The sequence below is a fragment of the Triturus cristatus genome, chromosome 12 (genome assembly GCF_964204655.1).
Source record: "Triturus cristatus chromosome 12, aTriCri1.1, whole genome shotgun sequence".
Taxonomy (NCBI): domain Eukaryota; kingdom Metazoa; phylum Chordata; class Amphibia; order Caudata; family Salamandridae; genus Triturus; species Triturus cristatus.
This window is the reverse complement of record NC_140595.1, coordinates 361,496,977-361,569,065: the sequence shown is the minus strand read 5'-3', so window position 1 is coordinate 361,569,065 and position 72,089 is coordinate 361,496,977.

The following is a 72,089-nucleotide window of genomic DNA, read 5'->3' as shown; positions in this document are numbered from 1 at the left end:
AGTGTCGTTGGTGCCATTCACTGCACACATGTTTGCCTGGTTCCACCACAGGCACATGAGCACATCTACAGGAACAGGAAGCATTTCCATTCCATCAATGTGCAAGTGGTATGCCAGGCGGATATGATATTCTCACATGTCTGTGCCAAATTTCCAGGATCAGCCCATGACTCCTACATCCTGTGTAACAGCATCGTACCACAGCTGATGGCCAATCTGCATCCAGAGCGTCAGCCGCGGTCGGTAGTAGGAGTAGCTGCAGGGCGGTGACGTGGGGAGGAGCAGGGTGGGGGGGTAGTAAACTATGGAATACGGAGGTTTACAGGTAAGTTAACAGATAAATTAATAAAACGAATTTCGTTGCATGCACTCCATTGCATTTGGGGAGGCAGTGCACGCAACGAAATTTGTTTTATTAATTTATATGTAAACTTACATGTAAACCTCTGTAATCCATAGTTTACTACCCCCCACCCTGCCCCTCCCCACGTCACCGCCTTGCAGCTACTCCTATATTCGACCGTGGCTGGCGTGCGTGGATTGTGGGTGAGTACGCAGAGTCAAGTAGTGTGCTGTATGTGTGACATGCTGTTCTCAGCTACTGTTCAGATTACAATATTGGTCTGTGTATCTCACACCTAGGTGACTCTGCATATCCCAACCGGCCTTGGTTGCTGAGCTCACTGAGGAATTTCAGGACCTCGGGGATGTCCGCTACAATGATGCAGATGGGAGAACACGTTGTGTGGTGGAGCATACCCTTGCTCTACTTAAGTCATTATTTCGCTGCCTGGACAAGACCGAAGGTGCACTGATGTACTCTCCCCAAAAGGTGTGTAAGGTCGTAGTTGCATGCTGCATGCTCCACAACCTGGCCTTGTGCAAGGAGATCCCCCTGCTCTTGGACGGTGATGAGCAGCCAAGGCCCCCGCCTGCAAACCCACACAAGTCCAGTGATGAGGATAGTGGAGAGGAGGAAGGTGTCGACCTGCGTCAACAGCTCATCAACCGCTACTTCCCTTGAAGGTGGGTGGAAATGTACAACCATGCCATTGTCTGCAGATTATGTTGTTGCTGAAAAGGCCTAGGTGAGCTTTGTGACTGCTGCCTGTTGTTGGCTCCGTGCTGGCTGCTAATGTTTCTGGGACAGGATAGTCATGCACAGCTACAGGGTGTCTATGTTGGTACTGTTGCTCATTGTAATGTGTGCAGAATTGAGTACCTTGATGACAAGTGTTGTGTAATGGGTGTGATGCCATCACCTGACAAGTGAATAGTGTTCTCTTGTGTTTCCCTAGGTCCCTTCAGCCTCTCAATGCCTCAGCACAATCAGTGTTCCAGGTACATTGTAAACAGAGTCAACATTGTGCATCCTGTGATAAACATGGAGCTGACACAAACACAGAAGTGTGTAAAGAGTGTTTATTTACAATGGGTAAATATGACAGGGAGGTGAATATTTACAAAAAGGTGGGAATTGAATCAATGAGTTGTCAGTTATGGAAGATGAGACAATCGAGTAGTCACCATATTGATGTGGTGACCCAGTCCAACAGTTGCATTCCATCAACTTGGTAGTGTGGGTAAGGACAGTCAACAAAGTCAATGGCAAGGTGAAGAGGGGTGACATCATGGCTGGCTCCTTGACTGGCGTTTGGCTGGTGCTTTGCCACGGGATCTTCCCTGGGATTTCTTTGGACGGCCCCTTGAACGTTTGGCAGGGGGGGCCTCTGCTGCGAGCTCAGTGGGGTCTGAGGACTCCCCCTCTCTGTGGCCGCAGGGGAGCTTGGGGAACTGTCATCCTGCGGGCCACTGGAGGGAGTTGGAGCTGTTGTTTGGACCGCAGGCCTGTCTCTTAGAACCGCCACGCTGGCCCAAGAGGTCCACAATTTGGCCCATGTGTTTATGGACCTCAGTAGCAGGAGGAGCTCATGGGACTCTGCAAGAGCCTGGCCCATGTGTCCCTGGGTTCATTCATAGGCCCCGAGGACTCTGGCGATGTTGGCCAGGGCTTCGGTCCCAGTGTCTGGTTGGGTTTGATTCCCAGTTGCCCTCCCACCTGCCCTGCTGTCCCAGACCTGTGACATGACTACTCTACGTACCCGTGTACTCTCCCTGCCCTCCTCGGATAGTGGGGTGGGGTGGTCATCCTCTGTGGCAGGGAGAGTGTTGCAGGCAGCACTGGTGGTGGTGGTGGAGGCCGCACAGGTAGTTTCAGCAGGGGTCAGCGAAGTTGTTGTTTCTGATGTGGTGGCGGGGGACAGTGGGGTCCTGGGACCTGTTGCGCCCAGGCATGCCTGATGGGCTGGCTTCTGGCTCTGCATCCTTGAAATCCAGGGAGTCAGCATCAGAGATTCCATGTTCAGGGAGTGGAGACTGGCTCTGCAGGTTGGTGTGATCATCTTCTCCTGTCAGTTCTTGGTCACCTGTGGAACGGAGGAGAAATGGTCATTGAAGTGCACCCCTCAAGCTTGGTGTTAGATGTATCTTATTTACAGGTTATACACCACACAGTTTACTAGTTATCACATGGTATGTCTGCACAGTACGGTGCATCATGACATGATGTGGAAGTACAGACATTGCTTGTCCGTGGTGTGACATGTCAATAGATACCATGCGCCACGTGCAGATTTTGTGATTACAAGGACATGTTGTCATCTAACGATTAGCGGCACAACGACTTTATGTGAAGCTTCTTTGTTGATTTCTCTGCATGGCAGATGTTACATCTGAGCATGAACTAGCCATTGTTATCTCATGCATACCTTTGTCATGTCATGTTATTTGCTTTATTTGTACTACAGACCATGCTTGCTTTGTTTTCATATGGTCCTTGAAGCTCTGCCCCCATGGCACTTACATATAGCATTCCGTGTTGTGCATGATTGTGCACTGAATTTCTTCAACATGTGATTTGGTGAGTCACACTTTGGTTTCTATGACAGTTGCATATGCTTAGCTGTCTGCACACTGTCAGTGGCAATTGGATCTGTGACAATTTTGGTGGGATGTGAGGGCTGGTGTTGTCATATGGCTCCATGCTTTTTGAGAGGAATGGCGGGGTGCATCCATTGTCTACTTACCTGTTCTGTTGGCACATTTGGGGGGAATGTCTGACACATCTTTCTGGGTGTATGGTAGGTTTGCTCCATTCTGCTCAGCTGTGGGACAAGGGGGCCTGGTGGGCATTGTAGTGCTGAACTCCAACACACACACACCCCTCCCTGAGAAGATGGCTACCTACCTGTTAGTTTGATGAGTGAGATCCAATGTCTGGAACATGGTTGTGGGTGTGTGGAGTACTCCATCTTGCTCAGCTGTGGCACAAGGGGGCCTGGTGGGAGTTGTAGTGCTGGCTTCCCACCCACCCCCCTTCCTGTGAAGATACCTACCTATCTGTTAGTTCGATGAGGGTAATGTTATGGCTGCCACATGGTTCTGGGTGCGGTGGGGTGGGTGCTCCACCTTGCTGAACTGTGGGACAAGGGGGCCTGTTAGGAGTTGTAGTGCTGGCCTCCCATCCACAGACACCCTCCCTGTTAACATGGCTACCTACCTGTGAGTTTGGTTGGTGAGGTACAATGGCTGCCACATGCTTCTGGCTGGGGGAGTGTTCCATCTTGCTCAGGGATGGGACAAGGGGGCCTGTTGGGAGTTAAGTGTTGGCCTCCTACCCACACACACCCCTCCCTGTTAAGACAGCTACCTACCTGTAAGTTTGATGACTGAGATTCAATGGCTGCCACATGGTTGTGGGTGTGTGGAGTGCTCCATCTTGCTCAGCTTTGGGACAAGGGGGCCTGGTGGAAGTTGTAGTGCTGGTCTCCCACCCACAAATACTCCTCCCGGTGAAAATGGCTTCCTACCTGTGAAGTTGAGCAGATGGAGGGAATAGGTTACACATGGCTCTTAAGAGGGGGAGTGTTCAATCCTGCTCAGGGGTGGGATAAGAGAGCATAAGATGGCTATCTACCTGTTAGGTGAAGGTTTTCAATGCAATGGCTGCCACATGGTTCTGGGTGGGGTAGTGCTCCATCCTGCTCAGGTGTGGGACAAGGGGGCCTGGGGGGGAGTAGTGGTGCTGTCCTCCAAGCAAAATTCACCCCTCCCTATGAAAATGGCTACCTACCTGTTAGTTTGGTGAGGGTAATGTAATGGCAGCCACATGCTTCTGTGTGGGGTGGGCTGGGTGCTTCACCTTGCTGAGCTGTGGGACAAGGGGGCCTGTTGGGAGTTGTGGTTCTGGCCTCCTACCCACAGACATCCCTCCCTGTTAAGATGGCTACCTACCTGTTAGTTTGATGAGGGTAATGCAACAGTGGCCACATGCTTCCGTGTGGGGTGGGTCGGGTGGGTGCTCCTCCAGGCTGAACTGTGGGACAAGGCGACCTGTTGGGAGTTGTGGTTCTAGCTTCCCACCTACAAATACCCCACCTTGGTAAGATGGCTGGCTCACTGTGGATCAGAGAAAAGGAATGGTTACAAATGGTTCTTGGGTGGGGGGAGTGTTCCATCCTTCTGAGCTGTGGGACAGGGGGCCTGGTGGAAGTTGTAGTTCTGTGTGACTGTACACATGCAACCCAGGGAATGTTGCTAGCTAACTTTGGGGTGAATGAGAGGGAGTGAATGTTGGATCTGTGAGACGTGTTGGGGAGTGTGTGATGCACATGAGTGCATTTGGGCCTAAGGTGTGTAGCTTTGTAGTTGTGCAAGACAGTACATAGCAGTGTGCTGGTAGACATTTGTTTGTACTTACCAGCCTCCACTCCTCCGCCTATTCCTGTGAGACTCTCTGGATGCAGTATGGCAAGCACCTTCTCCTCCCATGCAGTGAATGTTCTTGGTGGAATTGGAGGGCCACCACCAGTAATCTGAGCCAGCAGACGGTTCTTGTAGTTCTTTGCTTTCACCTGCTTCTTCAGGTCATGCCACCGCTTCATGATTTCCTTTTTGGTGCACAGGGTGGTCCCTACTGCATTGAGCTTGTTGACTATCCTTCCCCACATTTGTGCTCTGGTGGCAAATGGTGTCTGTTGGACAAGGTTACCAAACAATTGTGGTTCTACTCTGATTATCTCATCTGCCATGACTGACAACTCATTGTCAGTGAATTTGGGCATTTTGTTTTGTTACCATGGTGTGTGATGTGTAAATGGTTTGAGGTGCAATTGTAAGGGTGGTGGGGGTGGTGTAGGTGGTGTGTGTGTGTGTGCTGTAGGGTTTAGGTCCTTCAGGGTTGGAGTAGTGCAAAGGATTCTGGTCAGGGAAGGGGCAGGTTTTATACTCACCTATGTGGGTGTATCAAAATGGTGTATTCCTGTCAGGTGTATTTTGTGGGTTGTCCTGGGATTTGTATTTTGTAAGTTGCCATGGGGGTGTGTCCTTGGGTTGTGTTAGGTGTTTTTGGGGGGCTGAGCTAGTTTGATGTGTGCACTTGGTGGCCTTGTTGTGTGTTTTTTTTGTTGACCACCATAATAGTTCTAGTGCGACCACGGCGGTGGGTATGCAACAGCCCTTCCACCTGCTCTCCCATTCATCACTGTTAGCGATTGCAGCAGTTGGAAACAGCGGATCGTTCAGCTGTCACCACAACGGTATCCAAATTGTGCGTGTGGTCACTCCACTCGCCTTGCGGTGGGTTTTGGTTTTTCCGCCCGAATCTGACCGCCGCGGATGGATTTTCACCTGCTCCGCCCGCTACTTGCGGTCGTTTGTGGCACACTCCCGCCGTGGTCGGATTTTTCTGGTGGTTGATCCTAATCTGACCGCCAGATTTGCTGCGGTACCTGCGGACGGTTCATTTGTGCTACCATTGCGGTCGGGATGGTTTTCCGACCGCCATCCAAATAGACCCCTAAGTGGGGAGCGGCCAGGTAGCCCCTACAACTGAAGATTGATACCATCCTGGCTTGAAAGTCCCGCAAGACCCAGACAGAGGTGAGAGCCTTTTTAGGTCTTATTTGGTATTACAGGAGGTTTGTCAAGGGACTCATCTGACTTCCCGGAAGCAGCCCAGGAAAGTGAACTGGGTATTTAGACAAAATATTGAATTGGAAATGTTGACCTACACAAATATCGAGTTGTAAATATTATGACACAGAAATATTGACAGCAAGAATATCGTGGTCAAGAATATCGACTTTCAGGTAGGAAATATTGTTTTTAAAAATACAGAATTGATTAATATCGTTTGCAAAAATATAGTTGTTTAAAATATCGATTTTTTATTAGTGTTATGTATTTTAGCATATATTTAAATGTATGTGATGTATTTTTTTGTATAAGTATTGTTTATGTTTTTACATATGTGTTACAATTTTAGTAGTTACCAATTTTATTTTAATTCAATTTTGCGTTTTTTAGTTCGAAAAAGGGTTGTGGATTTACAGGGGAATAGGGTGGGAAGTAATGTATTTATAATAAATTAATGATATTTTTTATTTATTAATATTTATTTAATTTAGATTTTATAGTGTTAATTGTGTTTTTATTTTTGGGATAAATTTGATGTAAATTTTAATTGTGGGTTGTGGGGTTTATAGGGGTATAAGGTGGGAAGTAATTAAGTTTTAATTAATTATTAATAGGTTGTTAATTAATATTAATTAATTAATTTGTAATTTAATATATGGTAATTGTTTAATTTGTTTTAGGTGCTGGTTGTGTGGTTTATAGGGGTAAAGGGTGGGAAGTATTTTTGTTAATGAATTAATAATTAGTTGTTAATTAATTGAAAATTAAATATTGCAGTTGTGTAATTAATTTTAGGTGCAGGTTGTGGGGTTTATAGGGGTAAAAGGTGGGAAATAATGTATATATAATTGATTAATAATTAGTTGATAATTAATATTAATTAATTAACTGATAATTCATTAAAGTAATTGTTTATTTTTTTGGTGTGTGGGTTTTGGTTTTATAGGTGTAAAGGGTGGGAAGTAATTTCATTTTACTTAATTTATAATTAGTTGTTCAATACTACTAGTTTTTTAATTGAAAAGACATTTGAACTGTTTTATAAATTCTTTCACACTTTAATTTTAGTTGTGGGTTGTGTGGATTATAGGGGTTAAGTGCGGAAGTGCATACATTTTATGTGTTTTAATTTGTTTCTTTAATGAATAATATTTCTTTAATTGATAAATAATTATGTTAATTATGGAAGTACATTTTTTCATTTAGATGTGGGTTGTGCATTGTTTGATGTTTTAGTGTAGGAAGTAAATTAACTAAATGTATGTAATAATGAATGTTTTTGTTTATAAATAAGTTTTAACTAAAAAAATGTCTTTGTTTGAAAAGATGTTTTTTATTTGATTTAATATACTCTTTGTAGATATTTCTGATATGTATTTAACATTATAGTATGTGTTTTTTAAAAATATTTAATATAGTTGTATTTTAATGTTTAACATATTTCTATTTTTTTAATTTATTTTGTTTTTTAAATACTTTTTTGCTGTTGATATTTTGTTTGTTTTTCATTTTAAACTGACTGGAGCGGGAAAAGTAAATTTTACCCCTCCGCAATCCAACACTTTCCCTACAGTTGCAATAAATGGAGTGGGAATAGTAAATTTTAACCCTCTGCTATCCAATACTTTCCCTACAGTTGCACTCACTGGAGTGGGCACTGGAGTGGGAATAATAATTTTTACCCCTCTGCTAACCAACACTTTCCCTACTGTTGAACTCACTGGAGTGGTAATAGTAAATGTTACCGCTTCACTATCCAACACTTTCCCTACTGTTGCACTCACTGGAGTGGGAATAGTAATTTTTACCCATCCGCTGTCCAACACTTTCCCTACTGTTGCACTGACTGGAGTGGGAATTGTAAATTGTATTACTCCGCTATCCAACACTTTCCCTACTGTTGCACTGACTGGAGTGGGAATAGTACATTTTATCACTCCGCTATCCAACACATTCCCTACTGTTGCACTGACTGGAGTTGGAATAGTAATTTTTACCCCTCTGCTATCCAACACTTTACCTACTGTTGCACTTACTGGAGTGAGGAATTTAGGTTGAAACATTTCTAAAATGTTTTAATTTATGATAGAATGATCTTTTAATAGATTTTATGTTATTGGTATATGTATATATATTTTCATTTGTTACATTTTTATATAATTGTAAATTATAAAATAAATTAAAATTAATAATGTATTAATTGTTTTAAATTAAATATATATCGCAGAAAAAACCATAGGTTTCAGGGGTGTTATAGTTAGCTGGACATTTCACTCGTACAAAACCATAGAAATTCCTCCGTTATAGTTACTTCTGCTAACTATAACTCGCGCACCCTCAACGCACTGCTGATGATGTCACATATTACATCATTCATGACATGGTCAGTGTCATCACTGATCACATCACTGATGACATCTCAAATGTCATCACTGATGACATCACTGATGACATCATCCAGTGAATGTGGTTTAGTTTGAAATTTAAATATGTATTATATATATACCAATCTGTATTGAAAATTGAGTGGATATATAACTGTCTGGATGGAGGATTTAGTAGCTGACTGTCTGTTTAAGTGAGTAATTAAAAGTGTCTCACTTAATACATGGATTAGTAACTAAACTATGTGAATGTGTGCATCACAGTCTCTGTTGTTGTATAACATGCTGCATCAGTTGGCCACTAACTACATGAGTGTGTGTATTAGTTATTGATTAGTTAGGTCAGTATTAGTATGGGACACTGAGTTTGTGTGTGGTTGGATGGGGTGTGTGTAACTCTATGCATAGATGTGTAAATGGTTGATTGACTAGGTGTATAGGTTTAAGAGTGCATGTGGAAACAGTTGTTTGGGTGACTGAGTGTATTTATTTGTGTGTTGGTGAGCAAATCTATGTTTTAGTTGAACATCTTCAACAAAGTAAAAAAAAAAGGCATTGTATGTGAGAGTTGGCGTATATAAATAAGTATATATAAGAGTCAGTGATTGTGAGAGTAACTATATGAATGAGTGTATAATTGTAATAGTGATTTTTTAACATATTAACTCTGAGTTACTATGTGTTTGAATAAATGAGGTGTTGTGTGTATAATTGTGTAAATGAGTAAATGTAAGCGTGATTAATTTTTTTCATGCGTGAGTAGGATGACTGCATAACCGACTCAGATGACTGCTGATGTGTCAATGTCTATATATGTGTATAAGTGCATTTGATAGTGTTCTATTAATTAGTGACTAAATGTATAAGTGATTCTGTTGTTGAATGGGTAGTTGTGTGTGTAGACTTAGGAATCAGTGAGTGGGTATGTAGTAACTGGTATTGGTGTGTCAATGGTTTCAAATATGGTACTCTGTATTTTACAGTGAGTGATGAAAGGTTATACTAGTGTATGATGAGGTGTATCAGATTGTCACATGGATGATGTCATCAGTGATGTCATCAGTGATGTCATTTGAGATGTCATCGGTGATGTCTTCAGTGATGTCACTGACCATGTCATGAATGATGTAATATGTGACATCATCAGCAGTGCGAGCGCGCAAGTTATAGTTAGCAGACCTAACTACAATGGAGGAATTTCTATGGTTTTGTACGAGTGAAATGTCCAGCTAACTATAACACCCCTGAAACCTATCTTTTTTCTGTGAATTTCTAAGATTTTTTAAATGCTAATTTCTAACTATAACGTCTCTGAAACCTGTGGTTTTTTCAGTGAATTTCAAAGCTTTTTTAAATGCTAATTTCTAACTGTAACGTCTCTGAAACCTATGTTTTTTTCAGTGAATTTCAAAGGTTTTTTAAATGCTAATTTTTAAGTGTAATAGTAGTTATACCTATTTTTTGTACTGATTTTCTACAGTTTTTTAACTGTGTATTTATAAATATTTTATTCATTAAATAACATTACATATTTTTCTGAAAATTGCAAAAAAAATATGAAAAAATAAAAAAACTGAAATGTTGTTTTTTTTGTGTTATGTTTTTATTTAAATATATTTATATTAATTTCTTTTTTCATTTTTTTTCTAAATTTTTCTCGGAGTCGCGCACGCAAAGAGTACACATCACGGTGGGTGAGCGGATTCTAGCTGCCAATTTAGAAACGTCATGAAGGATCCGCAAACAGGGTGCGACGGCTGCGTGTTTTTCAGTTACATCATATACATTTAATATTACATGATGCCACACTCTGGACCTCATATTTGCCAATTTTCCACTTATCACTGTCCTCCCGCCCCTCCCTCTAACTTGGACTGATCATTACCTCATTCCATTCTCTCTCACCCTAGGACGAAAATCTGCCCCTTTGGCCCCTAGGAAGGAGCTGGGAAGAAAATGGCACAAGGTTACATGCGCCACCTTGGACCCGATATTCCATTTTCAGTCGGAGTATCTCTCCCCAGACATTGATGAAAATGTCTCTAGGTTGAATGCTAACCTCGTTGTAGCGATTGAGTCTATCGCCCCCCAGAAAATCATCACCTCCTCTAGGTCGCGACCCGCGGCTCCCTGGTTTTCCACCTCCCTCCGGGAGGAGAAAAGCAGATGCAAGGCTCTCGAACGCAAGTGGAGATTAAACTACGACCCCGAAGCCAAACTTCAATATAGAACGGCCCTAAAAAATTTCCTTAAACAAAAAAAAAGCGCGATGAAAGACTACTTTGCCTCTCAAATTAATAAAGCTAAAAATTCATCTAAAACGCTCTTTAGCATTGTTAAAGATTTTATTAACCCTCCGGCCAGGGCCCCCCAGAATACAGCGAGCCAGGCTCTTTGTGAGGGACTCTCAGACTACTTTCTCGAAAAGATCAATAAACTCTGTGTCTCCTTCCCCACAGGGCCTGTCACCTTGCCTTCCCCCACCTGTCCCCCAGAGTCACCGTCCTTTCTCTCATTTAACAAACTCAACCAGGACGAGGCTATCAGACTACTTATTCACTGCAAATCCGGTGCCCCCTCTGATCCTGTCCCCGCAAAAATCATGGGAGAACTGGCGCCTTCACTCGCCTGCCCCTTCCTCTCCATCTGGAATGCCTCCCTTCACCATGGCTTCTTCCCCACCACCTGGAAGGAGGCCTTGGTGATCCCTATTTTAAAGAAAACAGACGCAGATCCCACTGTTTTTGCTAATTATCGTCCCATTTCCCTTCTTCCCAAACCCGCCAAAGTTCTGGAAAAAGCCGTGCAGTTACAACTCACGGAATACCTAGAAAACCACTCTCTGCTGCATGGATCACAATCCGGATTCAGAGCCGGATTCAGCACTGAGACGGCCCTGCTGGAAGTATCCGAAACAATTCGAGAATGCGTGGACAGGGGCGAGGAGGCCATGCTGGTTCTCCTCGACCTGTCCGCAGCATTTGATACGGTCTCTCACCCCATCCTCCTTGACCGACTTAAGCAGATAGGCATTGGTGGCACTGCCTTCAGTCGGATTGAGTCCTTCCTCTCATCCAGAAGTCAAAGGGTACTGCTGCGCCCCTTCAAGTCTGAGAAAAAGCCTCTGTCATGTGGGGTGCCGCAAGGCTCCGCCCTCAGCCCCCTGTTCTTCAACGTCTATCTTGCCCCCTTGGCCGACGTTGTGGAGTCCTACGGAGTCAGGGTGGTCTCTTACGCTGACGACACACAGTTGGTGTTCTCCTTCAGGGACCACTCGGACTCCGCCTTCGTCAATTTTCGCCAATGCCTTAACAACATCTGTGTCTGGATGACCGCGAACCACCTCAGATTGAATGCAGATAAAATGGAGGTTCTGTTTTTTAATCAGAAAACCTCCATCCCCTCCTCTTGGTGGTGGCCCACGGCGCTCGATCCCGCCCCGTCCCCCGTTCACTCAGCTCGGAATCTAGGTTTCCAATTTGACGACTCCCTGTCATGCAAAACCCAGGTTAATAAAGTCACCTCCGCCTGCTTTATGAAACTGCGCATGATAAAAAAAATCCTTCCCTATCTCCCCCTGGATTCCCGCCGTACAGTCACCCAAGCCCTCATCACGTCCCACTTGGACTATGCCAATAGCCTCTATGCTGGTGCCCCCCAGTACCTGATAGGCCGGCTGCAGATTGTCCAGAATGCTGCAGCCAGACTGATCGGTAATATCCCGTACCGTCAATCTGTTTCTGCTTATCGGAAGGAACTCCACTGGCTTCCAGTGGCTAGCCGCATTCAGTTCAAGGTCCTCACCCTCACCTATCGAGCCGTCAACGACTATGGACCTACTTATCTGAAAAAACGGGTCTCGATTTCCCGCTCCACCAGATCCCTGAGATCTAACGACCTCCGCCTCCTGATCTCGCCCCGTTTTAGATTATCTAGAACTGGTGGCAGAGGGTTCAGTGTCATTGCTGCCAAATTGTGGAACTCCCTTCCAATTGAGCTGAGATTCTGCCCCTCTGAATCCATCTTCCGAGCCAAACTTAAAACCTGGCTCTTTTCCGGACTTTAGTCTCTCCACTGCTCCCCCTGTTTCACTCTCCCTTTCCCTTGGTAACTCTGGATTCTAGCGCCGGGACACCCCTTCGGGGGTAGCTGCGCGCTCTACAAACCACATAAAATAAAAAATAAAAATAAAATGATTGGTATGCGACTAGTCCGTGACTCCTGCTCCCGTGCATTCGCGACACATGTGCATGACGGTACGCGACGCTTACGCGGTGGTGGGTCCCACATGACATTTGTTCATAACTTTTCCCACTGTAACTATTGAAGGTCCCCTCCCATTTTATTCTTTCTTGTTGGAGCATCTTTAAAGAGACATGTCTTTTCCTACAAGAACCCTTTTTGCCTGTTTTTTGGTGTTTTTCAAAAAATATCAAACAAAATGGCATCTGGACAGCAGCAGCAGCAGGAGGAAGTATCTTCTGAAGAAGAATTCTTGCAGGAGGCACCACGTCCACAGAGGCCAGAGTCTGTTGTGTGGAAATTCTTCACTTTTCCACCTGGAGAGAAGAAAGTAAATGCGAGAAAGGTGAAGTGCAAAATTTGTGACCGAGTCCTGTCAAGAGGCAGTGAAAAAAAATACTCTTGTGGCACTGCTTCTATGTACAAGCATCTCCCGACCACACATCCTCTCAATCTTGCTCGGGAGGAAATGAGGCGAGCTGCTTTGAACCCCTCACCTGCTGTGGCAAGTACATCTGGAGCGTCCTCAGGAACACCTGCAATGGACATTAGGCCAGAATTCGCCTTTCTCGAGCAACACTGCGTGAAGTGTAAGAAACGTATATGCTTCGGTGAGCAGTCGGTGGATGCAGTTTGTGCTGCGCAATGCAACCATCATTGTTAATTTTTTAGTTTTTTTGTTTTTGAAATGATAAGTAATTCCAAATGTTTCCTGTTTTATTCGTTCTTTTTTTTGTTCAGTTTTTGAAAAAAACAAAAATACAAAATTGGTCAAAAAGATAAAAAAATACAAAAGAAAAAAAGAAGAAAAAAAGTTCTTATCAGAACTACCTTATCTGGTTAAAGAAAGAACTATAATTGCAAGGCAATGTGTGAAAGTTTGGTTGAATATATGTATACAGCATATTTGGCTGAAAGAATGCATTAGTAGTGTATGGTGAATTTATAGGTGAAGAATTATGAGGAAGTACTGCAGCGTGACACTACAAGCTCTTTAGCTGCACTGCACTGTGGCACTTCCGAAGCACAGGGATGTGACATATGTACGTTAATATGTTGCAACTCTGTGCTTCCCTCTGCACTGTTGCACAAACTGCAGCCATGCGGTGACACAGGCACCCTTGCACCATGGTGCAAGGATGTCTGTGTCGTGTGGAGATTGTTTTTGTGCAGGAAGGGACACTTACCTGCACAAATACAATCAGTAAAGGCATTTTCCTCTTTCAATGTATGCTGTGGAATGCAACATGCATTGAAAGAGGAAAAAAGGAGGAGAAATGAAAATAATTCTCCTCGTTGCGCCTTGCTACACCAACTCTAGGATGGTGCAGCATTCACACACATCTCCAGATTTACGATTTCCCATAAATCTGGAGATGTGTCTTGTTCTATGGGTGTTGCGTGGGAACACCCACAGCAACACCTATGGGACGCCCCTTCAAAGCAAAGTTCTGTGTAAGAAGGGGTTGTATTTACAAGGAGAGGAACAACCACACAATCACTTGCTTTTAAATCTGCCCCATAAGTGCTTAGGTATTGGCAGACTGATACAATAAGAACGTAGTGCTGGATGGGTGATTGAAGAATTACATGAGACTGGCAGGAGGTATCCTACGCTGCATGGGTACTACTTCAGTATTTAATGGAGTGGACCAATAGTATGTATCTGCTTAGAGATTTGAAGGGATAATGCACAGAATATTTTATGTGTACTTGTGTTGGTGCCTAGGTCATTTTATAAGAATAACACTAGTAACTGGAATGATGACAGTGCTGCAAACAGAGTGAACACTTAATTTATAAGTGCTTAAGTATTGGTGGAGTGATAGGATAAGTAGATAGTGGTAGATAAGTGATTAAAGAGGTGCATGGGACAGACTGGATGATTCCTACACTGCATGAGTACTAACTGGGTATTTAGAAGAGTGTATCAATAGTATGTAGCCAGTTAGAGGTCTGCTTGGATAGTGCACAAAATATTATAGATGTACTTGTGTTAGTATCTAGGCCATTCCATAAGTTCATGACTAGTAACGAGAATAATTACAGTATTACAAACAGAGTGTATAGTGAATTTATAAGTGCTTAGGTATTGGTGGAGTAATAGGATAAGTAGATAGTGCTGGATTGGTGATTGGATAAATGCATGGGACAGACAGGAGGATTCCTACTCTGCATAGATACTAACTGGTTATTTAGAAGAGCGTGTCAATAGTATGTAGCTGGTTAGAGGTATGCATGCATAGTGAACAAAATATTGTACCTGCACTTGTGTTTATGGCTAGGCCATTCCTTAAGTATATGACTAATAACTGGGGTAATTTCAGTGCTGCAAAGAGAGTGCATGCACAATTGTTTAGTGCTTAGGTATTGGCAGAGTGATAGGATACATAGATAGTGCTGGATGGTTGCATGGAGTAGTGCATGGGACAGACAGAAGGATTCCTAGACTGCATAGGTACTAACTGAGTATTTAAAAGACTGTATCAAAGCTATGTAGCTGATTAGAGGTCTGCATACATAGTGCACAGAATATTGTAGCTGTACTAGTATTGGTGTGTCTATGGTTTCGAGAATGGTAGTCTGTATTTTAGGGTGTGAGGAGGTGCCTCAGATGATCACGTAGATGATGTAAACAGTGATGTCATTTGAGATGTCATCAGTGAAGTCACTAACCATGTCATGAGTGACGTAATATGTGACGTCATCAGCAGTGCATTAATTTAATCCAAAAAGCTGGCAGCCATATTGACCTGGTCACGATGTGAAAATTCAGGAATTGATACAATAAAGAAAAGAAAACAAGTGTTAATATGCACACAATGTCATTTCAGCATATCTTGCCCCATGACCGCCATACCTGTATGTTCGTCAACGTAACTTATTCATAATAAACATACTTAGAATTGCAAACATCAACATAAACTATGGACTACACATTACTTTAAAGTGAAAGACTATCGGCCATATTAACGGGGCATGTTGCGTATTATAATGGTTCTTACACGAAAGAAAAGGGAAAAAGGGGTGTTAATATACACACACTATCCCTAAATAAAGTTCTAGTGATTATAGTTCCATTCCATTCACAGCTCATTAGAGATGTCATGAGTGATGTAACTGACCATGTCATGAATGATGTAATGTCTGAGGTCATTAGCAGTACATTGCGGGGGAGTAAGTTATAGTTAGCTCAGGTAACTATACCTGCTGAATTTCACTGGTTGTGTATGAGTGAAATCTGAGTCTAACTATACTGTCCCTGTAATCTTTGTTTTTTTCAGCAAATTTCTAGGTTTTTTTTACGTTAAGTAAGATGCATATCACGGGGGCGTGGCCAACCGGGCAGCGAAATGGCCGCTCTGTGAGCGAGCTCCGCCGGCTGCATTATTAATCCTTCAAGTAATCCTGCACCGCCCGCACTGGGAGTCCCGATCCACACTCCGGGAGGCGCCGCGAAGCCCAGTGAAGCATCTACTGCAATTGTATGCCTGGCCGAGACCGGGGGACTGAGATATGCCCCTTGGCGTCCCGCGCATGAAGATCCTGTGACGCGCGGCCGCCGCTGCGGCTGCCGGGGACGGCTGGGAGCGGCTACTGGAGACCGAGGCTGAGTGGGCCTGAGGCGAGGGGGTAAGCTGTGGCCCCCATACTGCAGGTCGCGGTCGGAGCGAAAAACGCGCCGAGTGGAGCGGATCCGCCCGGAGACCTGGCCGCTGTTCTACGGGTGCTGCTCTGGGCGCACAGTTGCTGATCCCGGCTGCCGCTGGCGTGGAGAGAGAGGACGCGAGAGGTGGAGCCGCCATTTTGTGGCCACTGCAGGAGGCGGACACACGGTACTCCCTGGCTGCGGGCTGCTGGATCCGATCCTTGACGACCCTGAGCTGCCACACGCACGCTGCTGTGGAGCCCAGCGACTGCATGAGGTGAGCTTGAAGGGGTGGCTGGCGCCGGGATCCCAAGGCGAAGCTGTGAGGGCACATACGGGGTGCGCACCTGGCCTCATTGTGACAGAACGGCCACACTAGCGGACTTGGGGCTCTGATCTACTCATCGACGGATGCATATAGAACTGTGCGTGCGGCGCCCTGCGGTGGGTGGTCTAGAGCGGCCCGACTGGCGGCCGTGACGGATGAGCTGCGGCAGGGCCTAGGAATCCTGTCCTCTTGTCCCGCTTCGACAGCGCTTGTGGCATTGCCCGTGCCCCTGTGGACCCGAGATCGGGGGAGCGACAGCCTTGGGAGAGGGTGACTAGTCTGCCTGGATAGCGGCCGGGGCCGTTAGAGCCGTCCTCTGGCCGCGAGGCCGCCTTGCTGTATTCGACTGGCACTGCCCCATAGTCATGGGAGGGAAGAACGAGGCGAAGCAGTCCAGGCTCACGTTTGAGCATAAGCGACAGGCCAAGCAGCAGGCGGCGGACCTGGAGGCGGCGGAGTCCTCCGCGCACGGGGCAGAGCCAGAGGTAGACTACCGAGCGCTGATGCTGGAGGTCCGCTCGAGTCTCAAGAGCATCGACACCAAGCTAGATGCCATGGCTACCCAGTTGGACTCCGTCAAACAACGGGTTGACTCGCACGAAACTAGATTGGACAGCCTGGAAAGTGGGCACGCTGACTGCTGCGAGTTCAGACGTGACACCAAGAAACAACTCACGGCCGTGGAAAAAGAACTGGAATTCCTCCGGGCCAAAACGGATGATTTAGAGGCGAGGTCCCGAAGATCCAACATCCGAATCACGGGCATACCAGAGACGACGAACATTGGAAAGATGGAACTGTATGTCTCAGAACTACTCCATGAGCTCTTTGATCCGGCGCTCTCCCCGGTGTTCACAGTGGAAAGGGCGCACAGATCGCTCGGTAAGAAGCCACCGGTGGGGGCGGCGCCGCGTCCTATCCTGGCAAAGATCCTGAATTTCCAAGACAGGGACCTCATCTTACGCCTTGCTCGCGAAAAGGGGAAAATTATACACAAAGGGAATAACATCTCCTTCTATCCGGACTTCACTCCCTTGGTACAGGCGGCCCGGAAGGAATTTTTACCTGCTAAGAAGCTGCTGCTGCAGGCTGCCATCCCTTATGCACTGTTGTACCCAGCGAAACTGAGGGTGACGCACGAGGGTACCACAAACTACTTCACAGAGGCGAAGGCAGCGCTGAAGTACGCCAAGCAACTTGGGGGGGCTGCGTCAAGGCGCAGGCCGCCACAGGCGGAGGTGGACGAAGGGCGCTTAAGTGACAATGATTGACCCTGAAGGGAGGGAGAGTTGTGTAAGATCCGTTTGGGGTGTTCTACCTGGCAGGTGGGATGCCAGCCCCGTTCCGCCTAGGGTTGCTCCTGGTTTACAGTTTTTGGTTACTAAGGGGATGTGAGAGGCCTGCAAATGTTAAATGTGCTGCACTTGCTGAATTGCTCCTTCTTGGCAAGGTCTCCCGATTAGGTATAAGCTTGGATCCGAGTGGGGCGGGCTCAGCTGGTGTGAAGCGGTGGGTTACATAGTGCAGCCACCCTGTGCAGACGGGGGAGTACGCTTGGTGCACCACGCCCCATGGGGTGCATCCCAATGTTGGAGAGTTTGAGTTGTAATCACGCGTTGCGTGATCCACGGGGGGATTTGTCACAACCTGATTGGGGGGTTGGTGAGGGTGGGGGGTGGGGGGGAAGGCGGGTTGGTTTGAGTTATGTTGGTTCTGGTATGAAGGAAGTGTATGTTCGCAGATCACCATGATGCTCCCTTATGCTTGGCCCTGTTTAAACACTAGGAGAGAGATGCAGTTTGTAGATGGGGGTGGAGGAAACTTCAAAGCAAAATGGCTGGAGTTATAGCAGGAATTAGGATATTAACGTGGAACATTAGGGGTCTCGGGGACTATAAAAAAGCTCGGCTCATGCAAGGGTACCTCTCCCGACACAAAATAGATATCTGCTTCCTGCAGGAGACGCATGTGCAGTCCACCCCCTCCCCTAGACTGAAGCGCTCACGCTGGGCGTGGGTACATCTCACCGTTTATTCTAATTATGCTAGAGGGGTGGCAATCCTCATAAGAGCAGGGCTGGATTGGAAGGAACACCGCACTCATTTGGACGCAGAGGGGCGCTACGTTATCACTCACGGAGTGTTGCAGGGGAAGGAGATGGTGCTGGCGGCGGTGTACGGACCCAATGTAGATGACCCTGACTTCTTCCGGGATCTGTGGGCACGGATACTGTTAATGGACTGCTCCACGATTATCCTCGGAGGGGATTTTAATGTACCACTGGTGGATGCGGTGGACCGTAGGGGGGCGGGAGGTCCCACACACACCAGAGCGAGACAGGCAGTCCTTGACATCATGTAGGAGGGGTTGCTGTCGGACATATGGAGAGTCAGGCATCCGGATGATATTGTAGGGACGTGTATTACGAGCCAACACGCGGCCTGGTCCCGGCTGGACTACTGGCTGGTCTCGCCGGATGTGGCAACCTGGGCGGAGGGGGTGGATATTCAGGCCCGGTCACTTTCTGATCACGCTCCATGCCTGTTGGTGGTGAGGATACCTGATGCCCCTGCTCGCGCGTTCTCCTGGCGGCTGCCCCCGTACGTGTTTACCGACTCTGTATTTACGGAGGAAATTAGAGAGGATATTGTGCACTATTTCGATATCAACGCGGGTACGGTGGAAACAGAGGCGGCCCTTTGGGACGCATTTAAGGCAGTGATCCGGGGCCAGTGTATCTCTAGGAGAGCGGGGGTCCTCGGGGCAATCCGCGGCACACTGCGCAGGTTGGAGGGAGAGTTGCGGGACTTGGATGCAAGTTTCTGTACTGACCCGTCGCCCGCACTGGCGGTTCAGATGAAAGCTAAGCTGTTGGAGTTCGGCGAGGAGGCGCAGCGCGAAGTGAAGTTCCTGGGACGGCAGGTGGAGGCCCGTCGATATGGGGAAGGTGATAGGCCTAGCAGAACCCTGGCGAGGCTCATCTCCCCGCGTGCGCGATCGGATTTCATAGCGTCCATAAGAGATGGGTCAGGTGAACTCCGGTTAGGACATGATGCAGTTCTGACTGCTTTCGCTCAGTTTTACTCGGCCCTCTATACGTCCAGGCAAACTACAGCCCCGGAATAACTGGACGCCTTCCTAGACTCCATTGCCATTGTCTGGTTCAATGACCATCACCGTCGCTATATGGATGTCCCGTTCACTGTTCAGGATGTCGCGCAGGTGATTAGGAGCATGCCGGCGCACAAAGCCCCCGGCCCCGATGGGTTGACCACTAGTTTTTATAAGACCTATGTTGACGAACTTGCCCCTAGGCTCCTCTCGGTCTTCGCTGAGGCCCAGGAGACGGGCTCCCTGCCAGACTCGATGCGGGAGGCGCTGATAATCACATTGCTGAAGCCGGACAAAGATAGCCAGCTGCTCGACTCGTACCGTCCACTGTCCCTCATCAACGTAGACGTTAAAATCTACGCTAAACTGATTGCGGACAGGCTTCAGCCCCTGTTGCCCATGGTGGCATTGCCTGATCAATCGGGGTTTATCCCCGGCCGCGCCACGTCGCACAATCTAAGAACGATATTCTCAGTACTGCACTACCTACACCCCTCCATCCGGGCGGCGGTTATTTTTCTCGACGCCACGAAGGCGTTTGACTCGCTTGAATGGTCCTACCTGTTTCGGATCCTAGGCAGAATGGGTTTTAGCCCTCTCTTCATAAACTTAATACGGCCCTTATACGCAGCTCCACGGGCGAGAGTGCGAGTGAACGGGCTGATATCCAAACCATTTGGCATATCTCGCGGGACTAGGCAGGGGTGCCCCCTGTCCCCGCTGCTATTTGCCATTGCCATGGAGCCTCTGGCGGCTCGGGTCCGTCAGCACCACACTGCCTGTTGATATCCTTGTATGCGGATGATGTAACGTTATATGTTGCTGACCCCGCTGAAAACCTAGATCCACTGCTGAGGGAGTTTGTCAGATTCGAGGGCCTGGCAGGAATAGCTATCAATTGGTCCAAGTCTGTTGCGTTCCCTCTGACGGATGCCACCCCGGAGGTGACTTCGGATTATCCCTTGCGCTGGGAAACGGACTCGGTCAAATACCTGGGGGTCTGGATTAGTCGCAACCTGAGTGATTTGTGGACAATGAACTATGGGAGAGCGGTGGAATGGCTGGAGGGGAAGATCGAGATCTGGAATAAGCTCCCCCTATCTTTAGTTGCGAGGATAGCCCTGGCAAAGATGGTAGTCCTCCCGAAATTCCTATATCTCTTTGTAAATCTGCCGTTGCCCTTGACTGCGCATTTCCATGCTCGGGTGCGATCACTGCTGTTGACGCTGGTCTGGGCCGGAGGCCAGGCGAGATCGTCCTGGGCGCTGCTCACCCTCCCGTTGAGGCAGGGTGGACTGGGGGCTCCAGACATGGCGCTGTACGCGCTATGTGCGCAGGCACAATTCCTACACTTCTGGGTTTTCCCCACCCCCTACCAGCCGCATGTGGCGGTGGAAAGGGTGGTGGCAGCTCCATTGCCCCTTAGCGTGGCATTATACGTGAAGGCGCCCCGCCCGTCTGGAGACGTTGACACGGTGGCCTTGCTCCGCTGGTCGTGGCGGGAATTGCAGAGGAGGGCACGTCTCCCTCTCCTGTATGCGCCTGCTGTGCCCCTGAGGGGCAACCCATTGATTCCCTGCCTGCAGGACAGGGGGGGGGAGGTCGTAATTAGAGGAAAAGTTCTGCGCACTTTCGCGGACATCTACCCCGACGGCACCTTTGGGGTTCCTGTAGAGGAGGACTCTGAGATACCGGAGACTTTTGCGGATACGTTCGCGCTCCATAAGCTTAAAGAATCCTGCAAGGCGCTCTGGCCTCTGTTCCCAGAGGAGCCCCCGCATTTTCAGGCGCTGCAAAATTTACTGTCAAGAGCTTCCCCCAAAAAACTTGTATCCCGGTTATACAACTGTATGCAGGAGCAAGCTCCTATTATGGTGCCGTCCTCGCTGCACGCGTGGAATGCGGAATTGGAGTCCCCTCTCTCGGACGAACAGTGGACCTTCTGTTGTGGGCAACTGAAGGAATTGTCGCCTAACTATAGGTTGCGCCTAATACATTTTAAGTTCCTACACAGATACTACCGTACACCTCGGCTGCTGCACCGTATGGGCCTCAGGGAAGACGACACTTGTTGGAAGTGTGGGGCTGAAAATGCCACTTTTCTACATGTGGCGTGGAGCTGTCCCTGCCTGGAGGAATACTGGTCGAGCATTTTTGTAGCTATTAACCAAATCCTCCATAGAGCCGACACGCCGTCTCCACATCTGGGGCTACTAGGTTATGTCAAAAATACTCTACCAAAAGCTAGGAAACTGCATGCGCTGTTGCTCCTTTATGCTAAGCGACAGGTGGCGGTACGTTGGGGACGCAGGTGCTTGCCTAAATTTGAGGACTGGGTGGCAGACGTTACATATGGCAACACACAACTTGAATGCTACTGGGAATCTATGCCGGTCACTTCCCGACCTAGGGACATCTGGGAGCCCTTTTTGCACTGGTCCCGTGAGAGGGCGGAATCCCCACGAGCCACAGGTTCACGGTCTGGTGCAATATCTGATGATATGGGTTAAGGTTGATCGGAGGTGTGTGAGGGGTCGCATGTGCCGCTGAGCTCTGGATGACACTATGGGCGGTGGGGGGTTGGTCAGATGTCGGGGTGGTGCAGCTGGGCCTCGCGGTCTGCGGGGTGGAGCGACAGGGTGGATAGCTCCCCGGGTCGGCGGGAGGCGGGAAGGAAGCCCACTTAGGTCCCGTTTCGCTGGGGTGTGTGTCCCAAATGTGCTTACCCTAGCTGTGTGCTTCTCCGAACGTGCTGTCCCCTCTGCAGGAGTCGTGCATCAATCGATAGTGCGAACTGTTAGGGTGTTGATACCTTCCATCTGTACCATTGTTTGTTTTTGTTATGGTTTATTTGTTGGCGACTTTAGGTGTAAAAAAAACACTGATTGGTATCTATATGCTACGTTACAGTGATAAATTGTATCAGTAATTGCCTGCTTTTGCCATGGCTCTGCATATATTTAACTGTAATGTTCGGTATTTGCTGACCTGAATAAACAAAATAAAAAAAATAAAAAGTAAGATGCATATCACAATGGATGGTGGGGAGTTGGAAGCAGGGCCTGGCATTGTGCTGCCCCCAACCAAGCTTGCTGCTCCTGCCTTCCCTCTTCCTAGCCATCCATTGTCCAAGTCCATGTCCCTGCTCCCTTATTACAACCCTTTGTGGACATTGTTCTGCCACTGGCCTTCCCGCCTTCTCTGAACAGTTAGCTTGCTGCCCCATTCACCTCCTCCCTATCCTCTGTTGTCTGAATCCATGGCCTAGCCTCCTCCCTCCTGCCATGCAAGGTATGATGTGCTGCCACTGCCTTCCATTTAGCATGATGTACCAGTCTATTCCTCCTGCCCTCCATTGCCCAATTCTATGCCCCTTCATTGACCTCCTGCTTAGCCTCTGTGCTTAGCTTGCTGCCCCTATTCTCTTATCTACTCTGAGTGTTCTGTTGAGCTGACACTCCCCTCCCACCTGCCTAGCATTGTCAGATGACTGTAATCTGTCCCTGCCACGTCCACCCTGCCTGTCCACATTCCATGCCCCTATCCCCTTCCTCCTGTCCTCCATGGTCCATTTTACTGCTACACCCTTCTGCCCTCCCTGGTCTGTTGTGCTGCAACTGCTCCTCCTGCCTGCCCCGTGTGGTCTGTTGTGAGGCCCCTTCCCCTGAACTCTCTTGTCTGTGCCCAGGTCCTGACCCTCCCTTCTATCCTCCATGGTCCTTTGTGCATGCCCCTGCACCTTCCTTCTTGCCCATCATAGCCATTGTGCTGCCACTAACCCTCCCGCTTGCCATGCATGGTCTTCTGTGCTGCCACGATCCCTCCCACCTTCCCTGTGTGGTCAGCTAGCTGCCCCTGACCCCCTCCCACCTTCCCTCCATGGTCTGTGTGTATGCCATCATAGTCTCACTGTTGCGCTCCATGGTGTGTCTTGCTTCTAGTGCCCATCCTGCCTGACCTCTATGGTCATCTTGCTGCTCCTGCCCTGCCCCCTTGCCCCCAGCCCTCTGTTTCCATGTGCAGACCCCTATTCCCTCCCTCCTGGCTTGTCTGTTCCATTGTAATGCCTCTGATCCGTCCCTCCTGCCCTTTATGGTTTGTTATGCTGCAGCTTTCTCTCCTGTCTGTCCATTATGGTCAGCTAGCTACCATTGCCTCTTCCCCTCTGTTCTCTGTTGTCCATGTGCATGGTCCTGTCCCCTCCCTATTGCGCTCTATGGATTGTTGTGCTGCACTCCCATCCCGCATGCCCTGTGTAGTGTATTGTGCTGCTGCAAACCCTGATGCCTGCCCTGTAGGGTCAGTTTGGTGCACCTCTCAATGTCCCTCCTGTCCTCTGTTATCCAAGTCCATGTCCCTACCCCAATTCCTCCTGCCTTCCATGATCCAATGTACCATACTTACGAACATTTTGAACTTGGTAAGAGGGAGATTTTGAAAAAAACTGGGGTATTGATTTTCCCTTTTGAGTTACATTGAAAAAGAGGAGATTGTAGACAGGAGACAGATCAAATAAAGCCCATTTGATCTTAAAACATTGGACGTTTCCTGGCTGAATTGGGTCTGTTGGCATGTATGGTTGTACTACCACTGCCTCTTCCTTCTGCCCACAATGGTCTGTTATATTGCCACAGCCTTTCTTGCCAGTCCTGTATTGTTGGTTTGTTGCCCCTGACACCCTTTCCACTGCCCTCCATAGTCTGTTGTGCTGCCACTGCCCTTCCTGCCTGCCCAGTGTGGTCAAATTGTTGCCTCTGCACCCTCTACCTGCCTTCAATTTTCAGAGTCCGTGCCCCTGGCCTCTGCTTCTCAACAGTATCCCAATGAACAACTAGATTGCTAACATTCTATATTTATTACAAAAGTGTGGAACGCCTGACGTCATCTTATGTAATCAAAACTGTAAAACCTAGAGCATTTCCTTTAGAAATTACATATATGAGAAGGTCTTATTTGCATCAAAATTATGGTTAGTGCGCTAAAAAACTAAAATTAGAACATATTTTCTGAGTTTTCAAATAGCGACAAAGCACTTGATTAAATGTTGCACTTAGGGGAGAGGATGTGGTGTTGCTTCCAGAGCTGCAGATTTTGCAACTGGGGAACCAGGTTTGAGTTTCTGCTTCAGCTCGACATTCTGTGATTCTGGTCAAATCACCTAATCTCCCCATGTCTACAAACAAAATGAATTTGTTCTTGTGTGATGTAACCAATGCTCATGTAAAGCACTCCAATACCTGACAAGTCTGCACTATATCAAACTGCAAAAACACAACAAACAAAAAGTGTTTTGCACAGCTACATGTGGGCTACATCTGGGTAATATGTGTGCTGCATTTGGGCTCTTTTGTCTCTAGTGGCCATCTTGGGAGATTTATTTGTTATGAAGTTTCCTAATTTCCTCATCTCCTCAGTAGGAAATGCTTTCAGTTTTTTACTTTGATTCCATCAAGAAGGTATTCAGATACGTCACACATTTGCCATAAATTCTGAATGTTAGCACTCTAGTTGCTCATTAGATCACTGTAGTAAAGCTAATGCTCACCACGGAAGTCTGCTGCTGGTATTAAAAGTGCATGTTTCAGTCTGCATGTCAGAATTTTTTAATGAAATAAAAGAGGATTTGAGAAGTCACTCAATCAATCAATCAATCAATATAGTCTTTATTTCGATTGTTCAATCATAAAAGACAAGGTATTACAGTATTAAAATGTGTAAAAAATATAATTCATCGCTTGACAATTTTTCCCATTTAGCATTAAACAATAAAATCGACAGTGATCATAGTTCTCCATAAAATATTCAATAAATATGTATCCATTATTAAAACTCCTGATTGTGCATAATCAATAGTAAAATTGGTTATTAAAATATAACATGGCGTTCAACAATTATCAATTCACATAAGCTGAAACCACCATTTATACATGGCCCTTTTTTAAGCAGGAAGTCATTAGGATTTTTAGACTAATATGTGGTCCCTCATTGCATTAAAGGTTTCTCTACCCCTAGTTTCTTAGCTCGAAGGGGTCAAGCCCAACTCAGAAATGTTGCCATGCCGATTACAATAAGGTCCGTGATATCTGACCTAAGAATCCTTAGAGCTTCCTTTGCGGTCCTTATACCCAAGACCTTACAAACAGGTTTGAGCCATTTCGTCCTTGGAAGATAGTAAGCTGGGCAGACAAATAAAATTGGGCTATGGTCTCAACATGGTTGTGGCAGAAAATACATTTATCACTTGATGATGTGAACCATCTACTTGTGAACACTCTTACTGGTAGGGAACCTACTCTAAACTGATGGTAAAGTTTCGGATCGAGTGGCCTGGAAATAAGGTCCCAATAACCTTCCAATTTAGCCTCATCTTTTACTTCTAGGAATTCCCTAGAAAATGTCGGTCTTGTAATGGATAAAAACTTCTTAATTTTAACCATGTCCCAGTATGCTGCCCTGTAGATCGTCTTAAGGGGGAATACCACAGCGTCTGGCTCCTCCCACAGGATACTCATCCCCATGTCGGACAACATTATTTTAATATTTTTCAACCATGGGATTTTGTTTAGGTAACCCAGCTTCCTTACTTCTAGTAAGGCCTTGGCGTATAGAGAAAGCTCCGGGGTGGTCCAAAGTCACCTCCAAAGTGCCAGTGGTCTAAAACGTGCTACATTCTCGATGTTGTAGCAACCCAGATCTAAGAAAAGGGGCAACAGGGGGGGAGGATTGCGGGAGGCCAACCAGTAATCTAACAAACTTATTTTGTGCTAGTACAAGGGGGGTTAGATTGTCATAGCCCCACAGTTCAGCACCATATAGTATTGCAGGGCAAATTTTTGAGTTATATATTTGCAAAACAGGGGCAATGGGTTTTGTTTGGGAAAGCCTATGCTCTTTAACCAGAGCACCTGCTAATTGCGCATGTTTTAGGGCCATCATGTCAACTTGGGGATTCCAACTTAGCTTTCTACTTAGTGTGATACCCAGATAGGTGAATACGTCGGTCTGGCCCAGGAGCACATTATTCATGTATACTCTCCCTATGGTAGCTTTTGATTTATGAAGCACCATAAACTTAGTTTTCTCCACATTAACCTTTAGCTCATGATCGCTGAAAAACACCTCAAACCGCGACAGGGCGGCCTGCAACCATTGTCTTGTCTTGGATATTATCAGGGTGTCGTCAGCGAACATGGGCAAGGGTATTTTCATACCTGCCAATGTTGGAGCGTCAGTGGGGTGGTCATTATAATATTGAACCACCCTAATTATAAATAAAGAAAACAAAGTGGGGGCTAGTCCACACCCCTGACGTTACCCCTTGGATACCGGAAACCTCTCTGTAACTTCCCCCGGCTTCCCTCAGCAGACCTGCGCATAAGTTGAATCGTGTAATTTTACTAGAATGGCCACCAATTCCGAGGGCATCCCCATTTCCACCAAAGCACTCCACATTTTTACACGGGGAACAAGGTCAAATGCGGATTTTAAATCCACGAAAGCGGCATAGATTGTGCCACCTCCAATGATAACCACCCGCCAATATATTAGCACAAACCTGAAGACGTGGTCAAGAGTACTTGTGTGTGGCCGGAAGAAGTCACTCAAAATGTGCCCTAATTTTTCTTTCTTCATCACTAATCATAATTTCTATGGCAAAATGAACCCCCTCATTTTGTTCCTTTCCAAATTAAATGTTTTAAGTGTTACCACTTTATTCCAATCAAGATGGCTTCAGGTGTGCCATACTTTTGTCATAAGTAAGACTGTTAGCGCTCTAGTGGTTCTTTAGAACACTCTGGGACATTCTGTCATTGGGCTATACTTGGGCTACATCTGGGTGATATTTGTGCTACATTTGGACTCTTTTGTCTCTGGTGGCCATCTTGGGAGACTTAGTTGTTATGAAGTTTCCTAATTTCCTCATTTACTACAGTCTCTTCAGTAGGAAACACTTTCAGTTTTTTACTTTGATTCCATCAAGAAGGCATTCAGATGTGTCACACATTTGCCATAAATTTAGAATGTTAGCACTCTAGTTGCACATTAGATCACTGTAGAAAAGCTACTGCTCAACAGGGAAGTCTGCTGCTGGTATTGAAAGTGCATGTTTCAGTCTGCATGTCAGATTTTTTTAATGAAATAGAAGAGGATTTGAGAAGCCACTCAAAATGTGCCCTAATTTTTCTTTCTGCAGCACTAATCATACTTTCTATGGCAAAATGAACACCCTCATTTTGTTCCTTTTTAAATTAAATGTTTTAAGAGTTACCACTTTATTCCAATCAAGATGGCTTCAGGTGTGCAATACGTTTGTCATGAGTAGGACTGTTAGCGCTCTAGTTGTTCTTTAGAACACTCTGGGAAGCTGCAGTAGAACACAAAGGAATCAACTGACAGTCTCTGCCCTTGTTGGATGTACATGTTTTACTGAGAATGTCAGACTTCATTCTCACATGACTGAGAAAGATAATGTGAATTTACAGAAAATATGCTCTCAGTTTAGCTTATAGATCACCTTCCAAACCTCTGTGGGAAAAGCATGAGAAAATAGTTTTCTCTCAAACATGATTCATGATATCCCAGCAGAAGGCTCTTTCACATCGCAAAATTACCTTAGAACACACGACAATTCCTAAAATGAGTATGGTACCATCAACAAATGATTTATAATGTAACTAAAGTCTTAAAACCTTCTATTAACTGCAATGCTTTTTAATGAGGTGCTATCTTGTATATTGGTCCCAAGATGGCTGCCAACACTTCTTGAATAAAGTGCTGACAGCCAATCAGATCTCATGATAAGATGTGTGGTTAGGCGCCGCCCAGATATATATGTGATTTTACTTTTGATTTTCTCAGGAACTACTGAACGGATTTACACTATTTAACCAAAAGGCACAACTCTGAAACAAGGGCTACCTTTTTGCCAAATTTGGTGTAATTCTGTTCAGCAGTTCGGGCTGTAGCAGCGACTAAAGGTTCCTAGGGAAAAGTGCATTGGGAAAACATGTTTTGGAACTACCCCTTTTTCTCAGCCCCCGCTTAACGAATCACTCCGAGACTTTCAGGATAGGAGCGGACCGGAGCTGGCCAAAAGTTTTGAAAATGTTGCGAAGATTCGTCAACCGGCGCCAAAGTTATTGGGAATAGAATGTTGCAGATTTCCTATGGAAAATAGGTCCTAACTATAACTACCTACTGGCAACCGCCAACAGGTTACATATATATATATACAGAATTCGGTGGGCCTGAGGGCATGCGAATAGTTTCTAAAAGAAGGAAACATCCATTATTCCAATCACAACCCGATGTTAATGGAAATGGTTAAATTATGTTTGACACAGAATGTATTTATGTTTGGGGAGGAGGTATATTTACAAAAAGAAGGCACAGCGATGGGTTTTTCTTTTAGTCCAAGCTACGCTTGCCTCACCATGGGATGGTGGGAACAAAAAATAGCCTGGAGTTCGGAAAATGACACACATGTGGAAAAAATAAGATCATGGTTGAGATATATCGATGATCTCATGATAATTTGGGATGGTTCAAAGGAAGATTTTGAGAGATACTTCCAAATCCTTAACAACACAAACACAAATTTACATTTCACATATGACATCAGTGAAAAAAGAGTGGTTTTCCTGGACACTGAAGAAATCTACATTATGGATGACAGAATTCACACAACATTACATCGAAAAGCAACAGCAAGTAACGCAACGCTACATGCGGAAATTTTTCACCAGTCCTCCTTAATTAGTAACATTCCATATTGGGAACTATTGAGGATACGACGAATATGCTCCGAGAACCAGGAATGGCAGAAACATAGCAAATTGGCAATCAACAAATTTAAAACACGGAAATATAACAAAAACATATTGGCATCCTGTTTAGAGAAAACAGAGAAAAAACAACGTTCTGGAATCATACAAGAGAAGAAGATACCAAAAACAGCGGAGAAAGACAGAGTGATTCGATTAATTACAACCTACTCCACTGATTCCCAACAAATTGAAATCATTCTAAGAAAAAATTGGAGCATTTTATGCTTGGATCCAACAATGGCAAAACTGGCTGGGAAACACCCCAGAATTACATATCGAAGAGCTAAAAACTTAAAAGACGATTTAGTCCACAGCTACCTGAAACCCAAAAAACGGAATACCTGGATGTCCAGCAATGGGTTTTTCAAATGCACAACGTGTAAGGTGTGTCAGATTGCACGCAACACAAAAGAAACGCAAATGGCAAATAAGAAAATGTGGAGAATAAATCAATTAATAAATTGCAAAAGTTAATATGTAATTTACGTAATAGAATGCCCCTGCAAATTAAAATACATCGGCAGCACAGTGTGTGAATTAAAGAAACGCATTTTGGAACATGTGCGAGCAACAATCAATAGGGATCGTAGCTATGCTGTGGCTGAACATATGCAGAAATACCATGATGGTGATTGGAAAAAACTGAAATTCTATGGAGTGGAGATGGTTGAACGCCATGTGAGAGGTGGCAATCGTGAAAGGATTTTGAGACAAAAAGAATCTCGCCATATCCTGTCTTTCAGAACTTTAACACCGTATGGTCTAAATAAGGATGAGGAAATGCATTCACACCTGTAATGTACTATACAGGAAGATTACATCGCCCCAAACTATCTGGGAATCCAACCATGTCTTCAAAAAAACATTGGGTAGCAATTGAGAACAGTAAAAAATGGATCAATGAAGAGAAAGTGATTCTACTGTGACTGAAAAAATTATTGTTTATTATATTCATTAAGATCAGTATGATATAATTATTTGAAACTCATAAGGGGAGATATAAATTCCTTTTGCCGCCTTTGACAACTAAGCAGAGTAGGGAAAGGGATTGAACACGAAACAAAAGCCTAAACAAGGTAAACTAATAGTCCACTCAGTGAAATGGGAAGACACATTTGGTAACGAATAAATTGTACACAGATGCAGCCCACCGGAGGGCATAATAAGAGTATTATAGTGGTACAAAAAACGGAACCACACTATTACCTCTAGGGTACTAACGCCCACCAGAGGGCTATATGATACAATTTGACATATATAAAAAACATGCACACACTAAATAAATAGAAATCCCTTTAATATACACATGATTTACAAAATCGGTTAAAATTGATACCCATCGGAGGGTTACATTTGTTACACATAAATGGTTGGTCTAATGCGGCCCAATATAAGAAAATGTAATGTGTTCAATAACCCTACAATGACAATTAATTGTATAATTTTATTTGCACAATTTGAGGTTGACAAAATCATGAAACTACAATATCCATAATGCTAAGCACTATGTCACAGGATATGACGTAATATCAGTGTATGTACCTTTAATAAATTGAACATGTGACACTGTGCTTTATACCCGTGATCAAGGTCTGAGGGCAGACCGAAACGTTGGGCTGTTGAGCTGCTTATGGATTGTATTGCCACAATAAAGTAAATGCAAATTGAATCTGTGAGTGCGAGTGGAATTTGTCTCTTTTGAGAAGCTGGGACTATATGAAAACGGCTGGGCTCTGCCGTATCCACTTTTCGCACTGTCATTAGAGCGCCATTTGTCTTGCCAAGTGAAGCGATAGATATATATATATATATATATATATATATAATTTCACTGAAAACAAACCTAGGTTCCAGGGGTGTTATAGTTAGCTTGACATTTCACTCTTACAAAACCATAGAAATTCCTCCGTTATAGTTAGTTCTACTAACTATAACTCGCGCACCCGCAATCCACTGCTGATGATCTCACATATTACATCATTCATGACATGGTCAGTGACATCACTGATGCCATCACCCCTATCTCAACATTCATCAATGTTGTGTGGAAATTTTTTACATTCCCAGAGGGACAAAAAAATACAAATGCCACCACAGTGACATGTAAAATCTGTCAGAGAGTGCTGTCACACAATGGTGATCTCACAAAAAAGTACTCATGTGGTACAGCCAGTATGATCAAGCATCTGAAAACTTTGCATCCGGTGAACCTGGCACGTGAAGAGTGTTCAAGAATGCATGTTCTTCCAGCACCTTCAGCACCAAGTACTTCTAGGACGACTCCCTCACAAGAACGTCTGGATATACGTCCTCAATTCGCAACACTGAAGTGCACTGCATGAAGTGCAACAAATTATTATGCTATGGAGAGCAGTCCATTGATTTAATTTGCCAGTTGCAAGAGAATCATCGGTGTTAGAGGGTTTTTTTTCCCTGAAGTTCATTGTTTTGTTCCTCCAGTTCTGTTTTTTTCATTTTTGAAGAAAAACCAAAAAAAACAAAAAATTGTTTAAAAAAAATAAATAAATAAATTAAAAAAAAGAAGGAATAAAAAGTTCTTGTCAGAACTAACTTCTCTGGTTAAAAAAGAGCTATATTTGTGTGATAGTGTGTGAAAGTTTAGATGAATGTATGTGTAGTGCATAATTGACTGAACTAATACATTAGTAGTGTATAGTGAATGTATAAGTGTAGAACTATGAGAAAGTGCTGCAGTATCACACAGTAAGCTCTTTAACTGCAGTGTGCTGTGGTACTTCCGAACCACAGGGATGCAATATATGTACATAAATATGTTGCAAGTCTATGCTTTCCTCTGCACGGCTGCTTAAACTGCAGCCATGTGGTGACACAGGCACCCTTGCACCATGGTGCAAGGATATCTGTGTTGTGTGGAGTTTGTCTTTGTGCAGGAAGACACACCTTCCAGCCCAAAAACAATCAGTAAAGGCATTTTTCTCCTTCAGTGTATGCTGAGCATTGAAGCATATATTGAAAGATAAAAAATGAGGAGAAATGAAAACAATTCTCCTTGTTGTGCCTTGCTACAACAATTGGAGGATGGTGCAGCATTCACACACATGTCCAGATGTATGATTTCTGATAAATCTGGAGATGTGTCTTGTTCTATGAGTGTTCTGTGCAATTACGCACAGCAACACCTATAGAACGCCCTTTCAACACAAAGTGGTGTGTATAATAAGGTCGTATTTACATGGAGAAGAAAAGGTACACAGAGTGCCTTTTCCTCTCTTTGTAAATATGAAATAGTGTCTTGTGCTATAAGTATGTTACAAAAAGTGACATATTTTTGGAATAGGATGCTTCTAAAATTGCCCTATAAATGCTTAGGGATTAGCAGATTATTACAATAAGAACATTTTGGTAGTACATTGTTTTAAAAATTCAACAAGAATTATAGGAGCTAAGCACAGACTATTGTCTCCAAAGATGATCAAAGAAGAATGATTGAAAACATTGCGGTCCTTCAGTAGGTAAAATGGGAAATATTATGAACCAGTCAAACCGTTTTTTTTCATGTCAAATGATATCCTATGACAAGGAAATTCCAAACCTTCATAGATTTAAACTTGCTGTTTTGAAGACTGTATGAATACTTTAATGTGTTTTACAGTTCTTTTTGCAAAGTATATAACAACATTTTCTTGTATCACGGTTAATGGCTAGGCCAATCCTTAACTATATGAGTAGAGTAATTTTAGTACTGCAAACAGAAAACATTAGAAATTTATAATTACTTACGTTTTGGCAAACCATGTCCCATTTTATATCTCTCTCCAATGCAAGTCTATGACACTATCTGCATATATCTGGTGGATTACTTGGCCATAGGGACACTCAGTATTCATGTTAACTTTATCCTGTAAAACACACACTGAGCAACTTTCCAGACATATCTACTCCATCCATCTCCCCTTTCTTCACCAGTGTGCAAACATAGGCCATTGTGCATTTTAATACTTAGTTAATCTTTCCTTCACAGTAATAGAAATAAAAAATGCTACACAATTTTTTTCAGTTTTATTTAATAATCTAAATTTCTGAAAATGTCATATTTTAGAATTAGGATCTGTGAAAGAGAAGAAAAAGTATAGTTATAATATATAAAAATACATTTTTTACAAAACAGCATAATTTTATTAGTTAACAAATTATTTTCTTTGCCTTTTTTGCTGTTCTCAGAATATATTGAATTTCACTAGAAACAGTGATTTCAATCGTACTCATCACATAACAGCGGGCAAAAAAAAAACAATCAATAAGATTGTTTAAAAAAACCAGAGACTACATCCTCAATAACATACCATATAATACAAATCGCAAATATATAAAATACTTACTACTAAGAACATTTTCTAACTTAATTTTTTAAACACTGTAAATGTTGTTACTTAAAAATATACGCTGAGAGAATGTGCAAGAAAAAGTCCGTCATTCAAAGATACACCTTTCCTCGAGGCAAAATGGTATTATTGAAATCCTTTTTATTTAAATTGTCCAACAGTAATCGTAATAATACATATTAATAAATTCCTCAGAGACCGAATTATGATCCTAAAACTTTGGCTTTAAAAATATTAGGTAGGCATTTGGTAATTTGTGAGGCAAGCGTTGTTTAAAATCCAATTGAGCATCATTATAATATGTCCATCCATTATCACATTTTAAATACGCAGTGTAATGTCCAGACGTTGTAGAAGGACCATCATGGAAAATTATTGCTACTGCTACAAAAGTTCTTCCTGAAATTGATAGTTGACTGGCCACAACATTTTTTATCAAAGTTTCCAATGTTCTTCCATCAGCTGTACAATGTTGTATCATTAAAATTATATATTGTCCATATCTTTGTAGAAATAATGTTGATAACATGTCTGAGTTACATTGGCTACACTCCATGTCCTGATATGATGATTTAACTAGTTTATCGAAAGACACTGATTTACAGTCTGGTAACGTCAAATATAGAAATCTTTCAGTGCCTATGTCAGTGAACATACAATTTTCACATTGATGTTCCCATTTATAACGAAGGCCAAAAAGATTTTCAATTTCTGTACCTTCATTTTCCAATACAGTAAGAATATACATTAAAAATTCCTGAGCATCTTGTTGGATATTCTGCGTAAATTGTGTATAACCAGAACATATATCCAAAAGATTACGAATATCAGAAACGCTTTGCATTTTAGTTTTATCTTTTCTCAATTTTTCATAAACAGAATGCAACAAGGAACAAAATCTTTTTTACCGATCCTCCTCAATTTGATCTTGCAAACTTTCAAGAAAAAAAAAACATTGACCACTACATTAGCATAACAGTTGATACCAGGAGTATTTTCAAACTGATAACCAACAATCTGTTCTACAGTATCCTTTTTCTTTTTACTTGCAATCTCAACATTATTATGATTTTTTTCCTTTTCTAAAACTTCACTACAGATATTCTCATATCTTCTTTTACGACCTACCACACGCTTTTCAAACACAGGATATTGCCCTAAATGGGGCACATACACTCTTCTTAATCTTTGACTCATCAAAATTAATCAAAAACAAACCAGATAAACTTCTGAGTCGTGACAAAGCAACATATGCCATACATTCTTTAAACACAGTATTTCCAATGTTCACCAAAGCACTGTCTACACTTAATCCTTGAGATTTATGAATAGTCACTGCATTTGCCAAAGAAAGAGGAAACTGTTTTCTACGTACATACATATCTTTAACAAGCAAAAAACGAGCAGAACAACGAGCAATTTGTGTAACTTCTTCAATCTGATCAAATTTCATTTTTAAACATTCAATGCCATCTTTTTTTTGATAATTCACAAAATCAACAACTTTTCCCATTGCTCCATTCACTAACCCTTTTTTCAACATCCAAATTACGCCGCAAAATAACCCGACAGTTTACACATACATAAACATTATTTTCTAATCCTGCAGTTTTAGAAAGAGATTTTTCTAAAGAATCCAACTTTGTTTTCAATTTGTCCGTCAAAATAATAGTGATTCCTTCATGCTCTATTTTTATCAATGGCTTCCATTTTGATTATTTGTTCATTTTCTAGCTTCAAAAGTTCTTCATTGAAAATAGAGCACTCAAGCAGATTATAGAAATTTTTTCTGCAACTTTTTTATATATTTTTTCTGGAAGTATATTTTCATTTGGAAACAAGTTTGTAAGTAGTTGACTTTGCAAAGCTTGTTTGCCATGTTCTGTCAGTACTCCAATTCTTATATCTTGAAGAATACTTCCATATTCAGCATCATCGTGAGTTCTTTGTACTCAAAATATGACCAAATGTTAACATTTCCAACACTTCCCAAGGACTTTTTGGTGTCTTCATGTGCAAGTGTTTTAAATACTGGTTGTCCTTTTACGGGAGTAAGTTGCAGTAGATCTCCAAATACTATGACATGTTTTCATCCAAATAACACATCATACTCTGTTTTAAAAATTTGCTGCATTCGTAAATGTACAAAAGCAAGCATTAAGTTTGAGACCATGCTTACCTAATCAATAGTCAGAAGTTTCATTTTCTTTAGTACTCTTGAAATTTCTAAACAAGCTTCTCCAGATAGCTTGTGATATTCCAATATTTTCATGCTCCACAGGTAGCATGAGTAAACGATGCAATGTAATTCCTTTAATGTTGTGTGCTGCCAACCCAGTTGGAGCAGTTACAACATGTTAGACCTGGCATCTTTTGGAGTGGTTACCCCTGACCTTTTGCCTCTACCTCCTGTATTTTTGATGCTATGTTGGATGTCGTTTTTACTGGTATAGATGCTTTGGGCACTTTGCCACTGCTGATCAGTGTCAAAGTGCAAGTGCTCCCTGGGGAAATTGTCATATAATTGGCTATACATGTTTGGCATATTTGTTCTACCTGCAAGGCCCTAGTAAAGTGCACTGAGAGTGCCAAAGCTGGTAGTACAAATGCTACTAGTGGGCTGCAGCACTGATTGTGCCACCCACAGGAGTAGCGCTAAAATGATGTCTTAGGCCTGCTTGCAGTGCCTATGTGCAGTCCAGGTCTATCATGTCGACCTGGCCAGTGCAACCACTGACCAGGCTTATCCTTCCCTTTCTGTACATGTAAGGCATCCCTATGGTGGCCCTAGGCACCCCCCTGGGCTGGGTGCAGTGTATCTGAAAGGTAGGGCATGTACTGAGGTGTGTAACATGCCCTGATAGTGAATTACAGCCAATGTCGTTTTTCACTGCTGAGAGGCTATCTTGCCCATAAGACAGAATGGGGGAGGCTGTTTACATGCCTATCTTCCCCTAAAGGCAAGATAGAAAATCCAAGTTTGGTATCTTTGTGTTCAGAATTTAATTATACATCTTTTTAGAAAGATGGTTTTTAAATTCACTGTGTGAGAATAGCACTTTTTAGAAAGCAGCTATTCTCCTGTTTAACCTTCCTGTGTGCCAGTGTGCAGATTGGCTGACTGGTGTCATGTGATGGGCTAGGTGGCTCCAGGAGTCTGGATGAGTCAGCAGCAGGGTGAATAGGGAGATCTTCTCTAGATGGGTGGGAGGAGTAGCCCCTGGGTTTTGAATAGGGCTGCCTCTGCCAGCACAATGCCGGCTCCACCCCCTGCTGGCCAGGCTGAGGACTCTGCCTCTGCCAGCACAAAGAAGGCATCGCACCCCATCGAAGAGCATCGCACCGTACCTGTGCGTGAAGCTTCCCCCTAAGAAACCTATGCAACGAAAGCCAAGGTCATCGCATCCTCCCCCTACAGAGCGGAGCCGGCGCATCCACCTCTGCTGCGTGAAGCAGGGCTGCTGCAAAGCCTCCCCAAGGTCTCAGGAGTATCGCATCGCCTTTGCCATCTTCAATGTTATAGCTTTTGGGAACCTTAGCGCTACTACAGGTACTGTTGGGCACAAGAGTGTCGCATTTTGTGCATTGAGAGTCGCATTGTGCAGGACACTGATTTTTACATCCTGGAGTACTTTCTACAAACTCTTGAACTATCTTTAAAGTAACCTTTTTAATTGTATGTTGGTTTTTCTGTAGTATTTGGTCTTGTGAAGTTTTTAGTGAAGATACCTTATTTTTCTAAAACTGGTGTAGAGTAAATCTGTGGTGTTTTCACTGTGTTAATGTGAGTGTTGGTTCAAATACTTTACACATTGCCTTTGATAGCCTAGACTGCTTAGGCCAAGCTACCTAGAGGGTGAGCAGGGGTTATCTTAACAGTGTATCCCCCTTTCCCTGACTAGAAGCAAGGGTCCCTACTTGGACAGTGGTACATACCCTGCCAACTAGAGACCCCCAGATCTAACACAACACAAGACAAATGTGATTCCGTTGTTTCCTGGATAGATAACTGGTGATTACTTTAATTAAGAAACGTTTTTCTGTTCCAGCTTGTCCACTCACATACATTCGTATAGGTTGAAATGAGGTGCATGCGCATTCTTCATTTTCATGAAGAAGTCCATGGTCAATCTGTTGTGTGACTTGCTGATATATTTCATTCTGTTCAACATTTAGTTGTTCTTCCAAGTTGGCTAAGTCCATAATATCTTCTTGAACTTGATGCATTGCTGTTTCCACCTCATTCATGGCGATTGCTGCTTCATTTTCAACAATTGGTTGTCCTTGTGGATCTTGACTCAGTTGAGCAGAGCGTTGACTGTCTTGAGAACTGTCCCTAGCAATCTCAGCTGCAATAGTAGCTTCTTGATCAATTTAATCGTTCAACATTTTCACATAATTCTCAAAAACAGAACATTCTACGGTATCTTTACAAGCATCGAAGGACTCTTCATAGCTGTGAAAATCTCCAAGAAATTCCAATTCTGAACGCCATGGTTTGAACAGTTGCAAAAGTGCTAACTAGTAAAATTCCCTTTTATCAGGAGTGTCGCATCTCAGTTTCCTGTGATTAATTACATTTCCTTTCCTTTGTTTCACCAAACATCCTTCGGAACCAATAACTGCATATTTTCCATCATTGATGTTTTCTGTTGTATTCTGTTTAAAAGAATAGTTTTGCAGCACTTCCTAGAGACATATGTTCTCAAGATGATGACTTCTATTTGGACAATACGTGTCCAATATATTTGTTTTCAGAATATCTGCAATTTCTGGTTCATTTAATGATAAATATTCAATTTCTTGTACAGATTTAAGAACTCGATTTCGTGTTGCAGCAAGACCTAGACTCACCCAAGTGATTCTTCTAGATTTGGAGAATAAACTTGCAGATGATAACCGATCTGAGCATTCATACGCTCCAATTTCTTGATGGGATAACATCTTCAAACTGAAACTGTATCATTTCTTACTTAGACTATTCTCGTGAGAAATCTCTTCCCACATTTCTTTTAATTCCGTCTTTTCAGATTTTGTAATGTAGGATGTTACATACCGAGCAACAGCAATGGAATTATCCACTACTTACTGAATATCCATGTTAGCATTCCACATAGGGAGAATAAACGGATTGTAATCATTTATGTATTTTGATTCTTCACATCTTCTCAAATTGTAGGAATTTTTTGAAGACTTTCTAGTGATAGTATGTCTCACTGCTGACATAAAACTGTTTACTCTTCCTTTTGATATTACAGGACATGGAAATCCAAAACGACATTTGGTATAAAACTTTTCCTTAGCTGGTACTTTTGTCAACAGTATTTTCCACATTGATGACTTTGGAATCGTAAGACTTGTTGTCTTAAATTGTTTTCTTCTGTGCTTTTGGTTATGGCACATGTGGCATATTCTTCGATGAATGACAAATCAGTATCATCAGAATCAGTTCCGAATTTGTGGGCATCTTTGATCCATATGAGCATATGTATGTGAGGAGCACCTCAAGCTTGATACTCCTTTCTCCAAAAGAAATCCACAACTTTTCCAAGAGGAGGATTATTTTTATTACAGATAAAAGACATCATAGCTTCAAATCTATGATTGAAATACCTGCATACATTAACAGGATCCAAAGAGCACAATTCTCCAGGTGTCTTGTATTCAATATGTTTTATATTCAAATGTGCCTCTCGAAGAAATTCAAGTAAATCATCCCAAGCGTATTCAGCACAGCTTAGGGTAAGGAACCACGTAGGAGTTCCTAAGTTTCCTAGCATACATTTAAGTTCTCCATGACGACGGTATCAATACTCATTAGTGCCATGCTGACATGCCATCAGATGAATCAGCTGAGATTCTAAATGATCATCTCTTTGATGTACTTTATCAATAAATTCCTTCACAGAAACCTTTTGAAAATGTACTACTGTTTTCAATATGTGATTCACTGCAAATGAAAGTCCAGACAAGTCACTCTCAAACAAAAGATGAAATATATATGGGATACATTGTCGAAATCTGGGATCTTCTGCATACAATCTGGTTGTCCGATATTCAGATGCAGGAATATGCACAGGCCGTTCTCATATCGTCCACCTTTTCCTGTTGGGAACAACTGTGGAAAACAACGAGCTTCCAAACTTTCTTCCCATACACTCATGGGACTTCCCTTTGCTTTTTTCATTTGGAATAACTAAATAGTATTCCCCATCGTTTCTTTGGAATGAAGTGGATGTACACTGTAATGTTCATAGATTTCTTCACATCTGGACATGTCCACTTTTTCAATTTGTCCACTTGACGTTTCAGTATCGTCTGCTAAATCTATTTCTTCTTCTCCTACATACATATTTCTATAGTACTCATTTTTTATCAGATACAATGTTGCCTTTTGCACTTTTCTAACATCTACTAATTCTTGCCAGATTTTCTTGTTCTTAGTAGGAACGCCATTAACTAGAATAACTAGTGGTTCATTTTTTACATTCTCTACACTAATAGTTTCAACATTTTTCTTTAAATCTAGAGGTAAATATACAACACTTCCTTTTAATCCTCTCTGTAAATCTGAAGGAGGCAATTTACCTGTTTTAGGCTCCATACGAACAATAGCCTGAAACGGGTGCACACATTGAATGAGAATAGACTCATAGGTATTTAAATCAGCTCTGGAGGAATAGCAATCAACTCTAGATTATTATGAACAGCTCTAGCGGGCATTTTATTCTCATCTAATTTGTTATAACAATATTTGCAAATACGCTGGTCAGAACCCAAATCAAAACAATTCTCTACCAACAAATAAGTTGCAAATTCCTTCCACTTATCATTATTTTCTCTTTCACATTTTAAATACAGATCAACAGCCCTAGTCTGATTTTTTTGGTGAGTTCGTCGGCAACAAACACAAGAATAATTTGGTCTTTCACCTGAAATCACCTTAAACTTTGTAATTTGATCTTTAAAATTTTTTGTACTACTATGTTAAACATTCTCTTCAACATTTTCTTCTATTAATGTATCAGTTTCTGCACTCTCTTGTTCATGACCAAAGTAACAAAACTAAATGTCATCACAAACCTTCTTCACATCTAATACTGATCCACGCAAAAGAGCACTGTTCAACTCTTGTAACATTAGTGCTGGACTTTTTGCATAATACAATCTTCTGACTAATTTCCGCATTTGAGTATGGTGTACAGCTAACATCCTGAAATGGTGGAAAACACTTTGACATACTTGCTTAGAAAGACAAGCCAGACAATGACCTTGCACACCAGTATTTTTTCTCACTCTGCAGGGGTCTAGTCCTTGCAATATCATAATCTTTTGTTTAACAGATTTTTTACTATATGCTCGTAAAATTTTTTGTAAAATATCAATAGATTCTTGTCGTACACTACAAATACAACTGCAATCCCAAGTGTACACTTGGGCTTTAGGACGTCTGCCTAGAACTGCATTAGCTATCTCTTCCTCTGCATTTCTGGTAACCATGTTCTCTTTCTCAATTGTACAACCATTTCTAACCTCATAAGCTCGACCACTGGTATCAACTGCATGCAACAAATTATTGGTCTGTAAATAACTTTCTTCATTAAAGAAAGGCTCAGAACTTGAACTCTGTTTCTATTCACCCAAAAAATCATCACAAAAATTAGTTCTGTTAATTATTCTTTCACTCTTACCTTTGGCCTTCATTAAATGGATTGGTTTCTCTATTGATCAAATTCTGTTTAAAACCAAAATAAATAGTTTCCTTTTTACTGCAAAAGCCTTTTCATCAACGGATTCAATATGCTTCTTTTTTTTATAAAATTGTGCTCTTTTTCTATATTTTTTAAGAACCACTCTTTTGTAAAAAAAGTTTTACGTATTTCTTTGTACTGATTTTGCCTTCTTTTCCCATACTTTGAATCTTTTGCATGTAAATTATCTTTTTTTCTTTTCCTGTTACTGATTTTCTTTTGTCTAGTCAAATCATTGTCATTAGTTTACACATTCTGCGCACTGTTTGTAGGCTTTCAAAGTTTTTTAATGAATTCCTTGGTTGTCTTACCAGAAGACTTCTTCTTTTTAGCCACAAGATGTTGGTCATCCAATACTTGTTGTTGAAGTTTCTTCGAATACTTTTCCTTTTTCTGTCCTTTTCTCTTTCTTGATTTTTCAGGCATGATAACTTTATTTTAATGATGATAAATAATATCTGTAAAAAGTAAACATAAATAAATGTAATTTAATAAATTTATAAATTATACTTTTCAATTATTATACAAACACATTCTATATAAAAAACATTTAACCACTTTGTTTTCTCTTCACTAATTGAAATTGTAATTAAATGTGTATACATAACTAAATAGGGGATTACAGGTCAGCATGTGTAATAGTCGAAGGTTTCTACCAGTGTTTGTGTTATGCCCTGGGACATTATATGACTACTTACTCACTGACTAAATGATTACAGTTCAGCAAGGAGAATGTCTGATAGAATGTATAAGTGTTTAGGTTTTGGCACAGTGAATGGATTAGTACATGGTGCTGAATGGGTCACTGGAGGTCTGCAAGGGGAGTGACAGGGTGTTTATTGGAGTATATAGATACTGACTGGGGAATTGAAAGTGTGAAAGACAAGTATGTAGGTGGTTAGGGGACTGCATGCATTGTGGATAGGCATTTGAAGCAGTCCATGTGCAAAAGCCTGGGTCACTCCATGAGTACTTGGGTACTGAGTGAATGATTAGAGTAGTGCAAGGAGAGTGTCTGGGTGAATTTATAAGTGGTTGGGTTTTAGCACAGTGAATGGATTAGTACATGGTGTTGAATGAGTCACTAGAGGAGTGCAAAGAGAGTGACAGGGAGTTTATTGGAGTGTATAGATACTGACTGGGGAATTGAAGGTGTCAAAGAGAAGTGTGTAGGTGGTTAGAGGCCTGCCTGCAGTGGATAGGCGTTTGAAGCACTCTATGCGCTAAGGCCTGGCTCACTGCAAGAGTACTTGGGTACTGACGTAATGATTAGAATAATGCAAGGAGAGTGCATAGGTGAATTTATAAGTGGTTGTGTTTTGACGCAGTGAATGAATTAAGATATGGTGCTGAATGGGTCACTGGAAGAGTATAAGGGGAGTGAAAGTGTGTTTGCTGTAAGTGTATGGATAATGACTGGGCAATTGAAGGTGTGAAAGACAAGTGTGTAGGTGGTTAGAGGCCTGAATGCATAGTGGATAGGTGTTTGAATCAATACATGTGCTAAGGCCTGGCTCACTGCATGAGTACTTTGGTACTGACTGAATGATTAGAGTATTGCAAGGAGAGTGCCTGGGTGAATTTATAAGTGTTTGGGTTTGGCGCAGTGAATGGATTAGTACATGGTGCTGAATGGGTCACTGGAGGAGTGTAAGGGGAGTGACAAGGTGTTTATTGCAGTGCATAGATACTGACTGGGGTATTGAAGGTGTGAAAGACAAGTGTGTAGGTGGTTCGACATCTGCATGCATAGTGGATAGGGGTTTGAAGCAGTCCATGTGCTAAGGCCTGGGTCACTGCATGAGTACCTGGGTACTGACTGAATCAATAGAGTACTGCAAGGAGAGTGCCTGGATGAATCTTTTAAGGGTTTGGGTTTTGGTGCAGTGAATAGATTAGTACATGGTGCTGAATGGGTCACTAAAAGAGTACAAAGGGAGTGACAGGGTATTTGCTGGAAGTGTATGGATGCTGACTGTGCAATTGAAGGTGTGAAAGACAATTGTGTAGGTGTTAGAGGCCTGCATGCATAGTGGATAGGCGTTTGAATCAATCCATGTGCTAAGGCCTGGCTCACTGCATGAGTACTTGGGTGCTGACTGAATGATTAGAGTATTGCAAGGAGAGTGCCTGAGTGAATTTATAAGTGTTTCGGTTTTGGCGCAGTGAATGGATTAGTAGATGGTGCTGAAAGAGTCAGTGGAGGAGTGTAAGGGGAGTGACAGGGTGTTTGCGGGAACTATATGAATACTGACTGGGGTATTGAAGGTGTGAAAGACAAGTGTGTAGGTGGTTAGAGGCCTGCATGCATAGTGGATAGGCATTTGAAGCAGTCCATGCGCAAAGGCCTTTCTCACTCCATGAGAACTTGGGTACTGACTGAATGATTAGAGTACCGCAAGGAGAGTGCCTGGGTGAATTTATAAGTGTTTGGGTTTTGACGCAGTGAATGGATTAGTACATGGTGCTGAATGGGTCACTAGAAGAGTGCAAGGGGAGTGACAGGGTGTTTGCTGGAGTGTATGGTTACTGACTGGGGAATTGAAGGTGTGAAAGACAAGTGTGTAGGTGCTTATAGGACTGCATGCAGTGGATAGGCGTTTGAAGCACTCTATGCGCTAAGGCCTGGCTCACTGCAAGAGTACTTGGGTACTGATGTAATGATTAGAATAATGCAAGGAGAGTGCCTCTGTGAATTTATAAGTGTTTGGGTTTTGGCGCTGTGAATGGATTACTACATGGTGGTGAACGGGTCACTGGAGGAGTGTAAGGGGAGTGACAGGGTGTTTGCTGGAAGTGTATGGATACTGACTTGGGAACAGAAGGTGTGAAAGACAAGTGTGTAGGTGGTTAGAGGCCTGCATGCATAGTGGATAGGTGTTTGAATCAATCAATGTGCTAAGGCCTGGCTCACTGCATGACTACTTGGGTACTGACTGAATGATTAGAGTATTGCAAGGAGAGTGCCTGAGTGAATTTATAAGTGGTTGGGTTTTAGCACAGTGAATAGATTAGTACATGGTGCTGAAGGGGTCGCTGGAGGAGTGTAAGGGGAGTGACAGGGTGTTTATTGGAGTGTATAGATAATGACTGGGGTATTGAAGGTTTGAAAGACAAGTGTGTAGGTGGTTACAGGACTGCATGCATAGTGGATAGATGTTTGAAGCAGTCCATGTGCTAAGTCCTGGGTCACTGCATGAGTACTTGGGTACTGACTAAATGATTAGAGTAGTGCAAGGAGAGTGCCTCGGTGAATTTAAAAGTGTTTGGGTTTTGGCGCAGTGAATAGATTAGTACATGGTGCTGAATGGGTCACTAGAAGTGTGCAAGGGGTGTGGCAGGGTGTTTGCTGGAAGTGTATGGATACTGACTGGGGAATTGAAGGTGTGAAAGACAAGTGTGTAGGTGCTTAGAGGACAGCATGCATAGTGGATAGGCGTTTGAAGCACTCCATGTGCTAAGGTCTGACTCACTGTATGAGTACTTGGGTATTGACTGAATGATTAGAGTACTGCAAGGAGAGTGCCTGGGTGAATTTATAAGTGGTTGTTTTTTGGTGCAGTGAATGGATTAAGACATGGTGCTAAATGGGTCACTGGAAGAGTGTAAGGCGAGTGAAAGTGTGTTTGCTGGAAGTGTATGGATACTCACTGGGAAATTGAAGGTGTGAAACACAAGTGTGTAGGTGGCTAGAGGCCTGCATGCTTCGTGGATAGGCGTTTGAATCAGTCCATGTTCTAAGGCCTGGCTCACTCCTTGAGTACTTTGGTACTGACTGAATGATTAGAGTACTGCAAGAAGAGTGCCTGGGTGAATTTATAAGTGTTTGGGTTTTGGCTTAGTGAATGGATTAGTAGATGGTGCTGAATGGGTCACTGGAGGAGTGTAAGGGGAGTGACAGGGTGTTTGCTGGAAGTGTGTAGATACTGACTGGGGAATACCAGGTGTGAAAGAAAAGTGTGTAGGTGGTTAGAGGCCTGCATGCATAGTGGATAGGTGTTTGAATCAATACATGTGCTAAGGCCTGGCTCACTGCATGAGTACCTGGGTGCTGACTAAATCATTAGAGTACTGCAAGGAGAGTGCCTGGGTGCATCTTTTAAGTGCTTGGGTTTTGGCGCAGTGAATGGATTAGTACATGGTGCTGAATGGATCAGTGAAGAAGTGCAAGTGGAGTAACAGGGTGTTTGCTGAAAGTGTATGGATACTGACTGGGGAATTGAAGGTGTGAAAGACAAGTGTGTACGTGGTTAGATGACTGCATGCATAGTGGATAGGCGTAGCTCACTTCATGAGTACTTGGGTTATGACTGAATGATTAGAGTTCTTTAACCAGTTTTGTGTATGCAAAGACATGAAGTGCCCAAAACCTTCTCTCAGAATGGTTCCTAAATGCATACAGACTCACAGTGTGATTCTAGACAACAAACACTATCCCTTGCATATTACCAAAACACATTTTCTTGTCTGGAATGGGTAAACAGAGTACACACAATCCACATATTTTACTACTGCACATTATTGTAGAACCCTGACTCATTTTACAAATACATAAGCAATGACTGGTTTCTAATTCTACCAAAGTGTGAGAACAGGATAGGTTTTTAAGCAGTTATGTGTCTGCAAACACATAAAATACCCAAATCCTTCTCTCAGAACAGTTCCTTAATGCACACAGACTCACAGTGTGATTCTAGACAAGCAACACTATCCCTTGCATTTTACCACAAAACATTTACTAGTCTACAAGAGGTAAGGTGACTGCACACTTTGCACACATTTTACTACTGCACATTAGTGTATAAGCCTGACTCATTTTGCAAACACATAAGCAATAAATTATTTCTATTTCTACCAAAACGTGAGAACAGTATAGCTTTTTAAGCAGTTATGTGTCTGCAAACAATTGAAATATCCAAATGCTTCTCTCAGAATGATTCACAAATCCACACAGACTCATAGTGTGATTCTAGACAAAGAACACTATCCTTTGCTTTTTACCAAAACACATTTACTAGTCTACAAGGGGTAAGATAAGTGCATACATTCCACATGTTTTAGCCCTGCATTTTAGTGTTGAAGCCTGACTCATTTTGAAAACACATATACATTAACTGGTTTCTAAATCTACCAAAACGTGAGAGCAGGATAGTTTTTTAAGCACTTATGTGTCTGCAAAAACATAAAATACCCAAATCCTTCTCTCACAATGGTTCCAAAATGCACACAGACTCACAGTGTGATTCTAGACAAACAACACTATTCCTTGCACTTTCCCAAAACACATTTACTAGTCTGGAAGGGGTAAAGTGACTGCACACATTCTACATATTTCAATACTGCACACTACTGTTAAAGCCTGACTCAATTTCTGAATGAATAAGCAATGACTGGCTCCTAATGCTACTAAAACTTGACAACATGACAGGTTTTAAAACAGTTATCTCTCAGCAAATACCCAATGTAACCAAATGCTTCTCTCACTTTGGTTGCCCAAAGGCACACAGACTCACAGTGCGATTCTAGACAAGCAACACTATCCCTTGCATTTTTCCAAAACACATTTACTGCTCTACAAGAGGTAAGGTGACTGCACACTTTGCACATATTTTTCTACTGCACATTAGTGTAGAAGCCTAACTCATTTTGCAGATATATAAGCAATGACAGGTTTCTAATTCTACCAAAACATGAAAACAAGCTAAGTTTTTAAGCAGTTATCTGTCTGCAAACACATGAACTACCCACATTGTTCTGTCACAATGGTTCCCAAATGCACACAGACTCACCATGTGATTCTAGACAAGAAAAACTACTCCCTGGACTTTTAGCAGCAGAAACACATTACTCTTATTAAAAACAAAATGCACCACATAAGTCCCCTCACAAATTAATAACTCACCTTTCAAATTGTTTTGTAGATTAAAAAGTATGTCAGTCACACACCAGATTTTTTATACAGAATCTCTGTATTAGACTGCTATCAGGAAAACCAAAGAATGGCAAAGTTTCCCACTCATTCTGCACACATATACATGTAAATATCAGATCACATTGCTTCTCACATTAATTCAAATGCAAACACACATTTCTATTGGTTACACATTTCAACCCTTTCCAATTGACATAAGTTTGAACCCTACACCCAATCTGCCTTCTGCCTGTTACCATAGTAACAGTTCATGGAACACTCAACTGAGCACACAGGTCACAAGTTCAGCACACAGTGTTGTTAATCAAAACAGCAAGTGTGCTTGACTTTTCACTATACCAGCTTATCCTATATGATGTTCTTTTCAAACAGTTTTTGTTAACCAATAAGAAACATGCTTTTAAAAAGGAGAAACATGCACCCTAGTTTTCAGACTAGAATGTTCTCAAATAACCAATCTTTTCTTCTTTTTTCAAAACTGTATCTTATCCGCCATTTTAGAAAAATCTTAGTTTTCAAACTGCCATTTCATTTACAGAGACCATCTCAGTGCATCCAGACCTCCTTTCAAGATGCTTAGAGAGTGGATTATGGGACACAGCTATATTTTCTGGAGCCAAAGGTATGCAGAAACCAAAGACATTGACCAAGACCTAGCTTTACCAAATGTAGACATTGGATGGATTGGACAGAGAGGGTTAAAGTGGCACCAATTGGTGCCATTGGTTAAATCCTTTTTACATCTCCAACACCCTGACCTCATAATTGTGCACTGTGGTGGCAATGACCAAGGCACTTTGACTGGGGTAGGTCTGGAAATGCTTATCAAGGACATCTTTTCAGAATTGATGTCACTTTTCCCCCAAACTTCATTTGTCTATTCTAACATATGCCAAAGGCAGAAATGGCACTGGTCCAATCAATTTTGTCCACAGATTGAGAAAGCTAGAAAACATGTAAATAAATCTGTTTCTGCTTATCTCAGAGATTATAGGATGGGGTCCATTTACAACAACAATCTGCATTTTAATATGCAAGGCATCTATAGGAGAGATGGTGTACATTTTAATGATGAGGGTAACAGAGTCTTCCTCAACAACTTTAGACTCTGTATAGGTATTTACTTATAAGTACCAACATTTGTCAATGAACACAATGGCTCTTTTTAGAGCCACTCAAGATCGAAACTCATGAGCTTGATGTTTATCTAAAAAATATTTCATTTTTTTTGCTTGGAGTCGCGCACCCAACGTGATAGGAATCGCGCACCCTACGTGAGAGGAATCGTGCACCCAACACGTACACACCAGGGACTGCATAGATGTCACTTATGAAGTAGTGACAATCGTAATTCACTAGTACATCCCTTATTAGAATTTATCTGTTGAGGGAGTTGTGTTACAAGCATTTTTGCTAGCCTGAAGAAGGTGGGGAATTGTTAGACACCACCGAAACGCGTCGCTTTGTTGTACAGACTGTATAGGAAGGATCTACACAACGCTTTTGGAGACCGATAAAGAACTAGGCCCACTAAGGCACAAAGATTAACACCTTGGGATATAATCATATAAGAAAAACGTGACACATTGATGAAATATGTACCCTTGATTTTGTCAGTTTTTTGATTGTTGTTTCCCTAAGTGCCTGATAGGTTTACATTACAAGATTTGGCTGCTTGTGTACTTCCCTCTCAGTTCTTTTGCCTCCCTTATCGATTTTTTGTGATCAAGTGCTTTTTAATGTTTTTATTGATTTTAATGATTATAAATAAATATATTGATTATTCTACATACACTACCTATTTTTGGACTCCTATTGGTGCTTATACCTGACTCTTGTGAATGAATGTGGATGAGTGGATGTATGCTATCTAAGATACCCAAGGGGGTCTTCTTTATTTGACATAGTGTCTTTGTTTGGTGTCCTGTTCCCCTTGGTGTAGTGGGACCCCTCTCTTTTGTTTTTCAACCCAACACGTACACACCAGGGACTGCAAGCGGAATCATGCACCCAACGCATTAGGAGTCGTGCATCAAACGTGTGCACACCAAGGGGCCGTGCTGAGTGCCGCGCTGGAATCGCGACTCCTAATTTTACCGTAGAAAAAAAAATAGCACCTATTACTAATTTCTATTCTCCCCGGGGACCCCATCCGCTGGGGCCTATATACAACGTAGGATACCGTGGGGGGAGCCCCAATGCCCCCACGGTCCCAGCCGGCTCCCCGCGTCCTTCGGGAGCCGGCATTGCTTTTCCACAAGGGGAGCTGCTAACACGCAGCGCCCCATGTGGAAAAGCAATATGGTTTTCATTTTGGAAGAGAGAGCAGGTTTCCTGCTCTCTCTTTCAAAATCCAAACCAAGTTTGTTATGACAGGGCGGGAGCCTTGGCTCACACCCTGCCATAGCAGACAGCAATGTCCCAGGGGTGGGCACCCCGAGACACTGCAGGAGCCGGCCCTGGGGGGTGACGGTTCCCAGGGCCATGACAGGCTCCAGGAGGGGGGCCATGTGGCCCACTCCCACAATCTTAAAAGCCCCAGGGGTTGGTGGTCCCTGGGGCTTGGGGGGCCTTCGAGCCATTTATTTATTTTGCAGCCCCGGGGGGTGGTGGTCCCCCATCAAATTTTACGTTTTTTTCCCCATGGATTTGGCCCCCCTGGGGCTAATTATTAAAGAAGCGCGGGCGCCGGCACATCGTTTTTTTTTACTGCCGGATCCGCGCACCCAGCGTGCATTTTGCCATTTTTTCCCCAAAAAAATTGGGCCCTGGGGGTCCTTGTGGGACCCCCTAAGCAGATCTATATGGGCAGGGTATTTCTAGCCTGCCCCCTTTATACGTTTTGCACACTTAATCCACTAATTTCTAAAGCCTCGCTTCTACCGAGGCACAAAATGGATGCCAACACTTCCTGGTTTGGAGTGTTTACAGTCAGTTGACAGCCAATTAGCATGCAGCTCTTGATCGGGAGGGTGCACGCTGGGCGTGCATAGGGTGCGGGATCCTCCGAGGCCATAGAAATATCTTTGAGTTTATTTTTGATTTTCTCAGCAACTACTGAACGGATTTACACCATTTAAGCAAAAGGCATGAGTGTGAATCAAGCTCTACCTTTCTACCAAATTTGGTGTAATTCCGTTTAGCAGTTCAGGCTGTAGCTGCGAATAACAGTCCTTATGGAAAAGTGCATGGGGAAAACACGTTTTGGGACCCCTCTTTTTTCTCGGCCCCTGCTTGATGAATCACCCCAAGACTTTCAGGATAGAAGCGGACGGGAGCGGGCCACGAGTTTTGAAATTTTCGCAGAGATTCGCCAACCGGCGCTAAAGTTATTCCAAATAGAATGCTACGGATTTCCTATGGATAATAGGTCCTAACTATATCTACCTACTGGCGACCGCCAGTATGTAAAATATATATATATATATATATATATATATATCTCGCTCCAATGCACCGAAAGGCAAAAGCAATCTGCAGGCGGGTGCCTCGTTGCGGCGGTGCTCCGCAAATAATATACATGCTCCAAAAACCTTTTCCACAACGGGAAGGATGCCAGCACTCACTGGGTTTTTTCAAATCACAGCGGTGACTTTATTTTCGTAACAGACGCGTTTCGGATATACTCCTTCGTCAGTGTTTCACGACTGGCGCTGGGAGACACCATCTTTTTTAACGTCACAATCTCAGACATAGAAACAGATGAGGGATCACAGAATACCTATGACAGGCGCCATCTTGTAGTATAGTACGTATTGGTTGTTTACATAGTTTTCAATGTAAATACATCTCATTGTAGCCATTCCATTCAATATAGACACAGGCAATACATTGTAAGGCTAATCCTGTTCATAATTTCATTATTGTTTTCATTATTGCCATGTTATACATTGTTGCCGAAAATCGGCATAGGACAACCTCCTCTATCCCATTAAGGCGGTCCTCCATTCATGAAACGCCCAATACGTACACTCATGACTCATGCATTTCCCTTAAATACATATATGTCAATGTTAAATGCTAGTGTTAAAAATCACAAACACGAACATTCTACAAACTACGTGGTCAAACATCATTGCACTACACAATAACATGCTATTGGAGCTAATTGAATTTTGTCTATTTAACAACATTTTTCTCTTTCACGGAGATCTTTATAGACAAATATCTGGGACTGCGATGTCAGTGATGTCATCAGTGATGTCATTTGAGATGTCATCAGTGATGTCATCAATGATGTCACTGACCATGTCATGAGTGATGTAATATGTGACGTCATCAGCAGTGCATTGCAGGGGCGCGAGTTATTGTTAGCTGAACTAACTATAACAGGGGAATTTCTAGGGTTTTGTATGAGGGAAAAGTCCAGCTAACTATAACGCCCCTGAAACCTATGGTTTTTTTCAGTGAATTTCTAAGGTTTTTTAAATGCTAATTCCTAACTATAACGTGCCTGAAACCTATGTTTTTTTCAGTGAATATATATATATATATATTGATTATTACATATGAGTGTCTAACTTTTTTAAATTTAGTTTATTTGTTATATGTGTTAAAATGTATATTAAATCTAATTTATTCTTTTTAAAATAATTGTATTATTTAATATTTATTATTTATGCACTCCGGAGTTTGAATTATTTGAAGTTTAATTCAGCAGCAATCCACCAATGCATTTCAGCCTACCCAAGGCTTTGTTCACGGTTAATGAGACCCTTTTCTATTGCACTATTTATACCTCACATGGCCTTAATGTGGCATTGTGGGTAATGCAGTGCCTTTATCAACAAACTTTATTTACAATATTTGCAAGAAAATAATTTGTTACTGTTGCTATTCATGTGGTGTTTTTCAATGTTGTTAACACATATTTATATAGATTAGTACTACAATGTCTTTCATCACGAATTTCCGCACATTTGGATGTTACTTGGATATAGTCTCCCCAATATTATAAATTTGGCACCACTGTTTTGCAGCATTTTTAAGCATTGGTGGATTGTTGCTGAATTAAACTTCGAATAATTCAAACTCCGGAGTGCAGCGTTTTTGTTTCGAAATCAAGTCAGGGCTTGGATCCGGCCCTTCCATTTGCACCCACTGCTGTGCGCATCGAGATTTGGGATTTGGGATCACATTGTGGCCAATATATATCTATAAACTGCGCCTTTTGGAAACAAGATAAATGTTGGAGCTCGATACCAAGACTCCGTTAGGGTCGAATGCTAGCGAAGATTTGTATACATGCTTATAATGAGCAACCAATGATGTCAGGAAATACATATTTATAGTTATGCTTGTTCCATCTTGCTTAAGTATCAGACAGAGTACACATTTAATCAACTTTTCAACCTCTCCTATTGCAGTAACAATATTTCTTAAATAATTTATTTTGCACTTTGCACTTTTCTGCACCTTTATTGGTTCAGTAGGGTGACACTTCCTTTTGGAATTAAGAGCATGGTGACTGCAATTGTACATAGTGTTATTATAGTCCACTTGGGCTTAATTTTGAGGAGTATCTACAATAACAAAGAGTGTAACATCTTGACACCCAGATTCTTTTACATTTATGATTAAATATTTTTTTACATATGGTTTTAATTATCAAGTGCAATAATAATTATGGTATTTGTAAAACCAAATGAGTTGGTCGCGAATGGTGGCATTTTTAGCTTTTACAATTTCAATCAAGGAATGTTTTAAATAGATTTTAAATGCTGCATTACAGTACCATTGTCTTATTCTTCATGCATTTTTATCATTTTAGATATACATTCATATATTTATTATGATATTTATTATGTATGCATATTTGCACTAGGTGAACCTTTTGTTGAGAAGCTCACAATATATTTTTACCATGTCTATGAATTGGTCACCTGCGTGTTTTGCATACATTACAATTTGCGCGAGCACTTTAAATTCTGGTTACGTACAGAGCAATGCGTCACGTAATCAAAGCCCGTGTGGGGGCTGAAACGCATGATGGCCGAGATGCTGGGCATGAAATAAATTCACCTTTTTGCACCAAGAACTTTGGGTCCACTTTTGTCCTTCCAAAAGGGAATTGGAGTTGCTTTGGCAAATCCTGTGAGATATATTATCTACTGGCGGTCGCCAGTAGATAGTTATAGTTAGGACCGAGTTCCCATAGGAAATCTGAAAATTCTATTTTGAATAACTTTGGCGTCGGTTGACTTATCTTCGTGAAATTTTCAAAACTAATGGGGCGCTCCGCTCAGCTCCTACCCTGAAAGTCTTGGGGTGATTCGTCAAGCGGGGGCTGAGAAAAAAGGGGGGTCCCAAAACACGTTTTCCGCATGCATTTTCCCATAGGACCTTTAGTCGAAGGTACAGCAAGAACGGCTGAACAGAATTACTTGAAATTTGGCAAAGAGGTAGTCCTCAGGTCAGGCATGTGCCTTTTCCATATATGGTGTCAATCCGTTCAGTAGTTCCTGAGAAAATTGCAGTTAAAAGTACATAAATATCTATATGCGCGCATGGTGCGCGCACCGGGCGCGCACCAAATGTCCGCGAGCGTAATTCTGATTGGTGGTTAGATGTCAGTCAACATTCCAATCGGTCGAAATCAGAAAGTGTCGGACGCCATTTTGTGTGCGACAGTGAAAAAGAAAGGTGGAGAACGTGAAAAGGGGGCAGGGCAGAGAGTTCCTGACCCCCTAGCTTTTGTCAAGGGGTCCCTGAAGGACCCCGAAGGGTGAAAATCGCGGGGTGCGCGCACGGTGCGAGCACCGTGCGCGCACGGTGGCAAAAAATTCATAAAAAAAATAGAATTAAAAATCAAGTTTAAGTGTTTAGATGTTTCATTCACTCTTCTTACCTGTATCCTCCACCCTTAGTCCTTTTGTTGCAGTCAGTCTTTCACTTCCCTTTCATCACTGATCATACTTTCCTTTTCCCACTCATTCTGTCAGTCCTTGCCTCCTCTTCACTCAGTCATTTCAATCATTTCAATCATTCATGTATACACTACACATTCATTCAATAAAATTAACAACACAGTATATTAGGAATATAGCTCTTCTTGGAGAAGTGAAGTGAGTTCTGAAAATAACTGTTTTTTTGTCTTGTATTTTTTTATAGTTTTTTAACAATTTTGTATTTTTTTTTTTTTTTTAGAGCACCAAAAAAAACAGGGAATGAAAAACTGTTCAACAGGAACAAAAACAATAAATGAAAAACTTATGGGGTGGAGTATGTGTGCTGCTGTATTTTAGTTTCAATCAAGTTAATGCTGCTCTCACCATAGCAAAGAACAGCATTGCACACATTGCAATGTATGTGCACCTTCTGGAACAGTGGGCAGATATCCAGTGATCTTGTACACGGTGAATCTGCGGCCGCAGATGATGTGCTCGGCTGAGCAGGTGGAGGGTTGTCTCTTATGGCTCTTGTCGACTCACGAGCATAAGCTACAGGATGCACTGTTTTGAAGTGCCTCAACATGGAATAAATACTGAAGGAGTATTTCTTTGTGGGATCTCCTCTAGATAAGACACTTCCACAAATAGTGCATGTCACCTTTGGGGCATTGACCTTCTTTTGGCCCTCTGGAAAGGTGAAGAATTTCCATATGAAAGAGTCTTTTTGTTTGCTGTGCCTTGGTGGTACCACAAAGGTCTCCTCCTCACTCCCTGAAGAAGACTGCTGCTCTGCCATTTTCAAGTACTGGAAAAGCTGTTCAGCTCCTTCTCCCAGGAAATAATAAGAAATAGTGAGGGGAGTGGGTGTGGTGTTTGAAGATTCTGGAACAGAAACTACTATGAACCAATGAAAAGTGTTGTTTCGTAATCACATGATTTGCCGTGCGCGCACGGTGCGTGCACGGTGCACGCACACATGCGTGCACGGAGCACGCACAGTGCACGCACGCATGTGCACACCGTGCGCGCACGGAGCACCCTCGCGGCAGAAGATAGCCAAAGAGAAAAGTTAAGAACGTGAAAACAAGTAACGGTGCGCGCAAAACCCCCCAAAAAATAAATACAATTTAAACTGTTAATAAGTTTATAGGCGATATTAACTATGCTGTTCAACTTTATCCAAATAAAAAAAAAAGAGCTGAGCCATTCCATATTACAGGATACAGTCAATCTATAACTATATACATAGGTAGTTTATTGTAAAATAAATATTTTAAAAATATAATAATACATACATAAATTAGCATTTAAAAAAACTTGCAAATTCAGTAAAAAAAACATAGGTTTCACACATGTTATAGTTAGGAATTAGCATTTTAAAAACCTTGGAAATTCACTGAAAAAACCTTAGGTTTCACACACGTTATAGTTAGGAATTAGCATTTAAAAAACCTTGGAAATTCACTGAAAAAACCATAGGTTTCACACATGTTATAGTTAGCTGGACATTTCACTCGTAAAAAACCATTGAAATTCCCCCGTTATAGTTAGTTCAGCTAACTATAACTCGCACACCCGCAATCCACTGCTGATGACGTCACATATTACGTCACTCATGACATGGTAAGTGACATCACTCATGACATCACTGAGGACATCACAAATGACATCACTGATGACGTCATCCTTGTGTAAGAGTGGCAGACCTCCTGTTATCCTAATATAAACTTTGATACACACATTGAAAAATACAAACTAAAGTTTTGAAAACTATAGAGATACCAATACCAGTTAGAACAACCTATTCAGTAATTCCAAAATCTACATACGCATCCACTCATTCATCAACACTTCTATATAGTCACTCATACATGTACTCAGTCATCATATCTACTCATACACCTATACATCCTGTTACACACCTACACTCATACATAGAGTTACTCACACACATACTCACAAATGCAAATAAACATCCATTTACTTGCATATACAGCTATACACACACCACTACACTTACTTCTACAGAAACGTACACATACTTACTCTCTTAAACAATCACTTATAGAAACACATACTTATTTATACAGGAACTCTTCCAATCTCTCACTCTCGTATATCCTCACTTATATACATCAATACTCACATATACTAGTTTAAAACATATGGACTTACTCATAAAGACACTATTGAGAAAGTCATTCACTCTCTTACTCACCCATAAACACACTCATCCACCCATACTGTCCTGCTCACATACTGTCTTCAAAACACATACAAACAGTGAGTCACTCATTCATGCATCTACACGCTAAGTAATATCCCCCACTGAACCATACAGACACTCATACTGATACTCTAAAAACGAACTAATAACCCATACACACACTCATGTAGCTACTCACCAACCCATGCAGCCACTTATACACAAAGTGAGACACTGATACAGATATTTAAATATTTAAACATTACTCACTAATACTTGTATTCACTAAGATACTGTTAATAAGTCAGTTATACAATTAATTTTACAAAAAAAACATCTATTTAGACACTTATTTACCCATTTATTGTTCCATTATCCTTTAGATATACATATATAAAAAATATTTATTTTTCAGAAAGACACATATTCACTGGATGATGTCATCAGTTATGTCATCAGTGATGTCATTTGAGATGTCATCAGTGATGTCATGAGTGATGTCACTGACCATGTCATGAGTGATGTAATATGTGACATCATCAGCAGTGGATTGCGGGCGCGCGAGTTATAGTTAGCTGAACTAACTATAACAGGGGAATTTCAATGGTTTTTTACGAGTGAAATGTCCAGCTAACTATAACATGTGTGAAACCTATGTTTTTTTCAGAGAATTTTCAAGGTTTTTTAAATGCTAATTCCTAACTATAACGTGTGTGAAACCTATGGTTTTTTCAGTGAATATATATATATATACAATATTTATGACAGGTAATTATTTTTCTCAATATTTTTGCACTTACCATTAGAAATATAGTATGCCAATATTTTTGACATGATCATTTATAACTCAATATTGTGGCATGGGGATATTTTAGGTGTCAATATTTGTCAGTGAACCAGTGAACTGGACTGACGCCTGTCAGGAAGGTTTTAGTGGCCTGAAGACTGCCATGTGCACTGCGCCCGTGCTCAAGGCACCCAACTTCTCACAGGAATTTGTGCTGCAGAAAGATGCTTCAGAGCATGGTGTGGGAGCTGTGCTCTCACAACTAAATGAGGAGGGCCTAGGCCAACCCATAGCCTTCATTAGTAGAAGGTTACTTTCTCAGAAACAGAGGTGGAGTGTGATTGAGCTGGAGGCTTTTGCTGTGGTCTGGGCACTGAAGAAGCTGAGGCCCTACTTGCTTGGTACTCACTTCCGGGTTCAAACCGGCCACAGTTCCCTCTGATGGTTGATGCATATCAAGGGTGAGAACCCAAAGTTGTTGAGGTGGTTCATTGCCCTACAGGGATTAGACATTAAGGTGGAACACCGCCCTGGTACAGAACACTCCAATGCCGATGGTCTGTCCAGATTTTTCCGCCTTAGTGAATACAGGGGGGTGTGTAGTTCTCCCCACATTTCAGCTGGGGGGATACGTGTTAGACCTGGCATCCTTGGCATTGGTTTCCCCTGTATTTTTGCCTTTCCCGCCTTTGTTTTCACTGTGTGTTGGACTTAATTTTTGCTGGTGTAGATGCTTTGCCACTGCTGTTCAGTGCCAATGTGCAAGTTCTCCCTGCCTAATTGTTGTAAGGGATTATTGTTTCCATAATTGGCCTATTAGGTTTACTGTTAAGTCCCTAGTAAAGTGCACTGTGTGTGCCCAGGGCCTGTAAGCCAAATGCTGCTTGTGGGCTTGCAGCAATGATTGTGCCACCCACACAAGCAGCCTTCCAAAAGGGTCCCAGGCCTGCCATTGCAGTGTCTGTGTGCAGTCTAGCATTCCCAAGTCAACATGGCAAGTGCACCCACTTGCCAGGCCCTAACCTTCCCTTTTCATACATGTGAGTCACCCCTAAGGTAGGCCCAAGGAGGTACACCTGTGGGCAGGGTGCAGTGTTAGTGAAAGGTAGGACATGCCCTGATGTGTGTGGCATGTCCGGATAGTGAAATACTGTGAATATCGTTTTTCACTATTGAAAGGCTATCTGTCCCACAGGATAGAAAGGGCAAGTTACATATAACATCTCAAAAGTATAACTACCCATAGGAACAAGATGGGAAGATGGTGTTTAGTATACCTGAACTCAGATTCTAAATATGCATCCTTTAGTAAGGATGACTTTTACATTCTGGGTTTGAAAATACCACTTTTAGAAAGTAGGTATTTTCTTGCTTAGCCATCCTGTGTGCCTCTGCTATGTTTGTGTATTGAATGTCTGGCTTTGGAGTGACAGGGGCTGGGGATGTGCATTTTGTTCAGACAGCCACTTGGGGGTTGAGGTGTGTCCTGCCTTCACAGGGTGAGTCAGGGCTGGGCTGAATAGACCTGGGCTGAATTCAGAGTAGAGGGAGGAGATTTCTTTCACACATGAATGGACCTGGTCTGCCTTGGACAATGCTGTTTCCACAACTGCACCAGAGAGGACATAACTGGCGTTGGCTGGGCATAGAGCTTCTTTGACACCAGAGAACAAATGATTTTCTGCTATAAAAAGTGAGGCCCAGACCCTAGACTTTTAGATCGCTTTTAGACTTCAAGAAGAACCTCTGCCAAGGAGAAGAGCTGGAAGAAGGAGGAGAAGTACTGCCCCTTTGCTGTGTGCTGTCAGTGATTGGCCTGCAATAGCTGTTTCTGCCAAGGAGAGGAATTGTGTGTGTATCCTGCTTGACAAGGTATTTCCAATGGCTTGAGGTAGAGCTTGCCTCATGTTCATGAAGTCTCAGAAACAGCAAAGACTTCACCTTCCTTCGCACACCGACTCTGGAACGGCTGGTTTCAGTCACCACAGAAGAAAAGAGCAGCCAAAGCTGTCACCGAGTTTGTCGCTGGTTCCTTGTTCTGAAGGCCCTGTAGAGGGCACTGCCGCACGTTGCACTACATCCTTGGTCTCACCGATGCCGCTGGGTGACCGTCACTGAGCTGTTGCTTGCAACGCATCCTATGGGCACTACACTCCGCACCGCCTCGCTTCACTCTGCCCAGACATCACCAACACCATCGCTGCCTGACCCGAACATCGTCCGGCTCGGTCGCATGCACCATGCCAGCACCGCATCGAGCACCGCCTCACTCCGCATCGCAAGCCTTGGCCTCACTGATGCAGTTGGACCACCGTCACCGAGCCTCTGCCTGCACCGCACTGTGAGGGCACTGCATGCTGCACCTCTTAACTTCCCTGCAACCAGGACGGTTGCCCCGACCAACACATACCAACAGTATCGGCCGCAACGAGAAAGGTACTGCCTATGAGTCTGTTGATGCTTTAGCTAGCCTGTACCAATGCAGTTGACTAGAACTGTTAGACTCTAACAGTTTTTGCATCGTGGTAGCCCCGGACAGAGCTACTGACTCAGAAGAACTGTGTTTTTCAGCTATTTCTGCAATTTAAAGGATATCTTGCAAAGTAACTATTTTTACAGTATTGTATGTTCGGATTTTGTTGTATTTGGTTTTGTTGGTTTAGATAAAGTTTTGCTTATTTTTCTAAACAGGTGTGTTGTCCATTTGTAATGTTTTTACTGTGTTACTGTATGCAGGCACACATGCTTTATACACTGCCTCTGAGATAAGCCTGTCTGATCGTGCCAAACTACCAAGGGGGTGAGCAGGGGTATCTTAGACGTGTATCCCCCTTACCCTGACTAGGAAGTAGGGTCCCTACTTGGACAAAGGTGCAAACCATTGCCAACTAGAGACCCCCATTTCTAACATATTCCATATAGTATATGCATGGGAACACAGTACTAAAACTACAGTCTACATATGCTACATCAATAACTGTATCCAAATGTTAAATCCATAGGTGATCTCATATCACTCATACAAATGCTACATACTATACTTTGCCAGTGCAACTGTGTTGCATGTGAACACCCACTGCTATGCACAAGCACCACTGCTGTAATGCAGAGTGTAGTTATGGTGTGAGTTACACAGCCTTACTGTCAGCAATATATAGAAGGTCACGCCAAGGCATGCATGGTGATCTACCATACCACCATCAGCATGAGTGAGAATCATTTTGGCCTCAAATGATGGCACTGTTACTTTCATGTGAGGTATGACCCTTGGATATGAATGACAAATACAGAAACAGTCAAATGGTGCCAAGCATACATCCCTACCAGGTGGGTGCAGCCAATCACTGCATATTTCCAAATGTCTCCACAGCCTCATGCTTCCACTGTGGGACACTGTGCTGTTTGACAAAAGGCTGCACAGTCGTAGATGTGGGTGCACTGACCCCATGGCAGTGCTAGTTTGCCACATCCCTGGGGTAAGGTAATACATTGTCAATGGGTGCTAAGACGCAGTGCATCTCTGGTAATATGTGCCCTTATGCTGCCAGAGTGTGTGGGCACTATGCATAGTATGATCCCTGAACAGCATTAACTCACATATATGTTCACTGTCAACACACATAGTAAACACATGCAAAGACTGTAAACAGGTTAACTCCACTAATCACACCCAACACTACAAATCCCTCTACATTATTACATGCATTGAACATCCGAATACAACAAAAAAACACTCATTTGCGCTATTGCGTCAAAGGCCCAATGTATGTCAGATAGGAGCCCACTCACATGGTACTGTATCCAAGGGTATGCTAGCCTGAATAAAACACAGCCTATCCCATACGTGTTATTGTTCAATGATGCTATTTCAAACTTAGTGATGGATGGAACATGTGTGAACAATATCATGTACTAAGCAGCACTGGATGGTACCGAACGTGCCTACCTTAGAGAACAAGTCCGCATCATGTTAGATGTATATAGCTTACTCATTTCCTGCTGTCAGAATTTAAGAGGGCCTGAGTATTGCAATACGTTGCTGAGGATGGTATCTGATTTATGCAGATGCAGAGAATCATCAAAGCCAGCTGCCATAGTGAAATCTTCTAGTGATGATGTTCATGACCTGGTTCCGCAAATTGGCCTTCAGGTGCATGTTCTGGCCCTTCATATGTATGTACACTTCAGCTGGCCTTACCAATGTGTATCATTTAGGCATGTCAACTGAGTCATTTTATTACTTACATCCTGGAGGGTTACATAGCCATTAGCCATGCATATGCACTGTGCTTCTGTTCTATATCAAATATGTGTTCTAAGTTTACTGATGTGTTTTACATGTTATCTCTTGAAGCTGGACTCCCATCATATACACGTTGTGAAGTGGATAACTTCAAGGACACCAAATTTACTGGTGAGTACCTTCATCAATGCAAATTGTGTTATGCAAGGATTGAGTATGATGTCAGATGCTGTGTGACTTGCCAAATTCTATGTGCATCCCTATCACATATAAACTTTTCCATGAAGATAGATAGGTCAGACTCTGATTACTGTCAATGAGAACACATTGCCAAACTGGGATGGACCACATGATAGAGGCTTGACAGGGCAGCCATGATTACAGTGGCAGACTATGTGAATATATGTGGTAGTGAATACACATCTGAACATGGTCTTGATTGTGAAGTGTTCGGAATGCATATCAGTTGCACATGCTATGATATTGGGCGCATGTAATGAGCTGTGGCATGGTCCACCATGGACTTACAACAGTTCAGATCAGAGAGGCTTCATATGACTCTGTGTGAGGTACATATCCAGCATCCATTGTTACATGTCACACCTGCCAGGTGTTCAGTATAGTTAGCAATCAGCCGTGGCTGCTGCAGGTAAGAGCAGTGGGGCGATGGGGCCGGCTGGGGGAATTTCGAGAGACAATCACAAGGGAAAATTAAATAATGATTTAATTTTCTCTTGTGGTTGTATCTCGAAATCCCCCCCAGCCAGTCCCACAACTCTTACCTGTAGCGGCCGCGGCTGTTAGCAAAGAGTTCTGGTACGGGTTCTTGCCATGTCACTCACACTATGTTGTGAGACAATACAAGTACTTTAAAGACATTGCACATCTTACTGTGGAAAATGCCTATGGTATAAAGTCCATTTCAGGATGCACAAGGCACACTAATGTACAGTAAAGGTGATTTGTGTACCATTTCATGGGTACCAAAGAGCATTGTTCCCAAGCATACTAAGTACTGACATTGTCATGGTGTTGCAATTGTATTGTGCAACAATTGGCCTGCCTTTGTAATTAGGGCTTAGTACATCTGATGTGATAGATAACATAACATAACATGTATTTATAAATAAGGGTGGGCGTAGTTCGCGAAGTAGCACTTCGCGAAGCTACGCAAAGTGAAGTTCGCACTACGCGAGCTACGCGTAGCACTTCGCGAACTGCGAAGTAACATGTTCGCACTGTGCAAGATGTTGTTTTCAATGATTGCACAGTGCGGACAAGCAACCGGCACTGTGCAATCATTGAAAATGGCATCTTGCACAGTGCGAGCTGTAGTTTTCTGCTGCTCGAGTAGATTTTTACTCGAGCTGCAGCTTTCTCAACGCGAACTGGTAGTTTCTCATCGCGAGCGGTCGCGAGCATACGCGACCCCTCGCAATGAGAAACCTGACCTTCTCGCGTTGGGAATCTCGCCGGGAGGTTTATTTTCCATGCTCGCGATCGCGAACAAGGAAAAAGTCTCGCAAGGATGTCATTTTGCTTGCTCGCGGTCGCCAACTTGACGTTGAGGACCGCGAGCAAGCAAAAAATGACCGCAGCACTACGCAACACTACGCTACGCGTGTTCGCACTGTGCTACGTGCAGTTCGCGTAGCGCGAAGTAGCGCGAACTTCGCAAACTACGCGAGCGTAGCGTAGTGCTTCGCCCAGGCCTATTTATAAAGCGCACATTCACCCGAGGGTGTCTTGGCGCTGGATACCAGATGTTTCTATTGTTACCCAACTCAATGGTACTCATCTAATTGACCTCAGAAGGATGAAAGGCTGAGAGGACCAGTAAGGAATTGAACCAGTGACCATGAGGTCAAACACATGCTCCTAGAGTGGATGCATAAGTACAATAAGCCACCAGACACAGCTTGAGCCACCAGACTTAGATAATAGACATGTGTATGCTCACTATAAGCTGCATGATGAATTTAAGCTGTAGAGGCTGCTACCTTGAATGTGTAAATAATGTTGTTTCATGATGTTGGTACCTGTTCCAGGTCATTCTTTGACTGAGAGTTATCCTTACTCCTTCAAGAGGCAACATGACCCCAGAGCAGCTGAGGCAGCAGAACAAAAGAAAGGAGTGCTACCACTAACTAACTGAGTTGAAAAGGCACACAGGTTCATGAATAAACGGTACAAGGAGGAGAAGGTTCAGGGGAAATCAAGAAGCTTTCCTCTAGGATCACCAGCCAGGGAGGAGAGGAGCTTAGACAGGAATGGACAATCAGGGCAAGGTTCCTCCATGGCAGCCACACCCAGGCCATCCATCAGTGGACCATACCAACCACTTGGCCACACACCTGAAGCCACAGGAGGGCCAACATCATTTCAGCTGGAACTGAAAAAGGACCTTTCAATCTTAAAATTGCAGGTTCACCAATACACCTTGTTATATATATTTAACACTCATAAATGTTTTAAAAACACTCACAGTCGCTGAATGTTGTTATCAGTTTTGTCATTTGAGATGTCATCAGTGATGTCATCAGTGATGTCACTGACCTTGTTAGGATTGATGCAATATGTTAGGTCATAAGCAGTGCATTGCGGGGGCAAGAGTTATAGCTCAGCTAACTATAAGTGCTGAATTTTTCTGTATTTATACAAGTGAAATGTCAGCCTAACCTAACTATAACATACTTGTAACCTTTGGTTTTTTTCAGCAAATTTCTAAGACTTTTTAAATTCTATTTCCTAACTATAATGTCCCTGTAATCTTAGTTTTTTTCAGTGAAATTTTAAGTTTATTTTAAATTCTTTTTCCTAACTATAATGTCCCTGCGACCACACCACATTCAAAAATGTTAACTTAAAAAAAATAATACAATACACACATTACTAACTACATCTCTGCCTAAAAAAACATCTTTGTACACATATTTTGGTAGTAAGTTTTCTTTTAAAGTGCTTCAAAATTACTCTCTGTCTTGACAATGACACCAATGATCGCAATCACTTTGGTAACTGCAACGATTGTGCCTTTTTATGGGAGGTATAAAACACATATATGCACACATTTTGCAGTATTTGAGACACTAGGGGTTCATTACTGCACTGTTTTAAGTCATAGAGTTTTTATAAAAACAATCTTTTAAACCGATTTTATTCTTTCTGTCAACTTCGAAGCCGTCTCCACTGCAACGTGACAAACGCTCTGCTTGTGGATCACTTGTCCTTAAAGGGACATACAGATGGTGATATCCATTGGCAAGTCGTCAGTGTGGTTAAACCATCACCCAGAGGTGCAAACATCTATTAAATCCTTAATAAGGAGGAACTTTAATGGAATCCTTGCACCAAGAGCCTATACACAGGGCTAAACTGGATGGGGGATTGCATCACTCTCATATGGACGATTCCCATATAAACCGCTACGAATGTGCCCATCATATTGAGTTACTGCAACTGGTTCATTTATGTAAATACAACCCCTTCATACTATGTTTTTGCTAATATGTGCCATCACACAGGACGACCACAAATGTCACACATGCACATGCTCTCTTACAGCCATTGGTTTGCTTAATCAATGCATTTTTCCCACAGTCCATAATGCTAACAATCCCATAAGTAACATGTTTCATTGATGTTGCTGCAAATTGTAATGATTGTTTGCAGTATTCCCTGTTGTATATTTTTATCTAACGTGATCCTTTTCAACTTCGCTATGTGTCATTCAATACACCTTCCAAAACATCTCTATGTCTGCTTTATCGGACCACTTACCTCCATTACCCCATTCAAATATGGCCTCTCCACTTCACTACTCACTTTGCACTCTTCTCCCACACCCCTTAGATTTGTCATCATGTCAGGGTCATCTAACCTCCTTTCCTTAAATCGCTTCTCGTGCTCACCATTCCCTTGGCTCGCAGCACGTGAACACTATCACCAACAAAGAAGGTCACTCACACATACCTAGGTAAGAATCATTGTGCACGTAGGGCTATAACTTCTAATACAGATGGCTATTTGATCCTTTAATGCCCTTGAGTTTTCTCTGCAGAGCTTGCTCCGTTGCCTGGAGCACCGATTTCCTTATCTGGACTGCAGATCATTCCCTCTGCTGCAAACGCCTATTCAGGTCGTCATCACCTCGTCCTGGGGTATGTACTCTAACCACTGTCCTGAATTGCTAGCATCAGCCTTATCCCCCTACTCTCTCTAATTTCTTTCTCTCATCCCCAAAGCTCTGGCACTAGTCCCTTGAGTGCCTCTCTTCTTGCCCATAACAATGATCATTCCCTTGACCGTGACTACCTATTCTGGTCACCAAGATCCCATCCAGGATACTCGCTCCATCGCTTATGAGCCAGTGCCTTCCTCGCACGTAACGCAGCTCTTTTCATTGACCACTACTGATCATGTGGGAGTGCCAGGATCAAGCTGTTGCCACCTCCACAAATTGTTATTCATGACTCGACACTTTGACCGGCCATATCTACATGACCATCACCTTATTTCACTGAGCATACTGAATGGTATTGTATGTTTTTGGCGAGTCAAGCCTCAGTTTCTAAAATTGCCTGAGTACACAATTGGACAGCAATGCGAATGCCAGCTTTTAAGCATGCCTCACATACAATGGCCCTGTTCCAAAGCTTGCTGAATATCTCTCCATTCTTGCGCAAACTGTTGAGAGTTTGTTGAACTCACTGAGCATGACTTTCACATTTCAGAGACTCATTGACAACAAGTAATCACAGATCTCCTCTTGCCTATTCAAATCATGTATTCCCATGATTTCCCTCCCTTTACCTCTGCCTCCCCTTTCCCTCCCTTTATCGTCTTTCTTCTTTGAGGCTGTAACAGGCACCTGTCTCAGGAAAAAATTGTCTTGTCCTGAAGATGATCCCAGTATTGTGTTAAAGGGATCACAAAGTTGTTGACTTCTCACACTCCGACAAAACCTTATAACCTCATTACAATGTGCTAGGATGTCACAATGTATTTTCGTTGGCCAAACTGATTAATTTATGTTTTTGGCCATGCTACTCCGATTGCCTGAGTTCTCTATTTTATTGTTGTATATGTTCCCACTTGTAGTTGTTCTTGAATGTCTTACATTAAATGATGATTTCCAGCTGGACAGATAAATATAGACATCATTGTATCTCTATATGAATTTTCACAACAAATTGTTTCTATGTTAGGGACTGCAGAGCCTGTAAAAATACTTTGCACCCAAGGTCTCTGACCACAGAATTGGGTTCCCTTGTTTTTGTAAAATATATCCTACAGACAGACAACACACAGGTAGTTCTCAGTGCATTTATTTACATGTGCAAATGTTGAAGCGGCTCACAAGTAAAGTTCATTAGACAACAACCTCAAAAGATGTTTAGAGCCAGTGGATGTACAGACAGGGTCCATGTGGTTAACATGTCATGGGACATGTAGAGGAGAGGAGTCCTTCAATAAGTAGGTTGATCACAATGTCATTAGGGAGGATAGGCCATATTGACAATCCACAAGTCAAGGTGAACAGTACAAAGGACAGTGGCAGCAGATGTTCCCTGGCATGTTCATCAGCACACGGCAAAAGAGAAACTGGGTATGTGGCACAGATTAATGCTACCAGATTGTTCTTCGTTAGAAAGACATACTGTCCACATCTTCCTCCTCTGATGTGTGCGATGTCTCCCATGGGGGTGGTGTCATAGGTGAGGCAGCCAAGGTAGGCACACACACATCGGGGTCGAATATGTGGATCCTTGTCTGCAGCAGCAGTCATCTGTGTTAACACATGAGGCAGCACAGCAGTGAGAAGGATCTACTGGTTTTGCAACACAGCAGTGTCATGTGGTAAGAAGCTATGGCAGCAAAGTGGGAGTCCTGCTTCTGCTCCCTAGACTCCAAGATGGTTCTTCTTGCCCCCAGCTGGTTGGTCACCTCACTGGTGCCACTTTTGCAGGATAATTGTCCATGCCTCTACCTCATGACACCAGTGATGTCAGCCAGGGACTACTGGAGGCCACGGAGTTAAGTGTAGGTGACTCAGATGGTGGCAGTGTTATCCCTATTGGGATTGAGGTACCCACATATGCCCTCTAGGGTGGCTGCCAAAGTCTCCATCCCTGCCCGCACCTGCTCTACCAACTCCCGCTGGACTCCTACCACAGTATGTTGGAAGGTAATCTGTAGGTCCTCGTGTGCAGGGATCTGGGAGGGGTGGCAGGTGGTGCCTGTTAGTTGGTAGGGTGGGTATGTGGAAATTCCACGATGCTACTAACCCTCCCCTTGTCCAGAGATGGTGTCGAGATAGAGTCCAGGAGATCTTTGAAGGTGTCCTGGTCAATAGTTGTCATGTTGCCATCATCCCCTTTATTGCTGATGTCAGGGACAGCGTGCTGGCCAGGAGGGGAGGGTTCATCCTCTGCAATGCGAAGGAGAACTGCATTCTTCTCACTACAACTGTGTACCTACTCTGAGTGGATAGGCCCTGTCATACTTGTCAGATTATGATCACTGATGTTCAAGCTATTTCCTCAAGACCAGAGTTGGTTATCTGCAGGGTGTCACACATTTTTTTCTTCATTTCATCAGATCCATGCACTTGTATGTGTACATGCCTCCTCTGGCTGTTCCAAATGTGTTCCTGGCAGCCGACTTACTGCCACATTATCATGTGCCTATGACATCTACATTATGCGTGACCATAGCCAATGAACTGGCATGGCAGACTGTTATAGAGTGATGTGTCAGGCAGCAGCCCAGTTGCTAGTAGTGCTGGGAATGGTGACATGTTCCAATCGAGGGCCTTATTCACATAGAAATGGCACAACATGGTGGTGCAAGCACTTTAGCTGCGCCACCCTACCTTATTCCACAAACACAGGAAAACTCCGTAATCACAAGGATATGGTGCACCCAATGTGTTTTCTCTTGAGCTGGCACGTAAAAACACAGCTGAGCGCCAACACAGACATCCTTGCACCATGGTGCAAGGGTGCCTGCATTGGTGCACAACTGTTCTATATGCAGGGGCCAGGGGTGAGCATGGGGGTGGCAAATATTTTTGTAAATAGAGCACATCCTTGCATTTTCACAAAGATGCAGCTCGGCGCTGCAGATTTGTTTGCATCGAAGCGCTTTACCTTTTCACTGTAAATATGCCCCCTGGTCCCCTGATGTACATCACTTGTATTCAGCCCCACACCCAGATATATTTAGTAGATGAGAGGCGGTCAGTTGGTCCCTACCATGGCAGGTGACAGTTGTGTGGTCTGAGTCTGCATGCCAGGACAGCTACATACTATGTTGTTTAAACTAGGCAAGTATGAACGTGACTCTTGAAATGTCCCTATGTTTAGGTACTACCTATAGCCCACATATCTCCCACTCCTCATGTCTGGTGTTTCTCCTGTGAGATACCAATTCTGTGCTAGGGATTTGGAGGCTAGGATAATATGCATGGGCCCAGGTGACAGAGGGGCATCTACCATAGACATGTGGTGTAGCGCAGCACCACAAACCATCTTGCTGCATCAAGCTGTGTGATCAGGAAAGTGTATGGTTACCCTGTATTTACAGCAATACAACACATCCCTGTGCTTTCCTCTATGCTTATGCACATTCAGCTGGCTTGCACCAATGCAGGTACCCTTGCAAGGGTGCTTGCTTTGGCAGACGTCTACTGTTTGTGCTCTGGTGCTGGCAGAAAGACAGGAATGCACCATATCTTGTGGGTACAATGCATTCCTGCCCTTTTCTTTCAACGTTGGTTAGCACAGCTAGAAAGCTTGTGGCGCTGCCCCCCTACCAACATGCTATCAAAATGTCAATGAGCATTCCATTGATGTTATGTCTAACCATAGATGAGTCAGGAGCCTACCCTTTGGCTTGCAGACAGTGCCACAGTGTGCTGGGACATAGCTGCCTGGACTGTACGACATTACGTGGGTACCCATATTGGCCCTTGTTGTAACTTACCCTGTTGTTGATGTAGTTCATCATAGCCAGCACTGTCCTGTCCTGCAACTCCACCTACTGACTCCTCAGTGATGACTGCGGACACCTGCTCCTGCAAGGGATCCAGCTCCTCCTGAGGCACTGGACTACCACCTCTGGTCTGCAGTACTGCCTTAAGATTGGTTGCCAGTTTCTCCGTTGTCTTGCAGTTACAATAATGCCAGTGCTTCTTACAGGCCCCCACTGTCCTCTTGACTTCAGCAACACTGTTCACCAAGTTTACTATGGTCTGCCATATGGTCTTTTTCCTTCCCAAAGATGCTTTGGCACTGACGAAGAGCTGATGTTGGTGTTCCGTCACCTCTGTGATCAGAATCGTATTCTCCTCTTCCACTTCCCCTGGGACTCTGGCTGGTTATCCTGGATAGTAGTTGGGTTGCTGCAGTTGTTGTCCTGTACTGTTGTCAATCCTGGCTGCTCCATTGCTGCTTTCAGGTAAGAGTAACATTTTTAACGCAATTAGCCAAGTTTTTTTTCTGCTAGGCACAGAAAAGTGACAATAGTATGGCTAATATCTATTTTCTGGCCTCTAATTGACTGAACATCACTTTTTCTGCATTAGCCTGAATTTTTTGACTGACTCACACATCACCATCAGTGTTTCCAACGCTGGCCTCTTCCTAACGCCATGGAGTGGTGTATTGAACATACGATGCTAACATGGTGTTAGGGTCCATCGTACTACAGCGGTAACGTTTTTGGCGCTCTTTGGTGGCAAAACAGCAGAGCACCAGTTCTTGTAAACATACAGCTTTGATTCCACCCCTGGAACACTTTACAAAAATCATAATAAAGTATTAGTGAGATAACTAATTATCAGACTTTTACAGAAGTATTATTTTAGAGTACTGTGCCGTAGTTTAACTTGGTGATTTAGGCACAACAAGATAAACATTGTATTTCTGGAAAGCTTTAATGCATCAGATGAAAGTACCTTAAGTAGTCTCCAATGATTAGGGTGTGGTTTTAGATGACTGAACACATTCAATGAGGTGTGCGCTCTTAAGTTAAGGGGTGCATTTGCGTTTTAAATCAATACCAGGAGTGTACTCTGAATGTTCAGCAGGAACAGCTAGTTTCTGTAGTTATGGAGTTAAAGGTTAAAGATTGCAGAGGTCTTGTAGTGGTAAGCATTGGTACGGTACATTCATAATAAGTATCATCAGGTCATGTTTGAGGTTAAGTGAAAATGCGTACAGTCAACTGCTATGTATTATAACCAGTCCAAACTGGTGCCAGAAGGTGATGTTAGAAGTGTAGTATGGAAGACTGAATAGTGTCCATATAGGGATGTTGAAGGATTTACCCTAGTTTTTAGCGCATAAAAAGGTGGCATAGTCAAAGTAATGTGCATCATTCTAGTATGAAGACTGAGAAAAAGACATTTAGGCCATTATTTTGAGAGGCATGTTAAATGTATGTATGTGCATTAACTTATTGCACTGCATACTTGAATTACGAGTTTTGCAGCTGATCATGTACCACTGCAACTGATTCCTGATAAGCTTCATCAGGCCAATGCCTGGTAGATACAGATGCATGCACATTTTTGTGTGGTATGCACCAAAATCAATGTCATTCTCCAAAATCTTGTAATATGTGCTAAATATTGCAAACAATGTATTCCAACCACTGCGAAATTGGATTTTCTTGCACGCGATTAACATTGCCAGACTCCATACCTTTTGTAATGAGGGCCTAGTCAGAGCCTGTGATGATTACATTGGGGGACGGTGGATTATTGTATGCTTGATAGGAAACATGAAGTTAACACCTTTTTTTTAGACACTGATAGTTGCTCTGATCATCATGGTTGTGGACCATATGTATATTATTAATTGTATGGCTGCAGGGGTAGTTCAGCAGGTACTATCATTGAAGGGATAGTAAATGGTAGAAGTTAATAGGGAGATTGCAACACTAACTACAATATCCTACATGTCCATTCCCACAGCTAGACTGATGTTTAGCTATCCTATTTCATCACCACCAACTCTATGCTTGAATCTTTTCAGTGTTTTTTTAGACCACATTATGGAAGAAGACTAGTCATGCTCACAGTTAAAAATGAGTGATGAATGATTTTGGATCCCAGGGGTATTGCTCCTGATTCTTCTTGATCTTTCAGCAAAATTCAATACTGTGTTCCTTGTAGCCTTAGCTGTTAAACTGCATGAGACCAGTGTCAGTGGGAAGGTTTTCAATTTGAATTCATCTTTCTTAGCAGATCATAGTCAAATGTCGTTATGCCTCCTTTGCCATCATCTCCCAAACACATGGCCTGCATGGTACCACGGAATTCCTCTTTGAATCCTGCATTCAATTGATATGAGGCACAATGACTCAAATGATTGGGTCTTCCAAAATATGCTCT